This window comes from Lactuca sativa, chromosome 8, assembly GCF_002870075.4.
Source record: "Lactuca sativa cultivar Salinas chromosome 8, Lsat_Salinas_v11, whole genome shotgun sequence".
Lineage (NCBI taxonomy): Eukaryota > Viridiplantae > Streptophyta > Magnoliopsida > Asterales > Asteraceae > Lactuca > Lactuca sativa.
Genome location: NC_056630.2, coordinates 157,144,478 through 157,216,566, shown reverse-complemented (window position 1 = coordinate 157,216,566; position 72,089 = coordinate 157,144,478). Strand labels below are relative to the sequence as shown.

General features: G+C 35.7%; 3 protein-coding genes and 1 long non-coding RNA gene across 6 annotated transcripts; 1 reads left to right on the top strand and 3 right to left on the bottom strand.

Annotated features, from left to right (window-relative positions):
* Positions 1 to 13,753: 13,753 nt before the first annotated feature.
* Positions 13,754 to 18,631, bottom strand: LOC111884086 (uncharacterized). 3 transcript variants are annotated; one of them, XM_023880415.3, is made up of 17 exons: positions 18,515 to 18,631; positions 18,160 to 18,378; positions 17,866 to 17,974; positions 17,363 to 17,740; positions 17,207 to 17,262; positions 16,906 to 17,113; positions 16,778 to 16,833; positions 16,426 to 16,666; positions 16,179 to 16,342; positions 15,989 to 16,101; positions 15,793 to 15,894; positions 15,561 to 15,696; positions 15,361 to 15,447; positions 15,126 to 15,287; positions 14,567 to 15,033; positions 14,291 to 14,474; positions 13,754 to 14,205 (listed from the first exon to the last, which is right to left on the bottom strand). In XM_023880415.3, exons 1-17 carry the CDS (start codon positions 18,560 to 18,562, stop codon positions 13,804 to 13,806), a joined length of 3,132 nt encoding a protein of 1,043 aa, XP_023736183.1. In that variant the 5' UTR covers positions 18,563 to 18,631; the 3' UTR covers positions 13,754 to 13,803. The 3 variants fall into 3 exon arrangements, with proteins under 3 accessions (XP_023736183.1, XP_042753561.1, XP_042753560.1); XM_042897627.2 differs by lacking the exon at positions 18,515 to 18,631 and having other exon boundaries at positions 17,852 to 17,974; positions 18,160 to 18,199; XM_042897626.2 differs by lacking the exon at positions 18,515 to 18,631 and having other exon boundaries at positions 17,852 to 18,302.
* Positions 18,632 to 21,265: 2,634 nt separating this feature from the next.
* On the top strand, positions 21,266 to 22,586 carry LOC111884087 (uncharacterized). Its single transcript, XR_002847591.3, has 2 exons — positions 21,266 to 21,989; positions 22,087 to 22,586. It is a non-coding gene; the product is annotated as an uncharacterized LOC111884087 (long non-coding RNA).
* Positions 22,587 to 23,634: 1,048 nt separating this feature from the next.
* Positions 23,635 to 29,600, bottom strand: LOC111884047 (protein DEFECTIVE IN EXINE FORMATION 1). The gene is made up of 13 exons (XM_023880377.3): positions 29,204 to 29,600; positions 28,499 to 28,609; positions 28,250 to 28,332; positions 27,984 to 28,101; positions 27,552 to 27,709; positions 26,287 to 26,816; positions 26,138 to 26,208; positions 25,805 to 26,061; positions 25,381 to 25,562; positions 24,940 to 25,223; positions 24,557 to 24,674; positions 24,277 to 24,459; positions 23,635 to 24,203 (listed from the first exon to the last, which is right to left on the bottom strand). The coding sequence occupies exons 1-13, from the start codon at positions 29,332 to 29,334 to the stop codon at positions 23,886 to 23,888; spliced, it is 2,544 nt and encodes an 847-aa protein (XP_023736145.1). The 5' UTR covers positions 29,335 to 29,600; the 3' UTR covers positions 23,635 to 23,885.
* Positions 29,601 to 33,089: 3,489 nt separating this feature from the next.
* Positions 33,090 to 38,601, bottom strand: LOC111884062 (uncharacterized). Its single transcript, XM_023880391.3, has 18 exons — positions 38,372 to 38,601; positions 37,313 to 37,516; positions 36,994 to 37,156; positions 36,754 to 36,905; positions 36,549 to 36,632; positions 36,245 to 36,307; positions 36,028 to 36,159; positions 35,729 to 35,935; positions 35,521 to 35,643; positions 35,384 to 35,433; positions 35,139 to 35,301; positions 34,910 to 35,047; positions 34,708 to 34,830; positions 34,532 to 34,630; positions 34,350 to 34,439; positions 34,187 to 34,268; positions 33,958 to 34,088; positions 33,090 to 33,679 (listed from the first exon to the last, which is right to left on the bottom strand). Exons 2-18 carry the CDS (start codon positions 37,472 to 37,474, stop codon positions 33,536 to 33,538), a joined length of 2,106 nt encoding a protein of 701 aa, XP_023736159.1. The 5' UTR covers positions 37,475 to 37,516; positions 38,372 to 38,601; the 3' UTR covers positions 33,090 to 33,535.
* Between the last annotated feature and the right edge of the window lie 33,488 nt (positions 38,602 to 72,089).

Genomic DNA, 72,089 nt, shown 5'->3' with positions numbered 1-72,089 from the left:
TTTTATGATTCCAAGTTTCTGTCCAATTGAAACTTTGGGCAATGAGAAACTCTCCCTATTTGGTAAACTTTTGACACTCCCACAAATAACGTAATTAAGAATTAAATCCATTTTGCTAATAATAGAAGTACACAAACATCAATTTTTCATATATGTCATTGTAAGGATAATAAGATAAAACCAAAATTTATTTTATTCATAAAAGCAGCGGAAAACATGTCCCTACAATGCAAAATTCGAATGAAAAAAATATGTAATCATATACTCCTAACAAATCTATCATAACTTCCTAAGCTCAAAATCTGATCTTCGAATCCATGTGATCGTAATCCATTTCTTCGTGATCAGACTCATCTTGCTCTTCCATCAAACTTCCTCTCTTTTCTCTAGTCCTGCAAAACATGCAAATGTAATCTTATCACATTATGTATAAAGAATAGGAATTTAAATGGAGTTAGATAGTGGATTTTATACCTGAAGTAGAGCCATACTTCTCGACTCTCCCATCTCTTAGACTCTTCAGGTCCTTTGGGCAGCTTCGTATCCATTTCCCCTTCTCTTGGCAGCAGAAACAGGTGGGTTCTCCTAGAGTGTCCACGGAAGCATGGTCGGTTGAATTATCAGACAAATACGCTCCATTACTTCGCCAAATCATTTCTGATTCAGCAGCAATAAGCATGTAAGTCAAGTCAATGAGGGCTGCGTCAAGTTTCATCATATAATAATCTCTTATGAACTTATCATATGATTCAGGGAGTGACTGAAGAACCCGGTCCACAGCCAACTTATTGGAGATAGACGCACCCAACATAATCAACCTATCAATGTGTGATTTCATCCCTAGGATGTGAGCACACACGAGTTTACCATTTTCATGTTCCATTGCCAATAGGGATTCGGTGATCTTGAACCTTTCAAATCTTCGATCTTGTGGGTTAGGGAGAACAACGAGAGGAAGAGGAGGAAGTGAAATCAAGCTAGTCCAAATTGATCCCTCACTTTGAACCAAGCTTCCACTTTCAAAAGGAACACCTTTTCCTTGGGATTCGGGAATACCGCGGTTAGAGTCAGACATCTACGAAACGGTAGAAAGTTCAAGTTAAGTTGATTGAGTCCCCAATAAAACATCCAAATGAGTTATTAAGGATAGGATCCAACACAATATTCTACAACCTAGAAGAGGGGTGCCATAATCTAGTTGCAGAATATTTGAAGGTAGGTAAATGACGATTTACCAATTTCCACCATGAAAAACGAAAAGGAAGTTTAAGTTTTAAATGAATTGAAACTCCTAGATCTTTTGAGATTCATTGAACTTTTCAATGGCATGTTAATCTCGATTATGCCCTTCTATTTGTGACTGGGATGCCGAGGATCACAAATAAGGTGTGAATAACCATATGAATCACGTGGTGCACCCAATGCTACCATCACCTAATCAATGTGCCGGTTAGCCACACACGCTCCATTGATCTATGACAAACATCGAGTCACCCTTCACTACCAATGTCATCCCCAAATTAGTGTGTCGGTTAACCACACAAGCTCCACTAACGTTTGACAATGGTACAAAGTGTAATTCTATGGATTAGCATACAATTTCACATTTTTCCTAAAGTAACTATGATTTGGGAATTTGAAAAAGCATTTAGTTACTTTGTACTTCATTATACTTATAATGGAAGGTTTCTGTCCTATCCTACCCGTTCGGCTAACGACCCTCCACTAGTCAAGAGTGCGGTGGGTAAGAGTGGATACCCATTCAATCGCCATTTTATAGGCAATTTCCTTAAACACCCCTTATAGACCAGCTTCGTGAATGAGGCATACTAACGGTAAGACTGACTGTTTACTCATACATACATATATATATATATATATATATATATATATATATATATATATATATATAATATTAGACTTTTAATGTTATATATAGTATAGGGTGTATTTTACACTTTTAAAATACTAGATGGTTTAACTTAGTCAATTATACTTTTAATTTAATTACATGTAAACCAATACTTTATGGATTTATTAAATCACTTTTAATTATACACTTTAATTAATTAATAAAACTATAAGTGTGTGATTTGAACTTTTTCAAATTATTAGGGTTTTAGAATTTAACATTTCAAAATTAAACATTTAATCAACTTTTAAATTCCAAAACTTTAGGGCAAGTTTTGAAACATTTCAAAACATTAGGGTTTAACTTATTTAAATTTCATAAACAAAACTTTTAAGTTCAAATTTAAACTATAAAACCTAAAGGGTGCAATTGAAACTTTTTCACATCACAAAGGATCAAATAACAAATAATATAAGTTAAACAATTAATTTAGTCATTATCTATATTTGACCTAATCTTATTTTAGTCACTAGATAATTACCAAATAATTTAAAATAATCCATATTTATCATATAAACAACCAATATTCAAAAGATTTGAAATTATCTATTGTTTTGGCAATGATAGTCATTAATTTAAGATAAAAATCGGATTTTAACTTCAAAGAACAAATTAGGCATTAAATCCAAGTCAAAACAGCAGCTAAATTCCGAAATACCCTCTGTCTGACGCTTGAACTCGCCGAGTTAGCTCTGAACTCGCCGAGTAGGGGCCAACTCGCCGAGTCCAGATACTGACTCGCCGAGTTGAGTCGGGCAGAGGCCAAAAACTCGATTTTTAGCAAACAAAACAGTTAAGCATCACATACAACTGAAACCAATCAAGGCTCTGATATCACTGATGGGTTTTATGCATAAGAAACAATCCTATGTGCTCATACAAAACCTAATGCTTGGATCTAGGTTTCTCTATTGTACATGCTTTGAATCCAAAGCCATAAATCCTAGATCTAACATATAATAAATTGGATTAGCGTTTAAAGAATTACCTTTGATTATTATATTGCAATAACAATCAATTCCTTGCTTTGATTGGCTTTAGAAAGCTTAGTGCCTCAAGTGCTACACCTCTAATGGAGTCACAAACACCTTATGCAACTTGGATGAAGAGGAGAAGAAAGGAGACTGCTCAAAAACGACTAGAAACCCTAGAGAATCAGTTGTCCACGTTTTTGGGGCCTAAGGGGTCATTTATATACTTGTGTGGGCTGCTAGGGTTTCAGTCAAAACCCTAATGGACAGCTTAAACTCTAAGCAGCCCATGGAACCTTCTGGATAAGGCCATGGACGAAAATATGATGGGCTCCCATCATAATTTCGTTCACCCCTTGTTCCTTTAACATTCCTTAGCCCAATGACTCAATTATCCAATAATTGCAGTCCAGCCCCCTAAATTTAATTAATCTCTTTTAGCCACAAAATTAATTCTTAATTAATTCTTGACCAATATTAATTAAACAATATGATTTCTCCTTTAATATATTATTCTCATAATATATTAATAAATCATATTTAAACCTTTCTCTCCTTAATTCATCCTATATATTGCTATGGTGAAGGCAACCCAAAAGGACCATGCTCATAATCGGGTCAAGTACATACCAAAATAGTTATTGACTTAGACACTAATCCAACACCAACAACGGAAGCATATGGTAATCGACTCATCTTAGCTATCTCAGCCTCTACACTCGGACACTGAGCCTTGCTCAGTCTGGCATTGTGTTGGATCGGTAAGTCACCTTTCTTGGAATTATGCATGTTGAATCTCTTCATCATTTTATCTAAGTAGGTACTTTGACTAAGTCCAATTAGTCTCTTACTCATGTCTCTCAATATCCTTATCCCTAAGATATAGGCAGCTTCTCCAAGGTCCTTTATAGTGAAACATTTCCCAAGCGAGGACTTCACCTCCTGCAAGGTTGGGATGTCATTTCCTATGAGTAGTATATCATCCACATACAGTACCGAAAAGCTAACTATACTCCCACTATCTCTTACATATACACAGGACTCATCCTCACTTCTCAAAAAGCCAAACTCTTTGACTTTCTCATTGAAACAAAGATTCCATCTGCGAGATGCTTGTTTCAATCCATAAATGGATTTATCAAGCTTACACACTCTATTAGGGTACTTAGCATCGACAAAACCCTTTGGTTGATTTGTGTAAACATCCTCAGCCAACTTCCCATTAACGAAAGCGGTTTTGACATCAATTTGCCATATTTCATAGTCATGAAATGCAGAAATGGCTAGCATAACCCTAATAGACTTAATCTTCGCTACTGGTAAGAAGGTCTCAACATAGTCAACTCCCAGAGTTTGAGTAAAGCCCTTCGCAACCAGTCGTGCCTTATAAGTGAGTACTTTCCCATCCACACCAGTCTTCTTCTTGAAGATCCATTTGCACCCGACTGTTTTACGACCCGGTACATTGCTAACTAAGTTCCAAACTTGATTGTCATACATGGACTGAATCTCGCTGTTCATCGCCTCTTTCAATTTAGCAGACTCGGGGCCCGCCATGGCTTCCTTGTAGTTGTTAGGTTCATCCAAATTTACCAGTGTGATATCATTGATAAATGTATCACCTTCTGCAGTAACATGGAAACCATAAAACTCAGATGGAACTCTAACTCTACCGGAACGCCTCAGAGGTACGAACTCGTCAATTGTCTCAACAGGAGTTTCCTCCTCAGGTTGATAGCTATTGTTTGGGGTTCCTTCACCGCTTGACTCTTGAAGTTCTTCAAGGTCAATTTGCCTCCCATTGTCCCTTTGGAATACGAGCTCTCTCACACGAAAGACTGCTCTCCTCGCAACGAAGTTCGAGCTTGTCATGAGTCTCGCGCCTCACGAAAGCCTTGCAACCCCAAACTTTGATGTGTGCTAATGAGGGAGCCTTCCCTGTCCACATCTCGTGAGGTGTTTTGGCAACATTTTTAGTTGGGACTCGATTAAGGATATGGGTGGTAGTCTCCAAGGCATACCCCCATAATGAGATTGGTAACAAAGCTCGACTCATCATAGAACGAACCATGTCTAACAAGGTTTGGTTGCGCCTCTCAGCCACACCATTAAGCTGTGGTGTCCTGGGTGGTGTCAACTGTGAAATAATTCCACACTCCTTAAGATAGTCTAGGAACTCAATACTAAGATACTCACCCCCTTGATCGGATCGGAGCATCTTTATCTTCCTGCCCAGCTGATTCTCCACTTCCTATTTAAACTCTTTGAATTTCTCAAAAGGTTTCCGAATTATGCTTGATTAAGTAGATATAGTCATATCTGCTGTAATCATCAGTAAAAGTCACATAGAAGCGGTTAGCATCCATTGTGGCGGTTTTGAAGGGCCCACACACATCGTTGTGTATGAGATCCAACAAACCCTCACCCCTTTCACAAGAACCGGTGAAGGGTGACTTAGTTATTTTTCCAAGAAAACAAGACTCGCAAGTGTCATCCAACCTTAAGTCGAATGACTCCAAAACTCCAGCCTTCTGGAGTTGGCCTATATCATTATCAAACGAAGATGTGAAACCTTGTTCGTACAAACCATGAAAAGAAATAATATTTCTCGTCATATCAGACGAGTAGCAACAATTATTAAAATCTATTTCTAACCCACTACTAAGCAATAAAGAGTAAACTCCAATCTTGGTGACAGGTGAAACCTTTCTATTCCTCATGATCAAGTTTATCTTCCCGTGCTCCACATCCTTACTTCTTTTTAGGCCCTGCACATCAGAACAAATGTAAAATCCACAACCTGTTTCAAGCAACCAAGAGTTAGTATGTGATGATTTTTAGATAGAATAGTATAAATATATGCATGGGTGGGTTTAACCTTCCCATCCTTGACATCCTGCAAGTACTTGGGGGTAGCTTCACTTTCAGTGCCCTTTTTCATGGCAATAGAAACACTCTACTTCTCTTAGGATGGTCGAGGGAGTAGCAGGACCTCCTTTGGTTCCACTTGAAGAGGATCCATCAAGAGACTTTCCCTTGCAGCTCTTGGAAGGAGCCTTCCCCTTCTTCCTCTTACCTTGCCCAATTGCCATAACAGGGGCATTAGCAGTAGGAGTGGTTACAACAGATTTACCTTTGAGACCACTTTCGGCAGTCCTCAAAAGGTCCTGAAGCTTGCTCAGAGTGACTTCCTCCTTGTGCATATGATAAGTCATGCACCCATGTTTACTCTTGGATAAAGCTACCACTCGAAATTAGGGTTTAAGGCTCTGAGCGTGAAAGAGAGGCGCACCCCCTTGGACTTAGGTGCCTTAAATAATGAGCCAACCCAAAAAATTAGGGTTTTGGAGATCCTGAACGTACGTTGGGCGTACTCCCTGTACGATGGGCGTACATCCTCGCACCCATGTTTCACTTATCCAACACTACTTCAGGCGTTCCCATCTTATGCTGAGCGTACTCATTGGTTGTCACCTTTGCATGCATGTTGAAATGCATACTCATTGGTTCCCAGCTTACGCTGAGCATACTCATTGGAGATCCTGAACGTACGTTGGGCGTACTCCCTGTACACTGGGCGTACATCCTCGCACCTGCGTTTCACTTATCCAGCACTACGTCAGGCGTTCCCAATTTACGCTGAGCGTACTCGTTGGTTGTCACCTTTGCATGCATGCTGAAATGCAAGCTTTTCCCACCCAGGGACCAAAACTACCAAAGCCTTCAAACTATCATAACTCCCTTATTCTGGATCCGTTTCCGATGAAAGTTATATCAATGGAAAGGTAACGAGAAGCCCTACACTTCTATCAACTGATTCCTTTCTTAAGACCTTCCACACAAAAATCCATTTTCCACAAAAGCCCAATTGACACTTTACTAAAACACCCATAGGCTCCAAAACACAAACCGAACACCCAGATCACTTCTAATACATCACCCGCACCCAAATGGGCCTAGATCTTACCTTTTCAAAAGCCCTAATCCTTATGATGACCGATCTTTGGGCTACAAACTCAGACTAGGAATCGGTTCGAAACAGGGCGTTACAGTAAACACATTTGGTTGTATACTCTCTACTCATTACTAGTGAATGTTATATCATATAGTGTTGGTAACTTGTACAAGTGGTAGTGATGGAGAATGGTGTTCATTGTTACAACACAGTTCCAACAATTGGTAATATTAAAATTATGAGTAGGGTCAGTTTAGGTTACATGCAAGGACATAAATAAGCAATACATGACATGCAAAAATTATAGGGACTTGATTTGTTAATTAATTAATAGTCTTTAATTAATTAATTAAATGAAATCTAGAAGTTCTAGAATGTTCTCGAGGATAAAATAAGATAATTTAAGCAGTCAGATAAATACCATATATATGGATAATTATTAGTTGACTAGATAATTATATTTTAGGGTTTTATATTTTTTCCTATAAATGGAGAGGCATGTGGACGAATTATGTTGATGATTTTTAATCAAAACCCTAGATAAAATTCGGTCATATATCTTCAAAATCATGACGCCACGTCATGGTGGCTTCATTGTCACAATGTGGTGCCTGCAGTTCCAACAAATTTGGATTTTTGGAATTTCGTTCATGATGTTCGTTGCATGGGTTGTTGTCGGGTGTTACTGATCTGAGTGTCTTGGGTGCAACTATGAAAGAGGAGTTTTACGATGGATTCTTAGCTCCCATCAAACAATCAAGGATCTACGAGGGTTTCTACCACCCTAAAAGGTATGATTTCTCGTATACTAAAGTTGTGTTAGATAGGTTGTTCACATATCCGGTTTCAGACCTATTGAGGATCAAAAATTGTTGCTTCTTAAGTCTCTTCAATGTTGTTTAAGGATCCTCAAAATCCATCAATATATGCTTCAATTATTAATTTTTCATTGGGGAGCCTTAGAAGTCCCTTAAGAGTGATAGTCTGATAGATATGACTCTCAGTTATAAAAGACTTGGAGTTTGGAAACCTAATTAAGTTCACGCATTACATTTCATATACATTGTTTACTTTTTTTATACTCTTTGAAGTTTTAAAATTAATAACAATATACTTTACTAGTTGCATCGTTTTCCCCAGGTTGTGAAGTTTTTGAAGTTTTATTGATGTTTTGAAGAAAACAAGTTAGGACTTGTATATAAATTGAGTTCTTTTATATATCATCTTTGATTGTCTACTCTCACGATATAAGCATTAGGTTTCCCAAGCATAATATAATATTTTGAAATGTACTCATAATATAATATTTAATGGGTATCGAAGATGGAGGAGCATTTGAGGATTTTTGAAGACTTTATGATATGTTTTAAATAGTTAGAGTTGGTTATATTTACCTTGTCTCTTATATTGATCGTGATGCCCTCGTATACTCTGTTGACAATTTATTTTTATTGTTTTTAATGGCTAACTCGAATTCACTACTCTTCTAAATTAATATATTTTTGTCTTCAACAAAATTTGAACTTTCAATTTTAGACTGAGAGACATCAATCCAACACTGATATTGCTAGGTCAAAGGTTATTTGATGACAACTTACATTTATTGTTAAAAGATTTTGAAGTTTGACACCTTTTCTGTAAATTATTACACAAATGGTTATTATATAAAAACTTCCTACCCATAATCGTATTGCAGTGTGCCCCTAAAGTTATTATATAAAAACATGTATGCATTATTTACATTTATTGTTAAAAGATTTTGAAGTCTCATTAAACTTCTTCAAGTTGGAAATTCATTATACAGTCTACAAACTTCTACCCATAATCTTATTGCATATGAGTTCCAAATGATCTTTAGATTTGTTATTCACATTACATTAAATTGAAAAATTTTATGAATAAATAATATTTTCTTACAGTGTGTCCTAAAGTTATTATATAAAAACATGTATGCATTATTGCACTCTTTTTCTAAAAGAAACAACACTATCAAATCAGCTTCTCCATTCATGTATACTTAAAACAATAGGTAAAAATGTTCAAAATTTATGAATGTAATCATTTGTAAAGGATTGTATGCCGTGTCTTTGCTAGTGGAATAAATCGTATTCATTTTTATATCTAGAAGTAGGATAAAATACAATAAAATGTAATATATTTTTATCTTTTTATTTATTAATCCTTTTAGGAGTTTCATGATAAATTTTTTCACTTATTTGTCATCTTGGAAATCGATAATTTTATGGGATAATGTCATAAAAAGCCTTAAGTTTGACAGAAAATGTCGGTTTTACCCTTCGACGGATTTTTGGTTCGTTTATACCGCAAATTTGTCATTTTTTTGTTGGTTTTGCCCTTGTTACCTGCAATAGCAGGTTTCCAAGTTATTATGAATTATTTTTTTTGCGAAAAAACCCCTAAGTTTACAAATATTTTGCAAAAAAACTCTTAAGTCTATAAACATATAAAATATAAATATATATATTCAAAATTTGATAAAACTAAATAGTTTTCTACTGAAACATATTTTTAGCTTTACATACAGTAACTTTTATATTTGTTTGATATAAACTTTTTATATTTAAATTTTAAAAAAGTTACCTAGTTTTAACAAAATTTGCATATATTTCTTAATTAATACTTCAACTTTTCAAAACAAAATTAAAAAAATATTTTTTAGTTTATAATTAATTATGCTAAAATAGTTAATATTAGTAATATGGTATCAAGTATTCAAATAATTTTTTAAAAGGTAAATAAAAATATTTTATATGTTTAAAAGGTTTGTATTTCAGAAATACTAACATATCATAATTTTTATATGTTTAAATACATAATAATATTATCATTTTTTTATAAAAATATCATTAACATTTTAAACATCAAAAATAAATATAAACATTTTAAACATATAAAATATAAATATATTCGTCTAATTTATTATATAAATATATTTATTTTTATAAAATATATGATAGTTTATTATTTCTGAAATACAAACCTTTTAAACATATAAAACATTTTTATTTTTCTTTTAAAAAAGTTAATTGAATGTAACTAATGTCATATTATTACTAGCTACCAGACATTTTTTAATGTTGCTTTGAAAAGTTGAAATATTAATTAATAAATATTTTTAATTTTGATAAAACTAGATAACTTTTTTAAAATTTAAATATAAAAACTTTATATCAAACAAATATAAAATTTCCCGTACATAAAGCTAAAAATATGTTTCAGTAGAAAACTATTTAGTTTTATAAAATTTTGAATATATATTTATATTTTATATGTTTATAATCTTAAGGGTTTTTTTGCAAAATATTTGTAAACTTAAGGGTTTTTTCGCAAAAAATAATCCATAGTAACCTGGAAACCTGCTATTGCAGGTAACAAGGGCAAAACCGACAAAAAAATGACAAGTTTGCGGTATTAACGAACCAAAAATCTGCCGAAGGGTAAAACCGACATTTTCTGCCAAAGTTAAGGTTTTTTCCCTAATTTTATCGACAAAACCAATTGTATTTATAATATTTATATAAACAAATAAAATATAAGAGTTTAATTATAAAAATTAAAGCAAAAAACTTGATTACTAAACTATAAAACAGTTATATTCTTTTGTTATATTGCCTTAAAACAAACTCACTCATTCTTTAGAAGCTATTTTTGGGCTTTTTTATTTTTTTAAAAATTGTTTTATATTAGAGCTTCTAACTTTTAGCTAAAACAAAAGGGTCTAAATCCAAAAATACTTGGCAACTAACTTTTAATAAAAATTATATATTTCGATTACCAATTAACAGTATTCAACTGATTTACTAAACATTCATAATCACATTCACTATTGGCTTATCGGTGGCGTAGGCGTGATTTTTGGGTCATTTAGAGGACCCCAAATTCCTCTATATAATATATAAGTATGCTTTTCTTAAAATGCTCTAACCTATAACACGTGGGTTAAATCCCTAAGTTTATTTTAAAATTTTATTTTATTATCAAAGTAATAATAGTTATCAGCAAAAACTTGAACACCAATAAGATTTTGTTTAAGTTGATATAGGTAAAGCTATATGTATTGGCTCGTAATTAAACAATTTTTTAATGAAATAAAATAGATGTAGAAGACAACATCTAGATACATTATTGCTTTTTTAGATTAATAATCAATAATGAGTATTTGAATATTTGATCATTTTTAATTATTTAAGCAACTAATGAAAAGTCTTATACAATGTTAAGTTATCCAAATTTTTTTAAAAAAAAGTTAAAAATTGATTATATGTAATTAAACTTACAATTAGATTGAATAAAAATCATAACAACTAGTTTGATTTATGTTATAGATTTTAATTAAGGGTTGTTTGATTGTTATTGGGGGAGTCAAAATCTGAATGAATCAGATATAATTATAAATTTTACTGAGTAAGAGGCATATCAGAGGATCCAGAACCGAGTTAGAGGCTTCTAAATATGATATCAAATAGTCTGAATCTAGTTGAGTCAGATCTAGCCTCTTACCAGATCCGATAAGAGCTATATCAAATAGCTATTAAGACTTTTAATTATTATATAAACATATTAAAGTTTAATAGTATATAAGTTTTTATACATAATATATTTGTTTTTGATGAATTATTATTAGGAATAAAACAGGATTTCTAAAGATTCCTGTGGAGTTGAAGAAAAAGCAAAAGCAATTCACGCCAGTTTCTCTCATTTCGCTTTCCTTTCTCTCTTTTATGTTTTGTTTTTGTTTTTGTTTTTGTTTTTGAATATTAATGTGTGTGTCTTCCCATATGCCTACCCAGTCGTTTTCAGTTATATCCTATTCGTCGCTTTAGGAATCACAAACTCATGTAATTCCAATTTTTTTTATATTCTTTTTGTTTTTTTTATATTCGCATGCTTTATGTATACATGAATATATATAAAACATAGCTATAATATATGTATCATGTCCTTGTTAGACTCTTCACATTTCTTTTTCCAAAGCTTGAATGACTATTATGATGGTTAGTAGAACTGTAGAGGAAAGATTATCTTGTAAACCAGTGACATTGTAGTCTTCTCCAAATCAGTTGTATACTTTTCAAAGGCCTCAATAATTTTACTTTACACATTTTGTCTTGTGATGTTGTGGTGGATGCTTGAATGATGTGGATATGTTCTTGTAGTGTATCTAGTTGTTCTTCAACATTAGATGAAAACATGTTTAGAGGAGATGGACATATATTGCTGGATAAAGTTGAGTTTTGTAAGATATATAGGATTGATAGACTTGATGAAGGCCACAAATTCATCTACTAGATTCTGCATGTTGGATATCTAATCTCTTCGGACAGATACCAAAATTTTAATGCGATTTCAATTTTTAAACTCATATTAAATTATAAAATTAAATATTGATTTTGTTTAGAATCTTTGTGTTCCAATTTAATGGTTTGAATGACGCTAAATAATTTCGTGTATAAATATAGCATCTTCATGACCATTTTTAGACAACAGAAATGCAACTACACTCTCTAATTTTCTACATTTGGTTCTATATTTTCTTACTTTTATACGGACTTAGTTTTTTTTGGAGGTGTAGAAGCAAGGATCTAATTTTCTATATTTTCTAACATTTATAACCCGTGAGAACCACGGTTATAAATTAATTAAATTTTCATATTAAAATATAAAAATTATTAATCAATTATTTTAAATAAATTATTACTTAAGAGATATTTTTTAGTTACATAAAATTATAATCGTTGATTTAAATAAATATATGAAGTTATATCACCTTGTAATCTGTATTTATTTTATTTTATTTTTTAATCTAATGTTATTAATTTAATACAAATATGGTGAGAACGTTTAAAATTTAAAATTTAAAATAGAGAATCCGTTACTAATTTAAAACTTAAAATGGATAATTAATAAGTTGACAAATGACATGAGAAGTTCTAATAATATGACATTTGTCAATAAAAAAATAAATATATTCTTTTAATAGAATAGGAAGAGAAAGATTTTCTATATTTGTACAGCAAATTATTTTTCTACATATCTATCTCTGTATCAACACAATATAGATTCCATTTGTTATGCATGGTTATATTTTAGATATTTACATTTACTTCTTTTACTTTGTCATTATAAAAAAGCTTTTAGCATATACACATTTATGAATCAAATATATTTTGAAGACAATATCCCAGTCCATGTTATAGATCTTTATATTGCATTTATTTAGATGAAAGTGACAGTTCGTTTTAAATAATTAAAAATGGATTGGAAATTATAAATTTGTTTCAGAAAGGAATATTAATTAGATGATTGATGATGATGGAGATGAAATAATGGAAGACTATCAAACACGCACGCTTAGATACTAAGAATTTTGTCAATGCATTGCCATTATAACAAATTATGATGTTTTTTTTAATTATTATTCTTCATTATATATTACCCCACTTATATACACATTCATATATATACATCCATACATGCACATATTTCTACAAATAAAACCAAAGTAATACAAACATTTTTAATAATTAATTCATGATTGGAAAAAGAAATTACCATTAATTTGTAAGAAAAACGTTTAAATGAGAAGATAGAATTTAATATTGAAAAAATTGCATCAAAATCATCGCTCACTATTGATATTCTTTTTCTTTAAAAATTTGAAAGGTGAAAAGCTAAAGATAATCATATATCACCTTTTACTTTTCTTCATGTTAGAGACAAAAAATCAATGTCAAAATATTTCCAATAATTTTTTACTTTTCTAAAAAATACAAATGATTATTTGTAGATAGTGAATTTTCAATTTTCAAACCTCACATCTTATTACCTTAGTAAATTAATTATCATTACCGAATTCCAACAATTAATCAAAAGTAGTGATATGGGAAAAGTAACTACCAAAAAAAACTAAAAAGTGTTGATATATAATTTTTTTTTTTTTTGTATCATAAATTTGGGCAGTTTTCCTTAAGTAATTCAATTACCCTTTGAGACAAACTCTCAGCAAACTTTCCCAACAATGGTTCAAACCCAGGGATTTCCACTTTATCACCCCCACATGAACTCACAATTTTCGCAATTTCATTCACGTTTTTTGCAATCGATGGAAGCATTTCTGCTGCCTCACTGTAAAAATTACCTTCTTGTCCTTCAAGATTCTCATGTGTTAGTTTAGAAAATAGGTCGAGGGTAGTCTTGCTTGAGGCTTCTAATGTTTTTAATGCTTCTTTACAAGCATCGAATAATGTGTTTTGTTTTCCGTTTCTTTTCATGTCATTATCATCTTTTTGGTCTTTAATGTTTTCCATTTCATGTTCTGTTGTTGAGTTTGAGCTTCTTACCATTTCCTGCCATTCATCATTCCATCAAAGGATTAAAAAAAAAAAAAAACCGTCTGAATAAGGTTAAATGACCATTTTACCCTTTGTATACCTGTTGGTGTTGGGTATTACTACCCCTTCCGGAATCTTCATGATCAGTTATAGAAAACCTTCTGGAATAGCTTTTTTTCATAGGCGTCATTTGTTCCTTCATAAGGCTGTAAACTTCGGGAGAGTTTAATACATCTAAACATACAGTATGAATAGTCACCCATCGTTTATCCAATGCGAAGCTCCTGTATCACGTTGTTTAAATACCACAAGGGCAAAACCGTAAATTCACTTGCTGATTGTTATTTATTCTCTTCTCGATAATAAAAAAAAATACCTGCAATCTTTGCTATTACTCGCATCAGATGAACTTGTCGACAATCTCTTCGTTGAATCTGTATTACTGTCGTTGCGTGGTGTATGTAATTGTAACGCGAATGTAAAGTCCACGTCAGCATCTTCTACACAAGTGGTAGATTTTGAGGGAGAAGAATGTTCAGATGATATAGGGTCCATGGGAATAACCAAAGGACTCGTGACTTTTGATTTTGCCCACTGTGGAAGTCTGGATACGCTAAATCTGAACGCTGATGATGTCTGTTGTTGAGGGCATTTTAGGAAATTTGCACCTGTGGCTTGCGATCTGAGATACTTTTCTTTATTAAATTTAATTTGATTGACAGATGGAAGTTGAGTAATAGCACTTGGGGACAAAGGGCATGAACTTCCATTCATTTTTTGCAGCATTCTTAATGTCATAAGACTAGGAACTTTCCAAACAAATATACAGCTATCACTTCCTACCTGAAAAAAAAAATCAATAAAGTTAATAGTAAGAAAAATGCAACAATTTCCTAAAATGCCCTTCCACTTGAAGTTTTTTATATACTACTCACAGAGACTATATGCTTGCAGTCAGGTAAAAAAATGATGGCATTAATGGCATCACCATGCCCCATTGCACGTGCAACAATTTCTCCACTGGTTACATCATACATGCAGATAGATCTATCAGAATAAGAACACACCACATAGCTACAACTTGGGTCCAACACAACCTGAGGGGCAAATCCGTCATTAAATTAAATCAAATAAATCCATGCTGAAAATATAAAAAAAAAAAATACTTACTTTTATCGGCTCCCCATATTCTTCACTCTGTTTAAATGATCTAATTACTTCCCCAGAAGCAATATCAAACATGTTTATCTTCTTATCCTATAGTATTAAATTAACTTGATCAATAAAAATAAAAATAAAAATAATCAATGAAAGTACATTGCTATTTCTTGCATTGAACAAATCTGCATTTCAAGTTTTTTAAAGCTTACCTGTCCAAGGGTAACAGCAGTATGTGTGATTGGATCAATGGCTATGTCATGTACATTTCCATGAGATGTCTTTTGCTGATGTGAATGAGAAATATTATAATCATTGCTGATGTCAACATCACGGAAGATTAAAGACCTTCATAATAAAGAAAAAAAACATTAAATTCAGAAGTAAAACACTATAAGGTATAAAAAAAAAATACACAATAGAAATTAGAAAATAGAAACTCACCTATCAGAAGTACAAGTAATAAGTTTGTTCCCATGTCCAATGAGTTGTACTGAATTCACAGCAGATGAATGATCACCAACACTTGCAATCAGATCAAAACTCCTGAGATATGTCAAAGAATATAAAGATTCAAATTCATGAATGGAAATTTAAAGAACTATATCAAGGGTAAAACTGACACAAGTCAAACTCAAACCTGTTTACATCAAAAAGATGTATCCTTTTATCACTTCCCCCTGAAGCAAGAAAATAGTAGCTTTCAATTGGGAAGCTGAAATTCAAGGAAAGAATTTCTCCTTCATGAACATTCTGCAAGGCGATTTATGTGATTATGGAAATTGGGAAAAAGGGTATTTAAAAATTATAATAAGTTTATAATCTGAAACCTGTATGCATGTATAGTGAGATGTGTTTAGGTTAAAAACATGCAGGTTTCCATGAGAATCACCAGCAGCAAGATGCTTTCCATCTGAACTAACTGCCATAGATCGATACCCTTGAGTGACAACACCTGATACTATTGATTCACGTTCAAAAGTTCCACCACTAACTGCACACAATCAAAAGAAAGAAATTTGAATTTGGAGTAAAACCCTTAAAAGCATATGATGTTTGTTAGTTGTTAGTTGTTACCTAAACATGATGAAGTGGCAAGTGGTTCATTGATGGGAGGATGTTGATCTGTTGATAAAGATTGCAATGCAAGATCCCATAATCTGATACTTCCATCTGATGAACATGTTGCAAAGGAAACTCCACCTGTGCAACCTCTAGCAACACATGCAAGAGAAGGATCATGATTGTTTTCACATGAAAGGTTTTTGATATCCCATATGCATCCACCATGTGAAACTAGCACACAACATTTTGTAGCCTAAACAACATAACAATTGATTATCGAATCGAATTTCTGTATAAACTGAGAAAAGAATCAGATGTAATACACCTATGGTTTTTTTTAGTCAATGAAAGATTGCATAATTACCTCGTACTTTCCATGTATGTTCCAAATATAGAGGCTGTGATCTCTGTAAACCACCACTGAGAAATAGAAAAACATAAACATGATTCTTTCATCTTTTTCTTGAAAAGTTAATGAAAAAGAAACATTACCGAGTGTTCTTGAGGTAGAAAATTGGCAAGCTATTGCATCTGGAAAGGTAGGCAGTTGTTGAATTCCCTCTTGAGAGACTTTTACTTCACTATAATGCAAGTCTCCAGCATATTCAAGGGAACCATGAGTGTATAGTTTTACAACGCCATTATTGCATGCACATGCTATGAACTCTTGTGATGCTGATAATCCATAGCCTTTTTCAACCTAATAGTTTGATAATATAATAATTATTATATACAATAATACAATAACAATACTAAGGCATTGGTGTCAAGATTTACATGCAGCATCATTTACCTTTAGATCCACTGAATGTGTAATTGCCAACCCACCATGTAGAAGGCATAAAACACCTGCAAGTCAAAGAGGGAAAACAATTTAGATATGCAAACACAAAGTGGAACAAATTAGGGTTTAGGTTGAATTCATGAAAAAGCAATGCAAACTATCCACCTGAATCTGTTAATGCATAAACAACTACAGGTTCACTACCCTTGCAATCAGCTCCATTCCCATTAGTCTTTAAGGGAGATGTAGCAATAGCTATAAATGTGCAACCTTTTCGATGACCAAGATCAACAGTTTTTCCATGCATTGTTAGTGATACTGCTTTAGTTTTAGGTTGAGATTTTGTAGGATGTCCAACTGTCCATACTTTCAAATGCCTCTTTCCAGCAGTCAATATGAAATTTGCATCTGCTGAAAAGGTAACTGATGACACAGCAGAGAAAGATGAACATGCTTTCAGCTTTTTAACTAGTGCCCCACTTCGCCAATCCCAAAGGCATAGGTATCCATCTTGAGGGATTCCAACTGATACAAGATGTTTACCTGGAATTTTTAAAAGATGGTATAGAAGAAGCTGCAGTTAATGAAGGAACAGAATATCGAGAAACATCTTAGAAAGAGTATATTTAGAAAGATATTAGAGAGATAACTGACTTGTTTCAACTAACCATCAGGTGAGAAAGCCATGCAAGCTACACCATATCGATGGCCTTTAAGTTCTGGAACAGAAGCCATAGTTGCAGAGCTCCATACTATTATGGAAGGTTGCTGTCCTGACTGTGAATGATGTAAATATTATAAGACAAACAAAGTATAAGTGACATTGATATTCATTAAGCCATCACAAACAGAAGTTCCAATTAACCACAAAATTCAATCTACAATACTATTTCGTTGGAATGTATGAAGTAATATGCTACAAAATTCAAGCAGAGTGTTCAAGAACAGTGATGGAAAAAGACTTCTCCAGCTGCAATGTAGCTTCCATCGTGAGAGACTGCAACACAGCTCAAAGGCTTGGGCGAACGATTAGACACCATAAAGTGCGATTGAGTCCCTAAATCGATGTCGTAAAGCACTACAACACACCCAGCCATATATACAAACTTGGAATTGGAAATGCTGGAAGCCAACCCGTTGCCATTCCTCACCGTTAATCCGATTATCTCTTCCAAATCGAACTGCAGATCTCAAAATGCATACAAACATTTCCCAACAAATTACATTTTGAGTATTTCAGATGAAAACAAACCCTCGGACATAAATTATATCAAATGTGAAGCGTATTTGAAATGGATAGAAGAAGTGGGCAATTACCTTGGAATAAGAAGTTTGGGGTTTTTTGAGTTTGCGATTTGGCTTCATGTTTGTGCTGAAGAAACTGAACGTAAAAAAAACTGAGGGTTTTCAGTAGGTGTTTTATGAGTGAATGAAGCGGGAATTAAATGCAAATAAAAAAGATACTGCCCTACGTTATATGGTTTTTGAATTTGATATTTTACCGTTATAACTTTTTTATTTTAAATGGTAAAAATAAAAAAAATGAAGAGTAAAATACATGGATCGTGCCTAAGGTTTGGGGTAATTTGTATGTTTAGTCCCTAAGGTTTGAGGTAATTTGCATGAAGAGTAAATTACACAGATGGTCCCTAAGGTTTGGGGTAATTTGCACGTTTGGTCCCTAACTTATTTTTGAGTAAATTACTGAAATCGTCCCTATGGTTTGGTCAAAATTTCATGTTTTGTCCCTATGGTTTGGTCAAAATGGCACGTTTAGTCCCTAACTTTATGTATGTAAAGGACGAAAAAACACAACAAAATCAAAGCACAGGAACGATCCGAGTGCAAAAAAAAAAAAAAATAGGGACCAAACGTGCAATTTTGACCAAACCATATGGACGATTTCAGTAATTTACTCTTTATTTTTTTAATTCGAAATGTCCCTATTGTTTGTTTTTCTTACACGCATGGTCCTGTCTTACTTAAAAGACTATTATTTAAAGACAAAATTGCAAAAATGGTCCCTGTAGTATGCAAATTTTGGGGGTTTTAGTCCAAACCCCGAGTTTTTTGGATTCATAGTCCTTTTGGAGTGGTTTGTATGTGAAAATGGCCCCTCCGAAAATTGAAATGACTATAATACCCTTGGGGTATTTATTTTCATTTTTCTTTCATTTCTCTTAAAATTTAATATTCATTTATTTATTTTAACAATTAAAAAAATAAAAAAGGGCCTCTCTCTCTCTCTCTCTCTCTCTCTCTCTCTCTCTCTCTCTCTCTCTCTCTCTCTCTCTCTCTCTCTCCGTTGAATTTTTCTGCTGCCATCAAAGAGTAAAAAAAACCTTTCTCCTTCCTCCATTTTTCCTGTCGATCAGAACAACAATCCAAAGACCCCCAATTCGGTGTTGCTTCCGTTCAACATCCTTCACCGATCAACAGAGAACTGAAGCCCTTCAGGTAAAAAAAGAAAGAAGTTGCCAAAGCAGCCCTTCTCCTTTCACGATCAGACGAGGATCGAAAATCCTCCCCCGATTTCTACCTTCGTTCTTCTTCACGGTCGGTCAAAGATCGGAGACCCTTTCCCTTAGATTCCACATTCGTCCGCAACGACTTTTTGCCGGCTCTTCCTCTCCTCGTAATTTCTCAACCACCACCGGAGGTGCTTCCTGTCTGTGTTCTTTTTCTTTCCCTTCCCAATCTGTTGAAAACGGTGACCCCCCCCCCCTCATTTTTGTTTAAATAGTTAACCCAAACACCACCTTTCCTTGACAGATCGATTCTCCAAAAGCATAGAAAGAATCTGGAAGTAGTCAACTTCCAAATGGGTATGGTGTATGGGTTCCTTTCGAAATGGGTCTGATGTGGAGTCCGATAGCTGAGGAAAGTATGCGAGATGTAAACTGAAAATTTGGGTTGGGGGGTCGATTCTTGAAGATGAAAGGTCTCATTCAAGACGATATCAACTTAGTCGATCCCACTAGTTAACCACCAGATCCGATTTTCCTGGTTTGGGTGATTTTTACAAATTGAAAATTGTTGAGTTCTTGAAGTTCGTAATTGAGATCCTAAAATCGAGTTAGACTGTTAGAGTCTCGATTTGTTACGAATAGGCAGTGGGTTTAGGATTTGTTTATTCATCATTTTTTTTGTTTATCTTCATGTTCAGATAAGAACACCCAGAAACATAGCATTTTTTAATTACGTTCAACATGTTTTACATTGTATTTTAATCGGTGTTATAAAGCTCAAAATTATGTTCTTCATAAGCTTGAACATCGATGTGAGAGAGAGAGAGAGAGAGGGGGAGAGAGGGCCCTATATTTTTAATTTAATTAAATTAAATAGAAAAAAGATTAAAAAAATATCAGGAAGGCATATTAGTCATTTCAGTTTAGCAAGAGACCAATTTCACATACAAACCACTCCAAAAGGACCATGAATCCAAAAAACTCGGGGTTTGGACTAAAACCCTAAAAAATTGCATACCACATGGACCATTTTTGCAATTTTGTCTTATTTAAATAGGGATAAATTATGGGGTATGTAACGTAAGGTGAAGGGGGTGGGGTTGGGGTGTGTTTATTTAAATAAATTAAAAATCAAGAGAAAAATAGTATTTTTAGGTAACACAGGGACCTAGTGCGTAACAAAAACAAACAGTGGAGACCTTCCGAGTTAAAAATATAAGTTAAGAATTAAACGCACAAATTACCTTAAACCATAGAGACCATTGGTTTAATTTACTCAAAAAATGAATAAAGATTGCAAAGTTTGCTTCATAATAGGATTTGTTTGTCGTGAGACTATAATTATTTTCATAAGACAAAATTGTAAGAATGGTCATGTGGTTAGGTCGAAATTGCCACTGTGGGCCAAATAGGTTTGTACTAACATTTATCCAAAGGTTTTAATTTTCTTGCCACTTTGGTCCAATTTACTTTAAATTTTTTTGTAATGATGATTTTACCCTTTTGATTTTGTTTTTTTCAGTTTTTTTTTTAATTTATTTAAATACTTTTATAATTAAAAAAATACTTATCTCTCTCTCTCCCTCCCTCCCTCTCTCTCTCTCTCTTTCTCCTTCTCTCCGTCTCTCTCTCTATCTCTCTCTCCCTCCCTCCCTCCCTCCCTCTCTCTCTCTCCCTTATAAACACAAAATGATTTAGGGATTTTATGTAAAAAGGGATCGCATGAGATATTGATTGTGTTTAAGTGGTCGAACTTAACGAAATCAGGGCTCATATGCCTCCGTTTTTCTCTGATTGTCAAACGAAAGGAAGTCGAACACAAAGGAATCGACATAGATAAAATCAACGACGTTGGCAGAATTGAGCATAAGGCTTTGTCGGTCGAATTGCAGGCTGAGATTGTCTTCGGGGTCGACTAGACCGAAGCGACGAAGGCGTGAAGAGGCAACAAAGTTTCGCTCATTCCCATCTGAATGTAAGGTGCGAAGGAGGAAGGGAGGGAAGTTTGGCGTCGAGAGAGGGGGGAAAAGGTCTTTGGTCCTCAGTTGGTCCGAGACGAAGAAATAGGATCGAATGTAGGAAGTGGCTCGATGGTGGTAATCTATAACAAACAAGGAGCAGTCGATCTTTGGCGATGGTTACTAGGTCACGAGGAGGGGGAGGCATCTCCGGTGGGGACGGTTTGTCAACAAGGATCGACGGAAGGATGAGAAAAGGTTCAAGTATAGATTGTTAGGTGATTGGAGTTCAAACGCAGAAGGTATCTCCTTTTTTCGTTTTGAAAGAATCTGATTAAGGGAAAGGGTCTCCAGCTAGTCGTTGAGGTTGGAAACGAGGCAACAGCTCCGGCTGTTTGCCTTCATTTTTTTTTTTTTATAGAAATCAATGGGTGATTGGGTGTTTAAGTTTATTGTTTGACAGGGGAAGAGCTTGAAGCACCGATTTCATAAAAGAATCCTAGCAATTACTTCTCAAACCCTCCTTAATGAACTTAAATCCCCAAATCAAAACCAGAAATTGAAGTGGAAACAGGTAATGTGAACACCGCCCCGATCCTCTCGTTGTGCTGACCTGGAGCCATGGTCGTGGTCTCTCGTGCTTCCCATTACAGCCCACCGCGACTAGTCTTCTTCTCTCTTCTTCTCTGTTGCAGGTGAAATCCACCACCACCACAATCACTGTGTGATGAGTATACCGGCTTCGTTGTGGAAGGCGATGATATTGAGGTGGTTCGTTGTTCGTAGCAGGTATTGTGGATGGTCTGATAGAATTAGATGTCGAATCAGGCCTAAGAAATAAAATTAGATGTTGATTTCATTCTAATATTACCCGATGCTTTTTTGTTGGGTTGGTTGGAATGTTTTAATATTAATTAATTTATCATATTTTTATAAAGTAATTTATAAAGCTTTTTTATATAATTTGTTGATTTTAAACATATGTAAATTAAAAACGACTTTACAATAATATTAAATAAAAGTAATATGATGATCATTCCAGTCATAAAATAAATAAATAAATAATAATAATAATAATAAACTCTCCTTGAGGTTGATTATTAAGATTTAACCTTACAAACTTATGTAATATATTGATTTCGTTAGGTATAGTCTAGTAACTTTTAAAATCGTAGAGATGTTTTCTTTATATTATTTTAGTTGTGGATTTGGTTTATAAACGCAACTGAATATTCTAATTTTATATATTTCTAATTAGTTTATGATTAAAGTTACTATCTTACTCATATCTCTTTTCATTTTAACCGACCTACACCCACATCCACACATGTATCCCTCCATTCAATTTCTTTCGCCACCACATTCCTCCTCCGTAGTGCCTATCAGTCGTCCCCTATACTATTCTCTTTCCTCCTAAAAACTTACGTCTCTTCCATCGTTGTTATTAACTCTAGCCCATTGTCTTCGTACATACAACTCATCCACACCCCTTCTCCCAAATCACCGGTGAAAGAAATAGTGAATAATTTGGTGGTGATGGTGGTAGCAAAGAGAAGGCTATGTATTTTAGTGAATGGGGAAGGGTCCTATGGGGTAGGAATGGTGGACACACAAAGATGTCAATAGTAATAACATTGAGAAAAAAAAATGTATAATAGGGCAAAATGATCATTTTAGCAAACTTAACAGACAAATAAATGTTTGTCAAGTCTTTAGACCAAATCCACAACCAACCCAGTGCAAAATGTAATTTTGAAAGTCATTGTTGGACTACATCGGAAAAAATCAGCAAACCATAGGGAACAAATTTGCAAGTTTCACAAAAACTTTCTAAAACATCCTTAAATCTGCATTTGCTTACCGATTTAACCAATGAAATACAATTTTGAGTAAAACACATTGAGCATATCCATAACAAAATACAAACTAAAGATGACTTCAAGTTTTCAAAAATGGATCAAAGTTGTAATTTTGAGTAGAACACAGGAACCAAATTGTACTGGATGAGATATTTGGTTTAGAAGATTAGGGTATTAAAAACAAAAATTATCTGAATAAATACCAATTTCCTTTAAAAAAGAAAATCCTGCCTCATGAACTGAAATGACATCTATATTAAAAAAAATAAAAACTAAAATGGGAACTGTTTTTCTTTTTCCCAACTCTGCAACTCCTCCATCTAACAACACCAAAAAACAAAACGACATCGTTTCTGTTTCTTTTGTTTTCCACTATATATCTTGTTATCTCTCATTTCATAAGTCATAACTCTGTGTTGCGTGAGAAGGAAGGCAAAGGCATGGCTTCCTGTGGTCGAAAGATAACCAGCACCGCAAACATCCCAATCATCGGAAGCACCAGCAGCCATTTCAGCAATTTGTAGTAATGAAGATGAAACGTCAACGAGAACTCATCGGAAAAGTACAATCCATTCTTATCGGTCATCTCCACCACCACCGTTCCCGTCGTCCGTACACCCACCGTCGGCAGCTTCATCCTGTATTTTCCGGCCTTTTCAAACACCTCGTTCTTCTTAATCGTTCTTTCCCCTTGGTAATTTCCCGGAACCAACAACGATGTCTGCAAAATAAAAGAGTTCGAGTCAAAGTGAATCGTAAACATTCGTTTCGTTTGTAGAAGATGTAGATCTTACAGTGACATTGTAAGGGCCTTGAGAACCCGAGGGCACCCTGTGTTTATCTACAATTTCAATTTCCACCCAAAAATTCTTTCCTTCTTCATCACGAAATGTTCTGGATGAAGGCGTAACGTACACCCCTTCACGCTCAATTCGAGCTGCAACGTTGTTTCGTCCTTGATTATGTGATCTCCATGCCTATATGATGATATAATTATAATATAAGCAAATTAAAAGAGTATATAAATTAACAAAACCAAAGGGGTAATATGGACATTTGGCATCCATGACTTGCCTTGAGAGGATGATGTGGAGAAGGTGTTGAAAAACAAAACACATTCCCATTCATGGTTGTCACTATAAGATCAAGATCATCTCCACCATCAACATTGTCCGCCAACACCATGCTATATCTGTACATTAAAGAAATTCCATAAATATACATATCGAGGGTATTTTGGTCTTTTAATGAAAGAAAAGGAATTGAATTAGTTCCACCTAGGCCTAAAAATGGAACTTAAAGAATTGTGATGGAACTGAATTCCATCCATTCGGCAACCAAACATGTCAAGGAATGGAATCGTGGATTCTGATTCCATCGGAATAAAGGATTCCGATTCTGTCGGAATCAGAGATTCCGATTCCAGTGGAATCCACTTAAGGGTAAGAAAGACTTACGATGTTTCGCCAATATCAACAACATCAGCACATGAGGAAGGTCCATCGATGAGATACAAATAGCCATCAAATGAAGTTGTGACGAGTGTAAGTCCTTTCTTCTTTTCCTTACGTTTACCCAAATCAACAAGGAGGACTTGATTCATGATTCTCCCATGGGTTCTGTATGGATATGGGCGTACAAATGACCCGTCTTTACCACTTAAGACATAAATATTTCCAGATACAGTTGGAACCACCACATCAGTGTGCCCGTCTCCATCCACATCACCAACACTCACGCCCTATGGAGAAAATGTGAAATCCGGTTTCTCATTACGACATTGTACTTTGAAATTTTCAAAATTGCTTTGTATTAATAATAATAATAATATTGATATAGGAGGAAATGAAAGTATGATGCTATTAAAAGTACATTGACCCTAAATCATAGAATCATACCTGAGGAATTAAGCTTTTAAGATGAACTTCCCAGATTTCTACACCTTGAGGGGTCCATGCAGCAACATTTCCATGTACATCAGTAGTCACTAATTCAATCTTTCCATCATCATTGATATCAGCAGCTACTACTGCACCCTGGATTTCAGCCATCTCAAGAGGGAACTTCTCCCTTACTTTGCCTGAAAAAATAATAAAATTACTTTTTTACCCTTCAATTGTTCATGAAATTTTCATAAAAGTATTTTTTAAATAAAATAAAATAAAGGGATACTTCATTATTTCTTTTAACAAGGGGGAAATGCTTGGAACTGAATTCCATGGATTTTGGGATGGAATTCAATTCCTTACTCATTTGCAACCAACTCCAGGAATGGAATGTGATTGGAAAATACAAATACTATTTAGAATTTAATTATATTACCTTTATGATCAAGGACATAAAATAAGCCATAAGAAGTTCCTACAAGAATGTCAAGGTATCCATCACCATCCAAATCAACCACAGTTGGAGAGGAATATATGTAGGCACGAAACTTCCCAGTGTCAATACTTAAATCCAATTCTGCTGTCCACTTAACTTGTTTTGTCTCAAGGTTAAAAACGACAATTCCACCACCAACATATTTCCCAATATCAATACCACCAAGTTCCTTCACATGCTCCGGATTATCATAGTACCTGAAAACATCCATGAAAAAAATAAAAACAAACTAATAGCAATAATTTAGGGTTTAGGGTTTATACAGATACTTACTCATGATCAAAGAAGTATGACACTGCAATAATCATCTCAGAAACCCCATCACCATCAATATCAGCAATCACCTAAAAAACAGGAAAAAGGGCATTCATGTCTTTTGCACAGAGTTACAGCGAGAGTTCACAAAATGTGTAAAGACTTACAGGTGTGCATAGAATGTGTGAATCAACATGGACATAATTCTGAGATGCTTCATGCTGTGCTTCAGTCCACTCTTCATCCCCCCACATTGTTTCATCAACATAATCATCATAATCATAACTATACTCATCTGCCAGCTCATCATTGTCACGAAACAGCTCAAAAGATTGATCAGCATCTGCCTCAAGGGCTTCATTGTTTTCAGCAGTTGCAACAGGAACATCCTTGTGATCATCGGTATTAATGTTTTCTTCTAGAAGCCTTCTTCCGGTTTTTGTTTCATTATTAGAACCTTCTAGATTCAGATTCTCTGGTGCAGATATTGATGAGATATTATTATGTGTGTCATTTGGCAACTCGATATGTGGAATAATAGTATTATTTTGTGCATCACTCTCATTCAGTGGACTTCCGGAATGTTCCTCTGAAGAAGTATTCAGTGTATTCTGTGGTGGTTCAGGTTTTGGCTGTGTTTCTTTCTCTTTTCCCTTATTGTCCTCCACACCAGATGTATGGTTTGCTTCTTTGGGGGCTGGAGAAATATTAATTGGCTTAATTTATAGTTACGATGTTAATAACCACTTTATTTAAGCAAAAACTTTAGAAAATATGAAAAAGTTCTACATATCCATTGAATGAAAACTAAAATTCAAACAAAAAAAGCTATCTTTTTTTCACCAACAAAAAACTTTCTTAGCATACTTTTCGATTAAAAATAGGTTGTTTAAACAGTTAAGCTAAAATTTATTGCAAATCAATCAAGTCATATGCTTCTTGACAAGAAGTATGGCTAGTTTGCAGAAGAGGTCAAAACATGAGTAAGGAAGCCAAAATTTAAATAAATATTTTTGTGAAAAAGGTGACTGGAGAATATTTTACTTGATCACAAAAGCTAAATAAAGAGGTTATATATAGAAAAAGCAATGTACTTTTTGTTTATTCATATGCATTAAAGCATCCTACTTTTATCTTTTTCTGTTTGAGCATTGTACTCTTAATTCTTTTTTCATATTAAGGCATAGTACTTTGATAAATATACTCAATTATAGCATTGTACTAAAATCTTTTTTCTTGTTAGGACATTATACTTTTAAAATCTACCCAATTATAGTAGTGAAATTTGCAAAATGGGTAACTTTTTCGAAGTTAAAGTAAGATGATATCATGATATAAGAAACAAATCAATGAAAATACATTGCTATTTCTTGAATTTAACCCATATGAATATTTTCCCATCATTATTTTATAAAAAAAAGTAAAGACATACGAGGTATGGAGTGAACAGCAGACTCCTCTTTGAGTAGGTCATCATGAACATCTGGATGTGATCGATCAACTACCTCTGGATGCAATCCCACATACCAATCTCTTTTAGCTTTTAGCCTAGGAACCTCTAGTTTATCTGACATCATATAACCTGAAGCCCTGCAAAAATGTAAGCAAAACCATCACTGAGTATGGATGTTCCATGGGTAAGGGTTAGACACAAGAAATAGCAATGCCATCCAAATACAAAGCAATTTTAAAAGTATGTGCTTTAAAAAGAAAAGAATCAAAAGCAGAATGTTGTAATATGAAGAAATGAAAGTGGGAAATTGTAGTACAAAGATAAACGAAAGTATGTTGCTATTTCTTGCATTTAGCCCTAAGAAGAAAAGGAAAAAATGCTGAAAAAAAAAACTAATAAAAACGGTTGTACCGGAAGAAGAGCACCTCGCCATTGTATGTAGCCAAAGCTATTTCTCTCACACCATCTTTGTCAATGTCATATAAGAGTGGACTTGCATGAACAGTGGATTGATGAAAAGCAGGCCATCCTGATAAAATCATACAAAACAGAAGTATTATACACAGAATAAGGGTATTTTGGTCTTTTGATGATCACAAGAAAGAAGTCCTATAACAGAAAAACATAGTGTAGAGATGCAAATAAGAAGCAATTGATTGCGATAGAGTAAAAAATACCTGGCATTTTGTCTCCATCAGAACCTTCTAGAACTTCCAGGTAGTGAACAAAAGATGGAACAACAACATCAAGCTTGCCATCACTGAGATGCAAAAAAAAATCTTATTAATAGCCTAATAGGGGATATTTATATAATTATATACTTGGATTAAAATACTATATGAAACGAAGTTTATATCAATAAAAAATGGTTTGCTGTAAAAAAATGGTAACACTAACTTGAGGAGACAGTTGTCAACTCTCTTTACCTGTTAATGTCAGCAATCAATGGTGTTGCATATATGCTAGAACTAACTTCAGTCTGCCATCTTAGCTCCAAATTCTGAGGGCATTGTTTATTCAACAATTCATCCTCATCACTACCACATCAAAACCAAAAAAGTCAGTAACAGAAACAACTGTAAAAGATGTACATTGTTAGAAAGAAATACTAAGAGCAGTAATATTGAAGCACTTCAAGATTCGCTTACACTAAGTCCCTATCACTCTGTAATTCTTCCCCTATTGTATTTCTAACTAATAGAGACAAAACAAAATATCCATGATGAGAAGTTATGTAATCACCTATTACTAGTTTACTACTAGAAGCCCTTGTAAGGAGATTACTAGTAAGCCCTCATAAAGAACTCACAATCAATACCATGTTTCTACAATCCCCCTACTAACATGCCCACACAGAAGCCAGGGCACAAACAACAAATCATCATCCAGATTCAATTCACTTCACCTCAAGGGTCGATAGATAATCCAAATGAACTAACTTAAGCAAGCTGATCAAATAACTCCCAGATCAGCAGAAATCACGGTAAGAATTACTTCTAGGTCTTTATTAGGAGCTCATAATTCAGAAACGGATTCATGCTCCAAATGATACAGAAGTAGCTAAATTATCAAACATTAAATTATCATGCAAAAAATGGGCGAAATTCAAAGTAACAAATAAGAAGGCTTACAAATTGGGATAGCCCAGGTTATCATCGGTAGCCTCACGTTCACGAAACTTGTTCGTTTTTGCTTCCTCTCCATGGATTAGACTCAATGATATAGAAAAGAGAAGTAAAAGAAATAAAACCCTAATTTTCATGAAGATGACCTTGATCTTACTAAGTTCACTACAAGATGAAGTATGTGAAATGAGAGAAAGCGCACAAATGATGGATCAGATGCAGATATGAATAAACCCTAGGGAATCTTCTCTGTAACAGAGATTTTCGCAAGCAGAGACGACGATCCGAGAGGGACGACGACAGGCAGCAGTGTCTATTAGACCTGAATTGGAGTTACAGAAGACCCTCCCACCATTAGCGGATTTAATCGCACTCTTTGTGTTTGGTAAGAGACCGAGAAGGTAATGAGGAAAAAAATGCATTCTATATTTCGATTATCAATTATTTTATTGGTTAAAAGAAAAATAATCTAAAAATTGTACATGTTAATTATTAGGTGTAACTAAACATATAATAAAACTAAGTTAGATGGATTATTCACAATATTGTGAGTTATTTACTAAAATACAATATAATAAATTGATAATTATGTTTATAAAACTAGAATTGTATTCATGTTTGAGCATTTTTCAATATAAAGGAACATTGTTAACGGTTAGGTTTTTATCTCACAAAAAAGACTATTTTTATTTTCTTCATCTAAATGCAATTGTTATAAATTGTATAGTAAATAAACATGGCTTTCAATTAACAATTAGTTGTTTTAAAATCTATATGAGGGGATTGTGTATTTAACACATGGACTACACAATCGTATAATTGACGAGTTATAATTGTTTAAAAATATCGTTTAAAAATGTTGCGTAAATATTGATTGGCTAAGAAAACTATTAATGGATTTAAAAATGTTGCGTAAAGAAGCTATAACTTCTTTTCTACCTATGTCTTCTTCCATGGATTTCACTGCTTCAACTTGACTCGATCAATTTTATGCTTACATCGTTGAATCGTCAATTTTATGCTTACATTGTTGAATCGTCGAGTATGCTTGTATATCTTTGTTTCCTCCATATACACCTTTTATCTCGAGAAAGTTATGAGAATGTGTTGGAAAAAATTTATCAATTATATCAAACACAACTTGTAGGTAGCATTTGGTTCGCTAGAATCCTTGGGAATTAGAGGGAATTAGAATCCGATTCCACTAGATCTTCATGTTTGGTTCAAGATTCGCTAAGGAATTATATATATTATATCTTTACATATAAAAAATAAAACAAAGTAAAATTATGTAAAAACAACAAGAACGGAAATTTGTCTATTTTACATTATTCAAATTCCATTTCTCTCCAACAAAATGGAATATGTAATTAGATTCCAATTTCATTTCCTAGAAACCAAGGAAAATATGGAATTAGATTATAATTCTGAACAAATTCCAATTCCTTGATAGATTTCAATTCATTTATAAACATTTTTCAAACCAGACATTACCTTGGATCTAGGTACTTTAATGAATGTGTACAGAAGCATGTTGTACATTATAAGTGTCTTTGGGCTAAAAATATATAAAAGGATTAAACACTTCAACAACTTGATAAATGACTTCACAAACAAAAAAATAGTACTGTAAAAAAACGAAAAATTAAAGATAATCAATTTACGTAGTTCACACGATCAGGATGATTGGTTACGTCCACAACAAACTTAAAATAGAGTTTTATTATTACTATGGCTTCAGTATTACATGTTACACAAATTAATGGAAAATAAATGTTAGTTGTTTGACTTAAAACTCTCAATAAGGTCAGACCCATAAAATATGATGAAAAAATGACACATGACAAATTTGAAGAGTAATATGATATAGGAACTAGCCTACGAAAAATCTCTTCATAGGGCATCGCCCCCGGTCCCCTCAAGGGGTAGCTCCCCCTTGACCCGCTACTAACAAAGTATAAAGTTAAAAGGTGAATCAGTCTCTACACCTTAATAAGTTTCACATTCCCTCCACCAAGATAAACCGAGTGCCTAAGAGTGTTGGTTGTGAAGTCAGTGATTGGGTGTTTAAGAATTATCTCGTAAATAGGACACAATGCTTAAGATTAATAAAAGGTTAATTAGTTTTGCAATCTTATGATTAAAAAATGTTTAATAATTTCGCCTTTGCTTCAAAACCTTTTTAATCAAAATCCCGTTTGTTACTTGTTAAAAAACTCTACTTTTGGTGTCTTGTTCTAATTTTGTATCCAATAGGTGGCATACGATCAATTATTACAAATAAATTAAAATCATGTAAAATAACTACACAAAACTATTGTGGGCATGTATACTAAGTTATCAACTCCACTAAGTCATAGCAAAAGTTAATATGGTTAATTTCCTAGAGTAATACCTAAATTATTGCAATAATAACTTTTTTATATGTAGATCTCAAAATTTGTTCCATCTTCATGCCAACAGCTTTTTGAACACTCGAAACCTTCGCTTAATCACATAAAATCAAATACGAAATTTATCGTATTACTCTTACGTGAAACCATTTAATAAAAAATTTATAAAAAAATCCGGCTCGTGCCTCTTTGAAAATTTACAATTACAACAAAAAACACGAGAATTGTGTACATAAATAAAAATAGCCAAACTACGGATAATCAACCACAATGGTGTTAAGGTGAAGGCTAATTATATAGAAAAAATCATATTATATATCAAATACATGTGATTTTAGTGTTATCAACATATTTTAGTATAGTTATTACTATTAATATTGGAATAGATTGATCTTCATTTACTAACCGAGACAGAAGATATAGAGCACACACTCAGAGTGATAAATGTAAAATTGGGAATAAGGGGTCCAGGGCCTCTGCCCCTGGATACAGGGTTCCAAGGGGCTACGTCACTGGCAGGGTCTAGGGGCAGAGAAACCTAAACAGACTTTTATTTCTAGAAATGGTGCAACCATGCAAATTTCAACCAAAATTAATAGTGATATCGTAAAGATGTCGTAAGTTGGTTATATAATAATAACCAACTCATTTTCATGAAACTTTCGTCAACCAACTTTCAACTGATTTTCTATAATCTATTTACGGATGATTGAAGTTCCAAAATTCGATTGGAACATAGATACTCTCGAAAATCATTCTTCTGATTATATCATTTTTTTTAAAATACAAAACAACAAGGTGTTTTTTGTGATTCAGATTTAAAAGTGACATGACTTCTAAATTGTCATTCGTTGGATTATCCCAAATATGATTTTGTGATACCCAAGTTATACGGTTGAAATTATAGAGTTTGGAAGTGATTGCAATCACAATCCTACAAGGACCGAACCCATGTATGTGGCAAAATACAAGAATGACTTGTGGTAATATGTTGAATCGTTATTAGTTTACATTTGAATAACTTGATCCATTATAATTTATGATGACAAATATTTAGAAAGCTCTGCAAAATATAAAACTATTAGTAGTAGCTTTTCTTCCCTTCAAACCGGAGAGCTCAAAAAGTAACAATTTTTCCTTTTTTTTTCTCCATCTCCAAAAACACAAATAATATACTTGTTTTTCATGTATTAGTTTAATCTCAATCTAACAAAGTTTTAACAACAAAATCAGTTTTCTTCCTAATCGGTTTCTCACTCTTTCTACACGATCACAACATCCAAGCCAACAAAAGCTATTGCAAAAACATGTTTTAGCAATACAAACATGCACCTTTCATTCTCATAAACTCGACACCCCCAACACATATGTATGCAAGAACAAAACACCGGTGTGTGTGATCTTGTGTGTTATGCAAGGAAAAAACAACTACATGTGACATGCATTAGGCTAGAACCAAAGACTTATATCTTTTGTCTGGGCAAAAGACATAAATGCCCTTATCCCTAAAAGTTTGTTGAGTGTAGTCCAATATATAAGAGAAAAGGACAAGCGATCCATAAAAGTTGTGCAAGTCATGAAAGACTTAAGACATAAACTAAAATATACATTTACTAATAATCCTTGTGCTAATCATTACCCGAATCTTGAATAACTTGTTAATATGAAAAAGGCCGTCATATGATGATGATGATGATGATGATGATGATTATGTCTGTCCATGTCCATGTCCATGTCAATGTCCATATCCATAAGCTAAGATGAAGCGCACCAACTGGATCATGCAAACAAACTCACCAGACAGCACAATTTACAACAATATTAAAATCCATCCATCCCTCCCTCCCTCCCTCCCCTAATTACACAAACATTATCATTTTCATCTATCCTAACTCCATCCATACCAATACCAATACCAATACCATTACCATAAATAATAATACCCTCATTTTGGTCTCCCTGATCCCGAGTGGTGGTGCCCTTTGCTGTCCTGTTGTATCCTATCCTTATACATCGGCAACTGTATTATCTCCCTTATCTCATCCAGCAATACCTCCTCCGTAATGTTGTCCTTTATGCTCCTCATCACCTGTCCACCATCCACACACCCATATAACCACCAAAATACATATATATACGCATCAGGCGCATTATTACAATGAATGCGCCTGATGCATGCACCTGTTGCAACTATCTTGCAACAGGTGCAGTTGCATTGTGCCCGGTGCATATACAATGTTTTTATGCACCACACCAGGCACAATGCCTCTGTGTGCATCGGGCGCAGTACCGCCCGATGCATAAGGCACAATGTGTATTCTGCATTGTGCCTGATGCATATATGGGATGTAAGAGAGAAAGTGGGACCTTTCGATATGTGTTGAAATCATTTGGTGTAGCTTTATCTGTCCTAATGCGCATACACACCCATACTTCTTCCTCTTTATTCCAAGCACACTCCACAATCTTCCCCGAGTACGATGCAAGATCAATATCATCTGCAGATTCACAAGAAACAAGATCAGGGATCAAAAAATTTCAAAAAATACTAAATCATGTCTGAGTAAAATATAACAAAAACAACATTATTACTGACCACCAAATGCAATTCTGTTGCCCTCCATGAGCTTCTTCTTCCCTCGTTCAAAAAGAAAGAGAAGCTGGCGATCTTCAGCCATCTGTTGAAGTTAGCAATGAAAAAGGAAGTGGTAATTATTATTGGTGTATAAGAACATAAAAGAAAATTTGAAAAAACAAACCTCGAAAAGGAAATCAACTGAGTTCATTGATGCATATTTCCATTTTAAAAGTCCTTCATGTGTACGAGGGACATAAGGGTCATCCCAACCCTGACATATATAGAGTCCAAAATTAAGCCAAAAAAAAAAAAACATAAAATATAAATATATGTAAGTGAATGAGTGGATTTAGATTTTAGCACCTGAAAAACTAAACCATCTGCATCATGTGAAAGCCGAGGAATGAACTCCTTCAAAAGTTTAGTGACAGTAGAAAGCAACCAAAAGTCCTTCCTTCTCACCTACCAAAATCAAAACTTGACAAACATAACTAACAAATTCAACCGATTTTTTAAATTAATTAAATGATAATAAATACCCTAAATGGCTCCAAGTCATATCTATATAATGAATGCCCATGTTTAAATATTTTATGTCGTTCATGGTTTCGAGGTTCAACCACTTCCTTCTCCAGCATTTTCCATCTTTCATAAAAAGGTCTCTGCATCAAATCCAAAAAAATATAAAACACCACAAGATTAAAACTTAAAACTTAAAACCACAAAATCATAAAACTTTACCTCAATTACAGAAACTTGATTAATAGCCATCAGATCATAAATCAAATAACGTCTTTCTTGTTTGCGAGTGTCTGGCACTGTATCGATTATCATCTCCCCATCAAGCAGTGTGAAGTGGTGAACCTTCTCAGCTAAACCCTTGCAAAAAAATCACATTTTTATGTCACATCACAACCTCATTACATTACAATAAATAATAATAATAATAATAAACTCGGTGTAAACATACTTCATTATTCAGTTTCCATGGAAATCTCATTTGTACCCTTCGGAACACAAAATTTCTGTCAATTAAATAACACCCATCCATCGTAATCAACATCATGTATCTTGTCCCATCAGCTTTCCATGTAGCATAATAGTAACGCTGCCTAAGAAGTTGCAAATTCTCCCTATTGTAGACAGGGGTAGAATTGTCAATTCACCAAGGAGATAACAAAATGAGAATATAGTAATATACAAATACAATCAAACCTGTCTAGAGAAACTGGATGTGAGCCTGGAAACTGATGGTTCCCTCTAGCCTGAGAAGCAAGTAAACATATTCTTATGCATATAATTTAATTTCCATATATGAAACTGTAGAAAATAATATTTAATTACGTTATTACCCCTGCAGATAATTTTAGGGCTTGATAACAGAATTGTCTGAATCCATCTTGTTGATCTTGAGGAATACTGTCACCTAAAACATCATCATTTGTCATCACCCCTTCTGTATCATGATTCTCTTCCTACAAATAAAAAAAGTCTTTTAACATCAATAATGTGAATAAAATCATAAAATTCCAAAAAGGTAAAGCAAGGGTAAAAACGTACATTGAGCGGATCCACAGGAACTCCATCATCATCTTCATCTGGTAATGCCTCTCCATTTAGATCAAATTCAGAAGATCTTTTCCACTCAGGGGTAGAGGGACAAGTGATCATATCAGGCTTTCTTTCATGGTAAAAAGCAAACAAGGCATCAATATAATCTGGTTTATATATCCCTGGAGGGCGTGCTTCGGAAAATATTTTTATTGCCTGTGTAATTTATACATAGCTGGTGTAAGTTTATAAGTTTATAACTTATAACTAACATGATATGAATTTAAAAAGCAATAAAAAAAACTGACCTGAGTTACAGACATTGGTATTGTTCTCATGAGATAATGAATGATCATATATCCTGTACGATTATGCCCATGGGTGCAATGAACAAGAATATATTTCTTTGCGTTCTTTTGTCGAGCCAGAAATTGAGAAACCTGGTGAGGCGTGAAGGGTAAAATTGTCATTTTAAAGATAGAAGGAAGAAGGAAGTTGTGTGCAATGATATTAAGAATAACTTGCCTCGTATACAAACTGATTAACAGCTTCGTTCTCTGGTACAGAACCACGCCCCTTGCAGTTGATCTAAATCAAACAAAAATAATTTAAAAAAAAAAAAAAACAAGAATAATAATCATTATATGTTAAAATAGATGCAAAACAAAGTCATGGGTGTTGTTTCTTTTTTACTTAATGCAGAAAGAAGGATTTAATCAAGAAAGTATTGGAAATGTAGCATTGTGATGACTTTCCCCTTTATTCTTTAAGTCCTAACTTTTTACAAATTTGCCCTCGATTGTTGAGTAGAAAGTATTTAGAAACTGACCTTAACATACTTGATGCCTTCTTTCTTCCAATCATTCACGGAATAGTAACGAGATGTATTTGTAAGATCAATTACTAACCCCAGCTGAAAAAATAGCAATAAAAAATAGCTTCCCACAATTAGTCCAATCATATACAATACATAACAAGGCATTGCAGAAATAAACAGAAAAACATTTAAAGGTCAAGTGATAGCATATACTCACCTTCCTCCCCAAAACCCTTTGTTGGTGAATGACTTGTCTAAAGGAGTATCTTTTACCAGGGACAATACAGTCATTAAAAGACTCACCAAGAGGAACTTTAGAAGGAACAATACAACCTATTTCATGACCATATGCAGGACAATCCAACCATCCTACAATATCAAAAAATATAAAGTAGGTGTAAATTTAACATTTAACAATACGATAATATATCAACCATGAATGATATAGCATACTTACCTGGTGGAAGCCTGCTCTTATCATATGTTCTCTGGTTCTTTGTATGAAAAAGATGATCTTCCATTGACTTATAAGCCGGTTGTGTTGGTGTTGGTGTTGGTCTGTGTGTTGGTCTATCATCAGGGCGTTCACGTTTCAACCTTAGCTTTCTTTCTTCACGTTCCTGATTCAAGAATGTAGATTTTTAAGGGTCTAATCATGAATCATGATACTTGTACATATATATACATACACACAAATTGTTAAGGCACATAGGAAAGTAACAGGGTAGAGTAGATATCAACTGTAAATGCAGTAAAACAACAAGAGAGTGAAGTACCCTGCGCATAATATCCACTGCTGTTTCTACATGTTCTACATGATGATGATGGTGATGATGATGATGATGACTTGGTTTTTCTTCTGGTGCACTGTCCTCACTGAGAGTTTGTTCATAAATCTCTTCATCTTCTTCAGGTTCAGGTGATGCATTTAAATCCATGCTTATGTTCACTCAAAGATCAAGACAAGATAACTTTATAACCTGGTCACAAAGGAGAAAATGCATCAGTATTAAAACTGGCAAGATTGAAGATAAAAGAACTGGTGGGAAAGAAAAGTAGTACTGACACATTTCTATCTTTACCAATGCCACTCTAGAAATGTGAGATAAAGAAAATCTTTACTTATGCCAGGTGACCAAAACATAGGCATCTCTAATTAGAGTAAACATAGTCAAATGCGAATCATTTACATTTTGATATGGCCAACAAAATCAGAAAGCACATTTATGAAAGGGATGTAAAGGGAAAGAAAAATCTACAAGGCCCTTTGATGAAAATTGCAAACAGAAATGGATAAAAAAGTGCATACAGGAGTTACCATTTGAATTTATGAAAACAAGGAGTAACGATAATATGCAATTCAGGGAAAACATTAGAATAATGAGAAGAAAAGAGCTAAACTTGGACTTTGAATTCAAACGGACTCCTTTTCAACTTCAGTATTGGGAATTTTAAGCTTTTCTAGGTGAATTCACAAACTAAACCACAAACATAATAATGTTGGAGGCAGTTCAGCAAAATCTTAGATACCAATTTGTGCTTGTAATTGTAAAGCGCTTTCACATCAAAAAGTATAGTGCTGCTCTTTTTCTAGGGGAAATGAACGACCTCTATAAATCACTGCGCGTAACCCTAATAGCTCTCGAAACTAATTTTCTCGAATTGTTAATAATCAGTACGATCAAAACGACATTGCGTCCTATTACCGTACACCTGAGCAAAAACCTAACTTAACAATCGAACAAAAGCATAAATCATGGCTGCAAATTGAATCCGAGAACGAAGAATAAGCAAAGGAGTGGTTAATGAACAAGTTACAGGGAAACAGCTCAAACCTCGAGTAACAACAATTCTTCAAACTTCACCCTAACTGCTCCATGAACCATGCAATATATAGAATCGTGAAGCCGAAAGCCCTTTTAATGGGTGGGAAGTCTTGAAAAAGGAAAGATTTGTTGACTCATAAACCCTAGAGATGAAAAATAATGGGAAGAAAAGAAAGAAACAGAGATCGCAACTTTAGATACCAAAGAACATGACGAAGGACGACGACCGAGTATTAAAGAGGGAGCTGGAAAAAGAGCGAGCTATCACAAGATTCCAATTTTCATTTTAAGTTTTAATTTTAATCAAATGAATCTCCCAAATATTATCATCTATTCATATTGTCTCTATAATTATTTTTAATCAAACTAATCTTCCAAATATTATCATCTATTCATATCATCTCTAAAATTATTTAGAATGAATTTATTTTTTAGTTATTCACTAAAATATTTTATATGTTTATTAATACCTTGTATTTTTGAATATATAAGAAAAATAATAGATGTTAATATGAATTTCGTTAAATTTAGTGACATATTTTACTTATAAAATATTTTTTACTTTTACTAGTATAATACCTCACGTCCGTAAATGTTGCATTTTTTGTTAATTGATGTTAGATCAATTGGTTAAGGTCTTTGCTTGTTATAGAGAATGGTTTGAGTTTTAATGTTGCTAAGATTGTTTTTATTATCAAAAGGGAAAAAAAATGCAAAAAACATATATGTAGGATTCGAATTCACATCATCCAACTTAGAAACATAAGACACTAATCAACTAAGTTAACATCTATATGTTACTAAATTCCAGTGAATATCATTTTGTAGTTGAAACAAAAAATCAAAAAATGTAGATTTTTGTGAGTAAAAATGAAGCATCATTTGTGAACATTATATATTTTCCACCATACACTTAAAAAAAAGACGTGAGTAAAATCAAAAACTAAGAATTCTAAGCTATAGTTAAGATAAATTTGCTAAAAAAAATTGTTGGTTGTAATTGTTAACTTGTATGTTTTTTATATATGAATAATATGTTCAAATTTCAACAAAGACACTTAAAAGTTATTTTTATTTTTCAGCTTCCAAATTTAAAAGAAAAAAACATGTATATTTATTTTTTCATACTTATTTCTTAACCATAATTTAAAATTTCGAGTTTGTAAGTTTTACTCCTAAATTTAAAAAATAAATAAATAAATAACTCTTGTTTCATTTTTAATTACAGAAAATATATAGTGTTTGCAAATGGTTAGTGAATTGTGGATGTATTCGTAATTTTTTGTAACAAAGTATTTTTTGTGTTAAGAAAATAACATTGTACTTTTGTTAGTGATTTTGGTGATCATTAAGTGACAAAAATATATAAAATAAGTGGACAGATCTATAATAAATAACTCTATAGTAATTTTAGTGAATCTTTTTTTATTAATGTCAAAATTAGTTACTAAACTATTAAAATTATACTTGTTTTTTCATTTAACCTTTTTAATTTTATAAGGTCACTAGACATATTAATTTTTGTTATAGTTGTCATTATGATCGATAACAGTAGTTCTATGTTTTTGTAACGTCCCAAAAATATTAAGTAACAATTTTTGTTTTAAATCAACCAAAATCATCAATCATTCGTTCCAAAACCCAACAAAGTGTGACGATGTATAAAATAGTTATCAGAGTACAATCATATCATCAAATACGGAACACTAGTGGATGCAATGCAATCATGTCGAGCTCTTTCCTTTATAGCCGAAAGTACTTGAAAAACATTTTAAACACAAATCGTAAGCACAAAGCTTAGAGAGTTCTCCAAAATACCACATATCATACATATATCGGGTCCCGCCCGATATAGATCTGATAGTAACATGTAGTGGGCCCCGCTCAACACATATAGTGGGCCCCGCCCAAACATACAAACAAATAAATGCAAGAGTCATCAAGACAACTAGCATTCTATAAACATAATCCAATGGGTCGCATTAGTGCCTTCGACCCACAAATATTATGAGGAGACTCACATCAATCTAAAGATAATTGAATCCCACACACGTTGCTGCTACAAAAGTTCCTTACATTGAACATATCAAAACCAACCCTAACTAATAATTAGGGTAATAACCATAATCAAAGGTCCATTTCATATTCTCTCTCACTAGGGGTAAAAGACTATTTTACCATTCCAAGGCTAGACCTCATCCAACTTGGCCCAAAGCCTAAAAATGACCCATTTATACTTCTGGGAGTACGCCAAGCATACTCCTTCACTACGTCATGCGTACCGAATTTCCACATAAAAACGGGGCCAAGCCTCGCTACGCATTGCGTACTTAGAGATTATAACATGCGTAACTGAGCAATTTGCCAACCTCCTTATTAAGCTTTTAATATCTTGAGACTAAACATACAACACTCAAATCTAACTCTATCGGATATTTAAAGTCATAAAGTTCTTGACTTTATGACTTTTCATGGCTTAATGGAGTCCAAAACCAAACCCTAGATCCTTAACATCCTCTAATGACTCCAAACCCTTGCATAGGTAAAAAGCAACCATCAAGATCCCATTTTTATGACTTAAAATCCTCATAAATGACAGGATATGACAATCACAAGCTCTAGAGTATCTTTTACTCACAAGAACCAAAACCATGGGACTAAAAGCACGTAAAACTCTAAGCTAACCTAGATCTAAACCAAAGCATCATAAAGGTTCACGCTTTGTACCTTTTGAGGCTTGCAAATGGTTTGGGAGTTATGGATCTTCAAGCTCCAAGCTCACCAATGCTTCTTTAATGGATTCCTTCTTCACAAAACACACAAAAACTCACTCAAAATGCTCAAGATCTTCACAAAGTAACTAAGGTTTCAAAATGTCAGCTTTGGGGAGAGTAGAGGCTAAGCATGAAGAAACCTTAAGGGACTTAAGGTGTTTAAATAGGGTCTCAACCCTAAAATTTAGGGTTTGGGGATCAACATGAGTACGCCCTACGTACACATCATGTACACCCAGTGTACTGCATGAAGTCTGCATTCCCCTTTAATGATTTACGTCCAACATACACCTTATGTACACCCATTTGAAGGGCCATATTTGCAAAGATTGAATATTTTGAGCCATAAATGGAAAATACTTGAAAACGGATGTTACATTTTTCGGGTATCGAAGGTCATTAATTTTTTTTATCTAAGGTCACTGAATTTTTTAAAAATCTAATGTTCGTTACATGTTTTTTCATCATTCATTTTTACAACTTCATTTTTATTTCAATTTAAATGTTTTTTCACCATTCATTTTACAATTACATTTTTATTTCGTTTTAAATACTTTTTTCACAATTCACTTTACAACGTAATTTTTTCACTTTGTTTTTACATGTCTTCGTAATATTACTTTTTTTTTTACATGTCTTCGTAATATATTTTTAAAAATTCATTTTTTACTTCGTTTATATATATATATATATATATATATATATATATATATATATATATATATATATATATATATATATATATATATATATATACTAGCCGTCTACCCGCGCAAAGCGGCGGACGGCGAATAACTTGATATCTTTAGAGTTAAAACCATTTTGCGTTCACTTCGAGAAATGAATATTAAATGACACCTATTTTTCAAGATCATTATCATATTATATTAAGGGGGTGTTTGACTAAGCTTTTTTAAAACAACTTATTAGGTTCCACATCACTATAAGTTAAAAAAGTGTTTGGATTAAAATAACTTATTCCGGTGGGGAACCTCTAATACGTCATTTTTTCACAAGTTACCCTACACTTACTTATTAACTTACTAGCCGTTACCCGCGCAAAGCGGCGGGCGACAAATAGTTTGTTTCGACAATTAATTTCTTTTCGATGGAGAATGATTATTTTCAATTCAATCATTAGTTTGTTTTAAAAACATGTCATACTAAAAATAAAGAAAATTAATGAAACGACCAAATTATAGGGTGTTGAGTATTTATTTGGATGAAAAAAGATCTGATCAAAACCTTGAAAGAGAAGATTTATAGGAGTTTGTTTAAATTTTAATATTATTTTATTAGTGATTAGTTGTACAATTAGCTTAATGATTTGGACGTCTTAAAAAATATTATTATTTTATTCAATCTATTTTTAGAAATAGTGAGATTTGTTTTATAAGATAGTAAAAAAAAAAAAAAAAATATATATATATATATATATATATATATATATATATATATATATATATATATATATATATATATATTCACAATTCACTTTTAGAACTTTATTTTTACATGTTTTCGTAACTTGTTTTAAAACATTATTTTTTACTTTGTCATACATGTTCCTTTATAATTCATTTTACATATTTTTTTTACATTTCGTTTTCACAACTTCATTTTTATTTCCTCTTACATGTTTTTTCAAAATCTGTTTTTACAACTTCATTTTTTAATCTTTTGTTACAACTTCAATTTGTTACCTCATTATGAAAAAACAATAAAAAATATATAGTTATAAAAAATAATTATTAAAAACATATAATAACTAAGTAAGAAAAATAAAGTTGTAAAAATAAAGTATGAAAAAACATTTAAAAAATAAAGTTGTAAAAATAATGCGAAAAAAACATTTAAAAATGAAGTTGTAAAAACCAAATTTTAAGAAAAACATGTAAGAAGAAAGTAAAATTTGAAGTTGTAAGAATGATTTGTGAAAAACATGCACAACAACAAAATAAAAAATGAGGTTATAAAAAAGAAATGTGAAAAAATATATAAAAACCAAGTAAAAAACTAAAGTTGTAAAAATGAGCTATGAAAAATTATGTAACGGACCTTTTATAGCCGAAAAAATCAATAAAGGTAGATAGCAGAAATCATTCTTTTATTTATCAAAACATTACCCAATACTCATAATATCATTATTTTGTTATATTTAAGAGAAATTCACAAATCATAAATGATTTTTTTAATTGTTTGATCGATAAATATCATGTATTGAATTTCACATATTGATTTGTCCAAACATCCGTATAATATCATTATTTTGTAATATTTAAGAGAAATTCACAAATCATAAATGATTTTTTTTTTTTATTTTAATTGTTTGATCGATAAATATCATATATTGAATTTCACATTTTGATTTGTCCAAACATCCGTTAAGATTACATGTTGTAATTGTTTGCATGGTTCTTTTAATAAGAAAACGATGTAGAAAAGTAAAATATGAAAGTGTTCCATAGACGTGTATAGAAAGGCAAATGACGATCCAATAAAGAAAAAAGGTTTCCAATATCGTTGCAATTCTTAAATAAAACATAGTTAATGGAAGAATAAATAAAACCTTAGATGAGGATAAGATGTCAACACTTGTGAATCTATACTAACTTTATCTTTATGTGTTGAGGTTGTTAGGACATCTTGTCACAAACTATGTCTATTATTTTGAATATGCATAGACATAACTACATATGATGTTTTATTTTAAAGGATAAAAAACCTAACACTATCTTTTTCTTTTTTAGATGCTCGTGATATAATTTGAATCAAAGTAGAACAATTTGGAAACTTATTCTCAAAATAACTAAATGCATGTTTGTGGGGATATTTGTATCATCTACAATTTAGGGCTAAAAGTTGTAATCGTTTGTAACATTCCGATTTCTCAACCTAAATTTTTCATTTTTATTTATTCAGACATATAAGAGTATAGTTACATTAGGTGTAAACATGTTGTGAATGCGTGTGTGTACAGTCAATTTTTGTCCTTCTTACAAACCAATGAAGCTCCTGAAAAAAAAAAACATTTATAAACAATTGGATAAACACAAAGCATACTGAGTTTTCCAAAATACCATACACCACAATACATATGTCGAGCCCCACCCACTAAGCATATAAATGGGCACCGCCCAAACAACACAATAGGCCCCACCCAAGCTACCTAATGGGTCCCGCCCGATATACTGTAACAATCCGAAAATTTTTCTGTTAACAACAACTTTCTGTTACTCAAATATTAAGTGTTGTAAAGTTTTTTTGATTCTAAAAGTATAGTACGAAATAATTAAATAAAAGGGGGGAAATTTATAATTCAAAAGAGTTAGTTAACAATAAAAGAAAAAGTTTATAAAAATAATTAATTAAATGGTGGAAATAATTAGGATAAATAAAAGTATTTTAAGGTAAAAATAAAGTCAAGGTGTGAAATTGATATTCTAGAAAGTGTTAAAATTAATGCTTTTGAGTATTGGGATTTAAAGTGTTATTATAGGCAAAATTTAAAGACCAGATGTGTAAATATGACTTCAATTCCAAGGGTGTGTTTCAGATAGTTTTTTAAACAAAAAAGTCCTTTGTAGAAAAGAACTTTTTGATTCATGTTTTTTTTCAAAAGATAGTGTTAAAATGTGTTTATTTAAACTTTTGAGAGGGCAAAGGGAAAAAAGGCAAAAATTGCTAAAAGTCACATATTCTTGACTTCTTAACCCCTCTTTTTTCTTCTGCTCAAAAAGCTAATTTAAAAGATTTTTTCAATGCCAAACAACTTTTTAAACTTTTGATTTTTTGAAAAAGCCAAAAGTGTCAAAAGTCATTTAAAAAGCAAAGTCAAACACCCTCTAAATAGAAATTGAACGTAAGTAATTTATATCTGCACTACGTCCATTTTCTTCAGCCCATACATGTGATTCATGAACCCTTCCAAATTGTTCTTTTTGGGTTATTGTTATGTCATCGATAGCAGGAAAAAAATCGAATATAATCCATGTGGTAATAAATCGATGGGTTAATGGAGTTTTGATGGATATGCGCTCGTTTTTAGTCTGCCTTCGTGCATTTTCCTTTGCCCAGTGTGTGCATCAAGATTGAACAAAAATCAAATCGTGGTTTGTTTCTTGGGGAGGCGTCGATCAACGATAGGAAGAAAAAAAAAGACGAGCGTTAAGGAAGCACTGAGGTCGACGTGTTCTTTTGGGTTCGGCTATCGACTTCACAACGAAAAAAATATAGAAGTTGTACTTGATCATTCCAATCGGTAAGTTTTCTTGATCTCCTTATCAATAGCTAGTAAGTTAGTTCTTGCTGTCAAAATCTTGTCGTGAACACCCTCAAGAGTTCTATTGTTTGTGTCCATGAATTGCTCTGAGTTTTGGAGTTCATGTCTTCTTTGTTGTTGCTAAAACTCTTGTTGATTTCTATCTCAATTCTAGTGAGTAATTTTATGTAAAAAGACCATGTTTTGAACCATCAAAAAGGTCTTCAAAATAGTCCCTAAATGTCTTTATATGTGGCTTAATAGTGGAGGAAACTGTAACGCCTGGATCTTGGTATGTATTTTAAAAACAAATTATTCATCTTTGCAAAGGGACTCGACGAGTTGGAGGCCCCAAACTCACTGAGTAAGAATGGATTTTTGGATGCGGGATTTGAAGTCTACTCAACGAGTTAAGAGCCTCGACTCGACGAGTAGGGTTGCCAGAGTGAAACCATAATTTTCAAGGTTTGCACCCTATTTAAGTACCTTAACCTTCAAAGGGTGGTCTCATTTGCAGCCTCCATCGTCCCAAACCCTAGCCACGAAACCCTAATACGTTTTTGAGAGTTTTGAGCCATTATTGGTACTTTCTTGAGGTTTTGAAGAAGAAGGGACCTGAGGAAGGAGCAAGGAAGTGAAGGAGAGAAGTAGATCCATAAGTAGAGCTTCATTTCTGGTTCACCTTAGGTATAAAGCTCTTACCTTGCTTATTGAGTGTTTAGATCTAGTTTTAGGGCTTATTCTCCATGTTTTGGTTCGATAATGGTGGCCTTTGGTATTTGGATGTCCCCTATGGAAAGAACCTTCAGATCTAGAGCCTTTGAGGGACTCCATGGCATAAAGGTGCCAACTTTATGGCCATGGGAGTCCCATGCAACTTGTAAACCACATTTTAGGGTCTTTTGAGCTAAATAACTCATGCATGGACGTAAAGTTGGCAACTTTACATGGTGACTTAGTCCTAGGGGACCAGATCTACGGATTGGAAGCATTGAACCCGATTAGAAACGACTGAATGGGTTTAGACTATGGGGGACTCGACGAGTTGTTCATGCAACTCGTATAGTTGGGTCATGGTTCCCCAATCTTTTTTGTTACTGGCAAACTCATCGAGTCTAAGAGACGAGTCAACGATTTGGACATGGTTTTTGGGGTTTGAAGATTGAAGAACATGATGAGTTTAAGGAAGAACTCAACGAGTTGTGAGCGCAATGTCCCGACTCTATATGAGGAGGAACTCGACGAGTATGATCGAGATTCCAGGGTTTTATGGATCATGGAACTCGACGAGTTAAAGGACCAACTCGACGAGTTGAGTCAACCAGGATGTTGACTTTGACCATGATGTTGACTTTGACTTTGACCATTGACCAGAGTTGACCCTTTAAGGGGGGTATGAGTATGAAAGGGTAATTAAAGGAGATTTTTATGTGTAGGAGTTTGAGAGGAGTTGATCCCAGAGCCGAGGACAGTTCAACTACTACTCGACATTAAGGTGAGTTACCTTCCAGTAGAAGTCGGTCGAATGCACCAATGTCGCCCCACTAGTAGTTGAGCATAGTTGAGATGATTATCTTTATGATAATTGTTTGGCATGCCACTATGTGTTATGTTTTACATGCTAGTATGCTATGATATGATGTGATAGTGATAGGAGGGGTAGGTTAGACCCCGTAGCCGGTTGAGATAAACCGGAGGGTAAGTTAGACACCCATATATGTCTGACAGTATGCTATGTTATGTTATTAAGTGGTAGTGGTAGGGGTGAAATAACCCCCGTGACCGGTTGAAATAGACCGGAGGGTAGGTCGAACACCTAGATATGCTTGGCAGGTGTAGGTCGGGCACCCCGGTATGCTTGACAATGGTAGGTTGAGCACCCAGATATGCTAAGCAGGGTAGGTCGGGCACCCAGATATGCATGGTAGTATGTATATTATATGGTATGTAGTATGATGGGGGAACTCATTAAGCTTTGTGCTTACAGTTTCCAGTTTTTGTTTCATGTCCTTATTCTTCGAAGGGAAATGAGCCGGCACGATATCAGTGCATCGCACACATGACTTTCCGCACATGAGATTCTTGTGATTTGTACTCTGACATTATTTTCCTATGATATGTTTTTGAGATGGTTGACTTATGATTTTCATGATATGAGATAACATTGATGGCATTTTCAGTAATCTGTTTTATGAATCTTTAAATTAAAAAAGAAATTTTTGGTCTTAAAATTTGGGATCTTACAGAAACTCAAGCCTTGTTGGTGTGTTCTCTTTTAGCAATGTATTTTGCTTTTACCTTAAAATAAATGTGCTTTGAGTCATGGTTTGTGACTGAAATCGTCCTTTTAACTTCTTGACATGTTTCTACTATTAAGAACTCAATTTCCATCTTTGTAGTCAATTTTGGTTCTAGCTTAATGGGTTAAGTTGTCAATCATCCCTTAAAACTCAAAGCTGAGAACTGTAGGAAAATTCCTCTTCTGCCCCTGTTTTGTAAAAAATCTATAAAAATCATCAAGACTCGGATTTAGGATTTGTAAACTCTCAAAGTTTACGTTTTGAGTCTAGTTTGTCCCTAGTTTTTCCTAGGACTTGATGTTGTTTCTAACCTAGGTGAAAATCATTTTTTCACTGACTGGTTAGAAATTAGTTGCACTGATATGCAGTTTTGTAAATTTCATAAAAAATTCTAGAAAAATCTTATGGACCTGTATGAGCACTTACTGGAAAGATAAAAGTCTAAACTACTAGAATATAAATAAAATTGTAATTTCTATAGGTTTTGGTAGTGCTGAAGTGGCTTTGAACAAACGATTGTTCCAAGTCAAAATCTGAGAATTTGGCCTAGTAATTAGTTGACATGTTTGGGGTATAGGAATTGCTATTTTTGATCTTGTAGACTTCTAGTAATATACTTATTGTTTTGTATTAGGCAAAAGCTTGATACCTCAAGTACTATAAGATTTGAAGTGTGGAAAGGGTGTTTTTTTTTTTACAAATGTAAGTTAATCTTTATGGTTATTTAAAGTACTTGTTAGGAATTCCACATCTTAGAGGGATTGGAATGAACATAGGTTGTATATGTCGCATGTACCCCAATTGTGAATGAAATGTTGATGTGAATGATGTCTCCTTCATGCTACACTTTTTACTTGTTATTTTAATGTGAGGGGTGTGATAGGTCCATGATAAAAAGAAGGATTTGTGTTGATTGTGTGTGATATTTGCATGTTATGATTTTTGGTAATATTTGCCTATGTTGGTTAGGATAATGCATGCTAGTGATATAGTATGCCTTAATGATAAAGTGATGATATGTACATAATTATATAAAATTGTTAAATGCCTTAACTTGTTTTAACTTGTTGCATGTTTACTTGTTGTGAAGTATAGAAGTAATATGTCATTTAATATTAATTGAAATTGAGAATGATTACTTAGGGAGGTTTGTAATGTAATCCTTATGTGATGAATTAATAATATACTAAGTAAAAAAGGGAATACCCTTAGTGGGGCATAAAGGGTAGCAACATAGACTTAGGTGTGTGTAACCTGTCTGAATACTTGTGATGGCCTTATAGGTTAAAAGATACCTAAAGGGAAAGAGCTTAAGCCAATAGTGACGTTGAGTGGTTTTTCTAGACCACCATTCAGGACATGGTTCATGGACACTAAGGTGTTTAAGGACTGGAGTGATATTAGCGTAGTGATGGCACGGATCAAATATCACACTTGGGTGGGAAGTTTCTAGTGATAGTAAAATAAGTACCACTCTTGAACGACAACGAACATACTTGTATTTGTATTGTCAGAGTAGCGAACGCAACGCATCGAGGCAATGTTACGGGTAAGAGTCGCGCCTCACTTAGAACATTGGGTCGAGTCGATCATGTTAGTAGTGAATGAGGTTTTTACCTCTTGGGTTAGTGATGAACCCGTTGGGGTAGGGTTAGGCCAGTCACTTAGTATTAAATGGGTTTTGCCTTCATGTTAGTGATGGACCTGCATATGGGGTGTCTACCTTATGGGTTAGTGATGGACCTATGTGTGGGGTGTCTACCTTTTGGGTTAGTGATGGGCCCATTACTAGGTTAGGAATAATTAATAGTTATCTGATATTAAAAGATAGATAATAACGGTAGACCTTAATGATACTCTAGTGATGTATGTGATGTAAGTGATGCATGTGTAGTATGTGATGCGTGTGATGTATGTGATGATATGATGTGTGTTTTCCTAACATTCTACTAATGGTTAACTCACTTAGCATTTGCTAACACTTGTTTCTTTGCTTGTGGTTGTTTTGCTTTGTATTACGGCTTGGTGAGGGTTTAGGGGCTTTTGGGTACTTTTATTCCAAGTATATGTCTTAGTATTGATACCATTTAGACATGTCGTTGAGTTTTCATAACACTTGTTTTTGAAAACATGTTTCGGAATGGATTATGAACTTTATTTTTGATAGATGTTGTTTATGATAATAAAAGTAACACTGGTGATGTTTTCATCAAATTCAAAATAAGACTTCCAATAATGTATTCTGGTTAAAAAGTGCTTTAAAAAAATTAGGTGAAAATCACGATGTTACACATATATACATAATGGGTCCCACCCGATATACATAACCATATTACACACATATGGACTACACTTTTAGGCTCTACTACTACATGCACATAGAGGTTATTCTTTTTACCCTACTAACTTTGAGTGCACTAACATTGAGCATCTAGAGACTATACTATCAGCTCTATTCTACTAGCTCTTTATAGCTCGAAGAGGAGTCTTTCGCGCGCGCGAGAGAGAGAAAGAGAGAGAGAGAGAGAGAGAGAGAGAGAGAGCTGATATCCAAAGATGATAGTGGGAGTATGATTGATATTGATGAAATTTAAGACTCATCCAATGAGGAAATCTTAAATGACACTAACACTCAACCTGAGGATGAAATGCTTGTTGAGCCCATTGACATTTCGTTACCTCTTAGTCGATCCGATAGAGTTAGTATGCCACCCTCGTTTTATGATTTCCATATAACTACGGATGGGGACACATTTACTAATGATAACACACTGGTAAATTTGGATAAGCCAACTAATATTGCCATATTTATACATACTTTTGGGCAATATTTGAATATATTTTATACATAATTTTGGTTATGTGCATGGAATAATGATACTTATAGGATTAAATTGTATTTTGTAGCCAAAATAAGTCATTTTGAAGAATAAGGACTAAAATTGGAAAAATAAGAAACTTTGGAGGCTTGGAAGGCTAAAGAAGATAAAACCCACTAAGAAAGTTGTATCTGTAACACCGTAAAAATTAAAACAATTTTTTTCGCATTTTCAAACACATTTTTCCAAACATATTCATTAATAAAATGTCATAGTATCATATCTTTGCTTCATAAAACATCCCCCAAGATCGAAATACATAAAATCCCATGTGTGTGTACGAATCAAGCCGGCGCCTTCCCGCAGTCATCACTGGTACCTGAAACACATACACGTAACACTGTAAGCATAAGCTTAGTGAGTTCCCCAAAATACCACATGCAACACATTTTAGCCACTCGAGGCTATAACTCTATACGACCCTCTGGTCATAGTGTCTCAGTGGGACCCTCCAGTCCCATAACTCTATGGACCCTCTGGCCCTAACTCTGTGGACCTTCCGGTCCTAACTCTGTAAACTATTAATCACATATAGCACAGAATCACATAGATAACACATAGCATAAAACATACTCTGTCACATAACTCTAATTACCACTCTAGGTAAAGTATGGTGAGAAGACTCACCTCAGGCGTCTCGGTAAATCTCTGACTCGGTAGAAATATTGCCTAGCCTCCGCCTATTCACATAAAGTAAATGCCCTCATAAATATAACTCTCGATACTAGACTCAACCTTCCATTGGCACCCTCAGAAGGGTAAAAGACTATTTTACCCCCCCTTTTGACACAAGAACTCCATTGTTGACCAAACCCTAAAAGTCAACAAAATTCAACGGTCACACTTTGACCCTACTCGCCGAGTGCACTCTGGTGACTCGGTGAGTTCACACATGTCCACTACTCTTTGTCCCGCTTGGCACGCCGAGTCCCTCCCTATGCTCAACGAGTCATACCAGGCATGAATCGCGGGGCCACCCCGACTCAACTCGCCGATTCTCAAGAACAACTCGGCGAGTACCGCCTTGAACTCCAATCCTCTAACCCCCTTCTGACTCACTGAGTCATCCCCCAACTCGGCAAGTCTACTCACTGAGTAATTTACGTGAAACCCTAACTCTACTCGTCGAGTCTTAAGAACAACTCGGCGAGTTCATGCCATGCACAAACTCTACTGACCTCCTGAGGTCAGATCTTTGTCCCTAAACCATAGATCTGGCCTCCCCAAGCATGAATGTCACGTAAAGTCCGAATCTTGATGCTTATATATCAACAACAAGGCATCAAAAGGAGATTTAGTCCCAAAAATGGCAACATAAGTCCAATAACCCCAAACTGATCCATAAAGCTCCAAGGGTTAAGGTCTCTAGACCTCTTTGAGTCCAGATCCAAGGCACAAACTCGAAGAGGGACCATTTGCTCCACATAATCACTCTCCAAAGGGGTTAGAAAACCCTATCTCTAATGATCAACACCAAAACTGAAGGAGGTTCGAACTATTACCTCAAAATGAAGTCTCTGAACTCTGGAACTGCTAGAACTGCACCTCCTCCTTGCTCTTGGTCACCTTCTTCTTGCTAAACCAAAGGTACAAGGATCAAAAGTGACTTCTTCTTCCTCACAACGATTTGGCTCACTTAGGGTTCTATCAAGGGACTGGTAGCCGCAATGGGAGGCTATAAGTGCCCTTAAATAGGCTCCAAACCCGGGGGATTAGGGTTTCATTAAACAGCGTGGACTCGCCGAGTCCGGACGTGAACCCGGATGAACATCCGCGACCATACTCGGCGAGTCTTGGCTCCAACTCGCCAAGTTCCTCCATAAACTCCAAAATAATAAAATAAAATAATATACATGGGAATCAGGATGTTACAATTCTCCCCCACTAGAATCAGACTTCGCCGTCGAAGTCTCACTCTGGAATCAACTCTGGATGCTGCTCACGCATCTCACGCTCCGGCTCCCAAGTAAGCTCTGACCCTTTCCGGTGCTGCCACTGGACCTGCACCAGAGGCACTTCCTTGTTCCTCAGAACCTTGATCTTTCGATCCCGAATTGCCACCGGTCTCTCAACGTAGTTCAGGCCCACATCCACCTGAATATCCTTTAATGGCACTACTTCCGACTCATCGGCTATACACTTTCGCAACTGCGACACGTGGAAAGTGTCATGAATCTGACCCAGCTCTGCAGGTAGATCCAACCGGTAGGCTACCCTGCCTACCCTCGCGATCACCCTAAAAGGACCGATATATCGGGGCCCCAACTTGCCCTTCTTCCTGAATCGGATCACTCCTTTCCAAGGAGAGACCTTCAGGAGTACAAAGTCGCCGACCTGGAACTCGAGCTCGGACCGACACCTGTCTGCATAAATCTTCTAACGACTCTGAGCTGTCAATAACCTCTGCCTGACCTGCTGAATCTGCTCAGTCGTCTGAAGCACGATCTCTGTACTACCCATCACACGGTGCCCGACTTCTCCCCAGCAAATGGGGGTCCGACACCTTCTCCCATTCAACAGCTCAAAGGGTGGCATACCAATGTTCGAATGATGATTGTTGTTGTAGGAAAACTCTGCCAAGGGCAAATACATGTCCCAACTCCTGCCGAAATCCAACACACATGCCCGGAGCATATCCCCGAGCGTCTGAATCGTCCGCTCGCTCTGTCCGTCAGTCTGGGGGTGGTATGCGGTACTAAAATGCAACCTAGTACCCAATTCCTCTTGAAATTTCTTCTAGAATCTGGAAGTGAAACGCACATCTCGGTCTGAGACAATCGAGATCGGCACTCCATGCCGCGATACCACTTCCCTCACGTACATCTCTACCAACTTCTCTGCGGAAGAGCCCCCACTAATATCAAGGAAGTGGGCGCTCTTTGTCAACCTGTCCACAATCACCCAAATTGCATCGACTCCCCTAGTAGTTCTTGGCAATTTGGTGATAAAATCCATGGTAATCTGTTCCCACTTCCACTCGGGAACCTCCAACGGCTGCAACTTACCATGCAGTCTCTGGTGCTCGGCCTTAACCCTACGATAGTTTAAGCACCTCTCAACAAACCACGCGACATCCCGCTTCATATAGGGCCACCAATACTCCCTCTTCAGGTCTAAATACATCTTAGTGGCCCCAAGATAGATCGAGAACTTCAACCGATGAGCCTCTTCCATCAAAATGGTATGCGTCCCGCCCACAAACAGTACCCAGATTCGCCCCTGGAATGTCATAAGCCCTCGGCTATCGGTAATGAACTCCGATACCAACCCGACAACTCGCTCTCTCTTCTGGTTTTCTGATCTCATGGACTCAGCCTGGGCCCCACGAATGGTGTCCAACACCGGAGCCATCACGGTCAATCTCAAACATGTTGGATTAGTGTCTAAGTCCATAACTATTTTGGTATGTACTTGACCCGATGGTGCATGGTCCTTTTGGGTTGCCTTCACCAAAGCAACTTGATAGGATGAATCATGGAGATAAAGGATTAATTATGATTTATCAATATATTATGAGAATAATATATTAAAGGAGAAATCATATTGTTTAATTAATATTAGTCAAGAATTAATAAGAATTAAGTTTGTGGCTAAAAGACATTAATTAAACTTAAGGGACTAGAACTGTTAATTGTGTGATAGTTGAATATTGGGCTAATAGACTCCATATTAGAGGGGTGGACGAATTCTATGGGGAAACCCATTAGAAATCGTCCAAGGCCTCTAAGGAGGGAGTCTGTGGGTTGCTTAGGGCCTAAGCATCCAAATTAGGGTTTCCTTGTTAGATAACCCTAATAGCCTCACTATTTAAGGACCCCTTGGGCACCAAAAACGTGGGCAACTTGTTCCTTATGGTTTCCACACGTTTTGGGCAGCCTCTCCTCTCCTTATTCTTCATCCTCTTGCTCTTGGTGTTTGTGAACCATTAGAGGAGTGACATTTGTGACTCTATGCTTTCTAAAGTCATTACAAGGAGGATTTGAGATTGTTATTACTACATAACAATCAAGGTAATATCTTAAACCCATTATTATGTTAATATTGATTATCATATGCTAGATCTAGGGTTTAAAGTCTTGGATGAGTTGCATGTACAATAGAGAAACCTAGATCCAAGCATTAGGGTTTGTATGAGCACATAGGATGTTCTTATGGCTAAAACCCATTAGTGGTATCAGAGCCTTGATTGGTTTCTATTGTATTGATGCCTTGCATGTTCATTATTGTTGCAAAATCGAAATTTTGGCTTTCTGTCTGATGAACTCGGCGAGTTCCAATGTGGACTTGGCGAGTTGCTCCTACTCGGCGAGTCCATAGAGGAACTCGGCAAGTTCGAGCGTCAGAAGGAGGCAGTTTCAAGATTTCTTGCTCTTTTACTCTAAGATACTTGCCTTAACTATTGTGGGTTATTAAAATTCGAATTTTAATCATATTTTGAGTGTATCCTTGATTAAACAAAAGATAATTACCAATTGATTAGATAATAACTTCCTTATTTGATTAAAGTTTGATTATTTGTATTAATTGGGTAACTTATCTTGCAAGAAATTAATTTTAGGTCAAATTAGATAATAATTAGATTATTTGGTTAATTTAAGTTATTTGCTATTTGATCCTTGTGTTTTGAATAGTTTCAAAACTTGCCCTCAAGTTTTGGAATTTAAATTTTGATGAAAAGGTTTGATTTTGAAATATTTAAATTCTAAACCCTAATGTTTTGAAATGTTTCAAAACTTGCCCTCAAGTTTTGGAATTTAAAAGTTGATTAAAATTTTAATTTAGAAATGTTAAATTCTAAAACCCTAGTATTGTTTTGAAAAGTTCAAATCACACCCTTATGGTTTTATTAATTAATTAAAGTGTATAATTAAAAGAGGTTTAATAAATCCATAAGGTTTTGGTTCACAATTTAATTGAACTAAAAGTATAATTGTTAAATTTGACCACCTAGTATTTTAAAGGTGTAAAATACCCCCTATACTATATATAACATTAAAAGTCTAACATTATATATATGTATGAGTAAAAGTCAGTCTTACCGTTAGTAGGCCTCGTTCACGAAGTTGGTCTATAAGGGGTGTTTAAGGAAATTGCCTATAAAATGGCGATTGAATGGGTGTCCACTCTTACCCACCGCACTCTTGACTAGTGGAGGGTCATTAGCCGAACGGGTAGGATAGGACATAAACCTTCCATTATAAGTATAATAAAGCACAAAAGTAACTAAATGTTTATACAAAATTCTCAATCTTAGTTACTATAGGAAAAAGTGAATTGATGCAATTCCATGAAATTACACTTTGTGCCCTTGCATAGACGTTAGTGGAGCGTGTGTGGTTAACCGGCACACTAAATGGTTCTAAGCAAAGGTAGCAAAGGGTGACTCAATGTTTGTCATAGTTCGGTGGAGTGTGTGTGGTTAACCGACACATCGAATAGATGACTGTAACATGTGGGGGCACCATGTAAGTTTGCATGGTTATTCACACCCACTTTGTGATCCTCGGCATCCCAATCACAAACTCGAGGGGCATATCGAGATTTAAACATGCCATTGAAAAGTTCAATGAATCTCAAAGGATCTAGGAGTTTTCAAAGCATTTAAAACTTAATCGATTTTTCGTTTTTCATGGTGGAAAATTAGTGAGTCGTCATTCACTTACCTTCAAATATTCTGCAACTAGATTACGACATCCCTTTTCTAGGTTGTAGCGTATTGTGTTGGGTCCTGGTCTTAGTATGTCATTTGGGTGATTTACTAAGGACTCAATCAATCAACTAACTTGAATTTGTTTTCTCCCGTTTTGTAGATGTCAAAGTTTGACAACTATGGTATTCCCAAATCCCGTGAAACAAGCTTTCCACATGAAGATGATATTCCACGATTCAATCGAGGAACAAGAGATCATGCTTCACTTCCTCCACCTCCTCCGATTATTCTCCCTAACCCACAAGATCAAAGAATTGAAAGATTCAATGTCGCTAAAGCCCTATTGGAAATGAAACATGAAGATGGTAAACCCGTGTGTGCCCACATTCTAGGAATGAAATCACACATCGATAGGTTGATAATGTTGGGTGCATCATTCCCTGATAAGTTGGCTGTGGATTGGGTTCTGCAGTCACTCCCTGAATCATATAATGAGTTCAAAAGAAAGTATCATATGATGGATCATGACGCAAGCCTCATTGACTTAACTTATATGCTCATTGCTGCTGAATCAGAATTGATGTGGAAAAGCAATGGAGCATATTTGTTAGGAAATTCAACCAACCATGCTTCCGAGGACGTTCTAGGAGAACTAACCTGCGTTTGCTGCCAAGTGAAAAGGTGTAACGCCTGTGTTTCCGGGCTTGCCATTTGTAGCAATGTAATAGTCTAGGTTGACCTTTGTAACCCATTTTGAAGTAATAAGATTGTATTATTTGAGTATTATGTGTTTTGTGCTTAATTGCTTAATTATATGGTTTGATTAATTAAGAATAAAAATAAGCGTCGAAATTTAAGTGTAAAATAAACTTAATATATTTGATTAATGTTGTAGTAATTGAAACGAGTTTTCCGAATATATATAGAACGCCCAAATCTGACTTCGTATGAGGAAGTTATGATTTATCGAAGTTCCGGCTTAGCGATATACAGCCTGTTTTACTCGATTTGAGATCGAGCGGTTGTTAGCCGAAGCAATCTAAATGAGAATCGAAGATCTCATTGTTGGTATTGAAACGATAAAAAGTTAGGCGAGAACGGACGTCAAACGAAGAAGTTATGAATTTATAACGAAAATTTCTGTCCCGGCCTATTAAAAATAAATAATAAAAATAAAGTCAAAATTTGCCGACGAAGTCTAAACGAAAGTCGTAGAGTGTGGTCTCACCTTCGCGTGGATATAAAGAACGTCGAAAACGGAGTTCGTATGAAGAAGTTATGAATTTCCGAAGTTTATTAATCATTTTGTATTTATATTTAAATCAAAATTCGGAAGCATTATCCGAAGGAGTCACCGATCTGATCCGAGGTACGCCCCGCGTACTCGAGTACGCCCCGCGTACTCCGAGGGATGTCGACACTAGCACTCGAGCACTTCGGATACGTAAGCAATGACGTTTTGGGCAGTACGCCCCGCGTAACGCAGTACGCCCCGCGTACTCCGAGGCTCCAGCCTCCTATAAATAGGAACCGAAGGCAGCCGACCCAATTGCCAATTTCTTCTCTTCTCTCTAGTCTTTTGCATCGCTTTTCGTGCCGAAGCTATCCCGAAGCCCCGGTATCATACTCTAGCCCCGAGGCAAGTCCCGAGATCCCGAAGATCCCGAGAAGTGCGGTTCCCGAGTCGAAGCTCTGCCCGCGAGAAGTTCGATTTTTGAGAAGATCTTCCAGATCTGCTGTGGATTACTACTTCTATAAGCCGTAGTGCTGTCCGATCATCTTCTGATCAAGTGAGTGTGTAGTTATTTCTTCTAATACAATAATACGAAGTATTTTATATAAAAATACGTGCTATGTGTATATATTTGGTTGTGTTATGTGTGAATGTGTATTCACTCTCTTCTATCTTATAGATCTGCTTATTTCTTTATGAGATATGTGTTATGTGTGTGTGTGCCTCATCTGTTATATGATATATGTGTTGATTAAAGCATGCTATACAGGTTTTCTTTAAACTATGTATACAAATGTATATTTTTATCTACTAATATGTTGGGTAGAACATGGGTAGACAGTTGGTGTGTAATAAACAGATGAGAGGCCTCGTTGTTGTTTGATTGAGTCATCTAGCGGAGTTTAGATGACGACCACTGGCTATTCTAGACAGTCTTGTGGAAACATTAGCAGGTTCGCCACCTGTAGGTGTTAATGAACTTGGGTGTTCATTCGCTGTACTCCATCCCCCTCATGGTTGCCTTATTTGACTTATATTGCTGAGGTACCCCCGAAGCATGTGTTGTCGCCCCGATGAAATATTCTTAGACTAGGTCCCTTATGTTAGTTGTTTTAGGGACATTAAAGTGAGAATAACGGGAATGGGTAATTGGGTTATTGTTGGTTGGTGAAAATTAAATATGATATTTATTGTGGGTTGAAAACCCTATATGCTCACCAGGCTCCCAAGCCTGACCCACTCAGTTTTAAATTGTATTACAGGTAGTGGCGGAAGGGCATGAGATGGATGAACCATCAAGTTGTTTTGTTTACAAGTCTGCATATGTTTATATTTGTTATATGACTTGTAATGTATTCGTTTATGCTTATTGGTCTGTATCGGAACATGACACCCCGAGTTTTGATTATAATGAAAATACATTTCTTTTACGAAATGCTTCGGTAAACAATGTTTTATCATGTTTTGTTTTTGGGAACAAATTCCGCAACTCTTTCAAATCAAAAGGATTTACTCTGAAAATATTTAAAAGCATAAATGAAAAATCGGTCTTTTCTGGCCGAGATTTTGGGGATGTCACAAAAGGCGTTAGATACAAGTCCGCCCTAAGAGCCTGAAGAGTCCAGAAGATGGGAGAGTCAAAAAGTATGGTTGTGCTTCAAGTAAAATCCACTATCTAACTCCATTAAGTTCCTATTCGTTGATACATGATGTGATAAGATTGCATTTGAATGTTTTGCAGGATCAATGAAAAGAGAGGAAGCTTGATGAAAGAGCAAGATGAGTCTAATCACGAAGAAATGGATCTTGATCGCATGGATTCGAAGATTAGATTTTGAGCTTAGAAAGTTATGATAGAATTGTTAGGAATATTTGATTACATAGTCTTTCAGTTGATTTTGCATTGTAAGGACAAATGTTTTCCGCTGCTTTTATGAATAAAATAAATTTTGTTTGACGTATTTATTTATTTATTTATTTCCTTGCAATGAAATCGTTATGAAAAATTGATGTTTGCATAAAGGTCAAGAATTTACCAAATAGGGAAATTTTCTCATCGCCCAAGTTTCAATTGGACAGAAACTTGGAATCATACAGCTTGGTTGCATGATGAATGAAAAATTTTATATTTGGAAATTAGACTAATTCGTTGACAAAGTGTCAAGTGAAGGACTAAGAGATCGAGTACACAAGGTTGTGTGTTAATCAAGTCCACCACAAGAGTGACAAAGATATTCGTCATGATTTACTAAAAATTTAGTAGATATGATTATGCTTATAAGATTAAGTGTAATTCCGAGTTGATTTGAAAGAGTTTAGATCAATAGCAGAACGAATAAGAAGAATCAAGTAGGCAGAAAGATAAAAGTTTCTCTATTCTAAGAAGAAGGAAGAGTACCTTTTATTATGTTTTATGATAAGGTCTTAATGATTAAGGACCATATCTCAATTGATCCTCTAAGTGAGTCTTAGTACAATTGTATGTCTGAGAAGAGGAATCAAGAATTGTAGAAATGGTTAAATCAAGAAGTCAATCATACTTCGTTCCAAAACAAGTCTTAGAGTTAAGATTGTGACATTGAGTGACAAGTCTTAACAAGGTTTATAACATTCATCAAATGTGGAAAGTTCTGATGTCTTGGATAAGACAAAGATCAACTAGGACCAATTTTGTGAAATGTTTAGACTTGATAAAAGCTGCACTAACTCTTGAATATTTGTTTGTCGAGAAATGTTTATTGACAAGAGAATCTTATATGTCAAGGAGTCAGTAGGAGTCTTAATGGTCTTTAAAGGTTTCAAGAACTAATCAAGAATAAACCTTATCAATCATCACTAGCACACGACTTGAGGTTTACAACCTATCGTGTTGACACTATCTTGTTTATGTGCCGTTCCAATTGAGTTAATTATGAGTTATCATTTGAACGCATAAAAGGCAAGCACTTTGATCAATGAAAAGTACATTGATAGGAAAGGGTGAGATGCTTAACTACTTGGAAGACATGGTGGGCAACTGTGTTACCATAAGGCAAGAGATCAAGATTGAGAAGGTTCAGTCCATATGAGTTTGGATTTGTCGCAAACTTTGGTTTTGACAAATTCGCATGGATAGGAACACATACACCATTAAAATCTAAATGTCATAAGATTTCCTCATTCATGAAGATGACTGTGAGGAAATGCTTTCACTGAGAGAGATTTTAAGAAGATAGTGATTGTGAAATTGTATTCTCGAATTCGATTATGGTTACGGTATCCCTTTCCATAATTCGAATTGTGAGATTTGGCAATTAGTCTAAATTGTTTAAGACACACATATGAGCTATCTAAGGCAAATGTGTATAAGTTTAAGAAGCTTAGATAAAGGATTATCAAAGCATTAGGTATTAGAAATATGAACTTCAGAAATTCAATAAGTATTGTTTTCTGGAAGTTCAGTTGTTTTCTAAAACATGTCAAAGCTAGTGGAAGCATAAGTGTTATGCTTATATGATAATAATCATCGTGATAGTGGGAGCATAAAAGTTGTGCTGGTATGATTATTAAGGCAAGTATTGCAAGTTAGCAATATTAATTATAGAAAACAAGAGTTATACTTTGGAAAGTCGTAAAGGTTGAATAGTTGTTTTGCTATAATTAAGGAAGAGAATATTGTACTTCGTTTCAAAATCTAAAGCTTAGATTGAGAAATTTTAATAAATTTAGTCAAAGGATACATAGTGTGTTCTTAAATTCCGATTATGATTATGGTATCCCTCTTCATAGTTCGAATTGTAAGAACGAGACACATAAAATATTATGACAGAAGATTGATAAAGCATCATATCTTTATGTAAGACATTATGCATCGAGTCCCATACGCTTCGGGTATAGGATTGATTGTCAGTGCTACTATATTTGACCATTCTAAAATTTTCCAAATGTCTAGCGCATTTAGAGGGAAAAGGACAAGAATCGTTTTTGACTAAGATAATTAAACAACTATCAAAGGACGATCCAAAGCTTGCTAAGGATTGGTCGCTTGTGAGTAGTTGGAAGTATGATATTGGATGGAGCATATCGACATTATTATGAATAGATAAGATTCTATTAAGAATGAGTTGTCATTTGGTAAGTATGGAAAGGTTTCCCATATTATGAGTTGGATATTAAGAATCTATGTTTAGATTAGAAACTTTTATGCAAAAGGAATGTACTTTGAGTGAGAGACATCACATCTATGGAATTGTCTTGTAACAATTCCCGGTAGAGAGCTTTATAATTCATTGGCAATAGTCATTGTGACCTTAGTGCAGTGACATTACAAAAGGATCATTGCATAAAATGTTAGAATCTAGCATATTCTATAAGATGCAAGAATTTGACATTCTTTCACTTGTGAAAAGGATTAGGAGTTGTGAAATGAATATGATTAGAAATGTGTTCATTTGATATATTTCACAAAGTAAGAACCATAGGTAAGCATTGTGTGCATGCTAAGAGCATGGGACAAGTGTAGTAATAATTCAAGTAAGAAGTTGATTACCCGAAACAACAAATAATGAGTAATCAATATGGTGATAGATAAAAGGTGTTTTATTTATACTTAAAAGTTTGGGGCCATATGGGATTAATATTATTCTTGTGTTTCACTTTGCATGTTTTGACTTCCTGAATAATTAAATTGGTTCAGAACAATTAAATTATTCGAACGGACCACAGTCGTTCATATGTTGGAAGTAGGTATGAATGAAGACTGTCATGAATTGGTGTGTGGATTGTCTAAAGTGTATTAGACATAAGCAAATGTTTGCTGCAACGTTCATGAGTGCTTATGAATATGATTTGAGCATCGGATCAAACCCACGCTCACTTGGATCACTTCATGGATTTTATCACGAGTGATTGGTGAGACAATAATATCTTATATTCTTGAAACCAAGATGTGTGAGTTGTATCTTGCGAGTTGGTTGCACATTGATAATATGTAAACGCACCAGGAACTTGGTGTTATAAAACATATTGTTGTGTGTAATTCCGTAAGTGAGTGCAAGCGAGCATTGAGTCAAAGTTTATCCGTTCCTTTTATCCAAAGTAGGATAAAAGCGATATCTTTGGGCCCTTTGATGATTTAGTGATGGCACCTAAGCGCTTGGCCGAGCCGGGACTAATTTGATGTGTTCAATTGTAGTCTGTTGTCAGTCGTCATAAATCGAAAGTCGGGAAAAAGTATAGAGAGAATGATTAGAATTCATGTATTATATCTATACGATTTCTAGAATGGAGGAATATATGATCCCTTATCTAAAGGACACGCGTATCTGATAAGATCAGAGTTGACAGCGGCTTTGGAAAGCTACGATTGCAGATCAGGATCTGAAGTCATACGCAGAATAGTTATTAGACTTATCCAAGTGGGAGACTGTTGGATTAGTGTCTAAGTCCATAACTATTTTGGTATGTACTTGACCCGATGGTGCATGGTCCTTTTGGGTTGCCTTCACCAAAGCAACTTGATAGGATGAATTATGGAGAGAAAGGATTAATTATGATTTATTAATATATTATGAGAATAATATATTAAAGGAGAAATCATATTGTTTAATTAATATTAGTCAAGAATTAATAAGAATTAAGTTTGTGGCTAAAAGACATTAATTAAACTTAAGGGACTAGAACTGTCAATTGTGTGATAGTTGAATATTGGGCTAATAGACTCCATATTAGAGAGGTGGACGAATTCTATGGGGAAACCCATTAGAAATCATCCAAGGCCTCTAAGGAGGGAGTTCATGGGTTTCTTAGGGCCTAAGCATCCAAATTAGGGTTTCCTTGTTAGATAACCCTAATAGCCTCACTATTTAAGGACCCCTTGGGCACCAAAAACGTGGGCAACTTATTCCTTAGGGTTTCCACACGTTTTGGGCAGACTCTCCTCTCCTTATTCTTCATCCTCTTGCTCTTGGTGTTTGTGAACCATTAGAGGAGTGACATTTGTGACTCTATGCTTTCTAAAGTCATTACAAGGAGGATTTGAGATTGTTATTACTACATAACAATCAAGGTAATATCTTAAACCCATTATTATGTTAATATTGATTATCATATGCTAGATCTAGGGTTTAAAGTCTTGGATGAATTGCATGTACAATAGAGAAACCTAGATCCAAGCATTAGGGTTTGTATGAGCACATAAGATGTTCTTATGGCTAAAACCCATCAAAACAAACATCTCGCATCGGGGCGCTCTCCACCCTTCGGCTCAGTGCGTTGGCTACAACATTAGCCTTACCTGGGTGGTACAGGATCTCGCAGTTGTAATCTTTTACCACATCCAACCATCTCCTCTGGCGCATATTCAGGTTGGGCTGATCCATCAAGTTCTTCAAGCTCTTGTGGTCCGTGTATATGGTACACCGAACCCCATACAGATAGTGACGCCAGATCTTGAGGGCGAACACCACTGCCCCCAACTCTAGACAGTGGGTGGGATACCTCGTCTCATGAGGCTTCAGCTGCCTCGATGCGTATGCTATCACATGCCCTCTCTGCATCAGCATCGCTCCCAACCCCGAGATCGATGCGTCACAATACACCACAAAGTTCTCCATTCCCTTCGGAAAGGCTAACACCGGGGCTTCGCATAGTCTCTGGCGAAGTGTCTCAAAGGAGGCCTGCTGCTCTGGGCCCCATGAAAAAGCAACACCCTTCCGGGTCAACTTGGTGAGTGGCACGACGATCTTGGAAAAATCCATGATAAATCTTCGGTAATAGCCTGTCAGCCCTAAGAAATTCCTGATCTCGGTGGGTGACCTCGGCACCTCCCAACTCATCACTACCTCAACCTTGGTCGGGTCGACCAATACCCCTTTCTGGTTAACGAGGTGCCCTAGGAACTAGACCTCTCGCAACCAAAAATCACACTTGGAGAATTTGGAATAAAGCCTCTCCGATCTCAGAACTCCGAGGATCTCCCTCAAATGCTTCTCATGCTGCTCTCTGGATCTCGAATACACCAAAATGTCATCGATGAATACGATCACCGAGCGATCCAACATCGGCCTGCACACTCTGTTTTATGAGATCCATGAACACCGTCGGTGCATTGGTGAGTCCGAAAGGCATCACCACAAACTCGTAATGTCCATAACGAGTTCTGAACGTTGTCTTCTGGACGTCCTCATCTCGCACCCTTACCTGATGATACCCAAACCTCAAATCGATCTTGGAGAACCAAGATGCTCCCTGCAACTAATCGAACAAATCATCGATCCTCGGCAACGGGTAACGGTTCTTGACCGTCAGCTTGTTCAACTCCCGGTAATCAATGCACATCCAGTGTGAAACATCCTTTTTCTTGACAAAAAGGATAGGTGCTCCCCACGGCGAGTTGCTCAGCCGAATAAACCCCTTCCCCAGCAACTCCTGAAGCTGCAAGGATAACTCCTGCATCTCAGGAGGTGCAAGGCGATAGGGCACCTTGGCGATAGGCGCGGCCCCCGGAACCAAATCGATACTGAACTCCACCTGCCTCACGGGAGGCACGCCCGACAATTCCTCCGGAAATACGTCTGGAAACTCACGCACTATTGGAACCTCATCAACTGACCTTGGTCTCTCTGAATCCACCCTCGTATCCATCACATACCCTACAAAGCCCCTATAGCCCTGCTGTAGACACTGTCTCGCCCTGGCGGCCGAACAAAATGCTGACCCAGAACGTGTACCCTCGCCGTATACCGTTAGAACTCCCCCACTAGAGTCTCGTATGGTCACCAGCTGTCGCTCGCAGTCGATAACCGCTCCGAATCTGCTCAACCAGTCCATGCCCACGATGACACAGACATCTTCCATCGCAATAGGAACTAAATCAACTGGGAACTCAACACCGGAAATCACGAGTACACACCCTCGGATCACCTCTGTGGCATATATCGCCCTCTCGCCAGCTATGGAAACTCTCAGATGTCGACTCAACGCCTCACGACTAACACTGATGTGCTTACTAAAAGCCAAAGATACAAAAGACCGACTCGCACCCGAGTCTAATAACACCAAGGCAGGTACATAATTCACAAGAAAAGTACCTACGCATAACATAATATAAGCACAATATCTCAACATCAAAATAAATACACGAAAGAATACATATCAGCCACGACATCGGGCGCTGCGCGGACCTCCTCCGCGGTCAACTGAAAGGCTCTCCCTCGTGCCTTCAGTGTCTCGGCCTTCACTGGCCGGCTCTCAGTAGCTCTGATAGCAGCAGGGGCAGATCCTTGTGATGCTCCCTGTGCTTATCCCCGCAGCTGCGAACACTCTGCCTTCCGGTGTCCGGTCTGGTTGCAGTGAAAACATACTGCAAACCCCCTTGGGGCAATCCTTGGCCATATGCCCCTCTTTGCCATATTTGTAGCAAGACCCTGCTCTGCACACCCCATCGTGGCTCTTGCCGCACTTGCCACAAGTACAGCCCCTCTGGCTCCCTGATCTCGAATCGGCGGGCTTGGCCCGCTTGGCTACTGGCTGAGACTGTACCGTTCGCCGATCCTTCCCCTGAGACTCAGCTTCTTCCCTAGCTTGGGTCTCCAGCTCTATTTCCCTCTTCCGGGCATTTGCCTGAAGCTTGGAAAATGTCCGGTACGTCGAGTTTGCCACGAACTCTTGTATATCCCTCCCGAAAATGCTCAGATATCGGCTCATACGTGCCTTCTCGGAGGACACGTGCTCTAGGTAGAACATTGCCCGCTCATGAAACATCCTCGTAATCACTGTAACAGTCTCAGTACCCTGCTTGAGGGTTAGAAACTCCTGGGCCAAACGCTTCCTCTCCACCTGGGGAACGTACTCATCTCGGAACATAGTAGTGAACCTCTCCTAGGTCACTGCAGCAAGCTCAGCAGACGTATAGTGTCCCATCACAAACTTCCACCAATCCTTCGCTCCCAAGCGAAGTTGGTTCAGTGCGAACCGAACTCTCAAATGCTCTGGAGATGAGCAAGTAAAGAAACACCCCTCTATGTCTGAAATCCACCTCATCGCCGCAATCAGGTCCTGGGTCCCGTCAAACTCCGGTGGTTTTGTGTTGCTGAACTCTCGGAACAACAACACATCACCACCCTGCGGCCTAATCGCAGCTATAGCTGCAGTGGCCGCAGCAACAGCAGCCTCAGAAAGAGCAGCGTATCTCTCATCAAATGTCTCTATCAGGGTGGTATTGATAGACCCGAACATCTCTGGTATCTCTGCCCTGATGGCCGCAACCACCTCCTCATGGATGATCCTACGGATCTCCTCGTCACTCGTACCGCTGCTCCCTGGTGTGTGGCGCGTCCCAACCATGATCTGCCTCTCTCTGAAATACAACACAATAATAAATATCAGGGACTCGCTTGAGTACACTCACACTCGAATACTCCACCCTACTTGTCCCTTGGTACTCCAAGGATTCTTACTTGGATTGTGCACTGACCCGGTGTCTTCAATAGTACGGGCCCAATACTACCGTCCACACCGCATCAGCATTCACCCCAAGTCCTCCTCCCAGATTCCCAAATCCCTGGTACTCTACTCTCTCTAATCATATGATACTCGCTAGCAGATCTCTCATAACCTCCTAGATGCTACCTAAACACTCTGAAGTATCCCTAGTAGCAAGACTCCTAGACTCAGGCATCACATATCAGGCCACTCTAGTCCTAATAAGAATACCTAGTCTACTCTAGCATGCATAATATAGCTCATCATATAACATATCATATCATATCTCATAACACTTATTGTAATGGTATTTTGGGAAATCACCATTTGGGCGCTGGCTGTTCGTACACACGACTCTGCTATGTTTTGTCTCGAAGTTTTTCCTTTGAAAACTATTTTATTATCGAAATTTCCTCAAATCCTCAGTTTGAGTTCAGATACGCCCGAAGGTGCACCCGAATCCCTCAAACCAAGGCTCTGATACCAACTTGTAATACCGTAAAATTTAAAACAATTTTTTTCGCATTTTCAAACACATTTTTCCAAACACATTCATTAATAAAATGTCATAGTATCATATCTTTGTTTCACAAAACTGTTGGAATAGTGTCTAAGGCTGCAACTATATTAGGCAAGTATTTGACCCGGTTGTGCATAGTCCTTTTGGGTTGCCTTCACCATAGCAACTTGATAGGATGATTTATTATGAGAGAGTAAATATTATTAATATATTATGAGAATAATATAATGAATAATATATTTGTTATTTGATTAATATAAGTCATAGAATTAATTTGGTGACTTAAAGAGATTAATTAAATAAAGGGGTATAAACTGTCAATTGTTTGATAGTTAAGCTTTAGACTGTAAATCCATTTGGATATGCTATGGACGAATTCTATGAGATATAGGATAGCTAAAATCGTCCAAGGCTTATCTATGGAAATGATTTGGATAGCCTTAAGAGAAGATTATCCAATTAGGGTTTAGGTTGTAACCCTTAAGGAGTCTACAAGTATAAATAGACCCCATGGCATAAGGAAATTGGCACCTCTCCTAAAGCAAGAGAACCCTGGCCGATTTCCTCCCCTCTCCTCTCTCCTACATCATCTTCCTTGCTATTGGTGTTTGTAAGCCATTAGAGGAGTGACATTTGTGACTCTAGAAGCTCCAAGACCTCAAGATCAACAAGGAACTCAAAGGTATGATTCTAGATCTGTTTCAATGTTGTTATTTAACCTAATTAGTCATTAGAAGACTTGGATTTAAAGCATGTTTATTAGAAAGCCTAGATCCAAGCATTAGGGTTTTGCATGCGCACATAGGAAAGTTCTTATGGCTAAAACCCATCAGTGGTATCAGAGCCTAGCTTGGTTTTCTTTAAATGTTTGCTTGATTAACTGAAACAAACCTGCAAAATTCGATTTTTAGGTTTCTGAGTCATGGACTCGGCGAGTTCCAAGGTGGACTCGGCGAGTAGGCCTGACTCGACGAGTCCCCTTGTGCACTCGGCGAGTCCAGGCGTCAGGAATGGCCAGATTCGGGATTTTTTTCATAATTATCTTATGGAAACTTACCTTAATCATAATAGATCAATCTAAATCCGATTTTTTGATATATATGACTATTATCTTGATCTAGTTAAAGGTATTTATCAACTAATAAAATATTTAATTTCCTTATATGATAATTAATTAATTATTTTAATTATTTTGGTAATTATCCTTCAAAGAAATCTTGAATAAAATCAAATATAGATAATTAGGATATTAATTGTTAATTGGAATTATTTGTTATTTGATCCTCCATGTTTTAAATGTTTAAAACTTACCCTCAAGTTTTGAAATTTATATTTGTGATTAAAAGTTTTAATTTAGACAATTTAAATTTCAAACCCTAGATTTTAAATGTTTTAAAATACAACCCTATACTAATATGATATTAGTAGAATAATATATATATATATATATATATATATATATATATATATATATATGTATAACTAAATGCTAATCTTACCGTTAGTAGGCTTCATTCACGAAGCCGATCTATAAGGTGGGTATAAGGTTGCGGCCTATAAAATGGCGCTTAATGGGTGTACACTCACACCCACCGCTTGCTTGATTGGTGGAGGGTTGTTAGCCGAACGGGTAGGATAGGGCAACCTCATCCTCTCATTAAAAGTATAATAAGAAATATAAAGTAACTACACATATTTTTTAAAATTTCCCAATCCTAGTCACTTTAGGAAAAGTGAATTGATGCAATCCCATGAAATTACACTTTGCACCTTGCTAAGAAGTTAGTGGAGCGTGTGTGGTTTACCGGCACACTAATTGGTTCTAAGCGAAGGTGGCAAAGGGTGATTCATTGTTTATCATAGTTCGATGGAGCGTGTGTGGTTTACCGGCACATCGAATAGGTGATCGTTACAATGAAGGCACCATGTGAATTTGCATGGTAATTCACACCCGCTTTGTGATCCTCGGTATCCCAGTCACAAACAAGAGGGGCACATCGAGATTTAAAACATGCCATTGAATAGTTTCAATGAATATCATCCGAACCTAGGAATTCTCAAAAACACTTAGGACTAATAGTTTAAGTTTTGTGATGGAGAATTAGTGAATCGTCATTCACTTACCTTCAATTTATTTGCATGTTAGATTACGGCATCCCTTTTCTAGTATGTAAATGTTATTGTTGGATCCTAGCCCTAATTTTTCTTATTGGGTGATAATTAGGGATTCTTATTCTAATCTATCTTTGTCCTTTCTAATTGTAGATGTCGAACGCAAACAACGCTGCTGCTAGTTCTTTCATGTTGATGAGCCTTTGCCAAAAGGTCACCTTCGATGGAACAAACTTTAGCGAATGGATAAGATACATTCGCACCATTGCTCGCTATGAGGATAAAGAGCATGTCCTCAATGAGAAGCTCGAGAAAATCAACCCCGAAGTTCCTACTCCCGCCGAAATCACCGCTTTTGAGACTCATGAGCGAGATGCAACGAAGGTACATTGCATCATGATCGCTACCATGAACTCCGAATTCCAAAAGTCCTACGAGGACATGTACCCGTACGAGATGCACCAAGACTTATTGGAGAAATACCACCAAAACGCGAGACAAGAGCGTTATGAGATTTTCACCAACATGATTTCTGCTAAGATGGGTCATGGAGAATCTCTTACCGTGCACCTGCAAAAGATGCAAAGGTATGTTGACTGCCTTCGCAAGTTAAATGTTGACTTCGGTGAAGACTTGGCGATCGATATGGTGCTTCACTCTTTGCCTCCGATGTACAACCAATTTAGGATGACCTACCACATGAACAAAGAAGAGGTCACTCTAAGTAAACTCCAAGGTCTCTTGAGGGTCGCTGAGAGCAACTTCAAGGAAAAGTCTGTTGCACCTACTCCCAATCCGCCCGCTGCTCCTGTCTTGGCTATTGGTCAAGGAAAGGGAAAGAAGAGGAAATCTTCATCGAAGAACTGTCGCAAGGTGAAAGCCCGAGATGGTGCCTCTTCTAGTGGGACCAAAGTTGATCCCGCTAAGCCCTGCCCTAACCCGAAGGAGGCAGAGTGCCACCACTGCCACAAGATAGGACATTGGAAGAGAAGCTGCCCAGATTACCTGCAAGCAATCAAAGAGGGAAAGATTAAGCCATCTTTCGCAGGTATATACACAATCAAATCTAACGATTCTAATCATGCTATTTCTTGGGTTCTTAATACCGGTTGTGGTTATCACATTTGTTCTAATGTGCAGGGACTAAGAAGAAGTAGGGATGTGGAGCAAGGAAGGATCAATCTAATCATGGGGAACAGAAGATCGTCGCTTGTGACCAAGATTGGAGTGTATTCTTTAGTGCTTAGGAATAGTTTGGTTTTAGATTTGAACAATTGTTGCTATTCGCCAGAAATGGCTAGAAACATCATTTCATTTCATGGTTTATATAGACAAGGATTTAGATTTTCTTTTAATAATGAGAATGGTTCTATTTTGGCTTATCTAAATGGTGTCTTTTACTTTGAAGCTATACCATGTAATGGAATATATGAAACCGTTATGATTGTTGATAACTTAGGAAATGATGTTTTAAATATTGATTCTTCCACTAGTATGGATAAAGCATCCTTGTGGCATTGTCGTCTTGGACATGTCAACAAGAAACGCATAGCCCAACTCCAAAAGGATGGAGTGTTGGAGTCATTCGACCTTAGGGAAGATGACACATGCGAGTCTTGTTTGCTTGGAAAGATGACTAAGTCACCCTTCACGAGTACATGTGAAAGGGGCGAGGGTCTATTGGACCTAATACATACCGATGTATGTGGACCGTTTAGATCAACCTCGAAGGATGGGAACCGCTTTTATGTGACTTTTACCGATGACTATAGTAGATATGGGTATATCTACTTAATCAAGCAAAAGTCATACACCTTTGAAAAGTTCAAAGAGTTCAAGAATGAAGTGGAGAATCAATTGGGCAGGAAAATCAAGATGCTTCGATCCGATCGAGGAGGAGAGTACCTAAGTCTTGAATTCCACGATTATCTCAAGGAGTGTGGAATAGTTTCACAATTGACGCCTCCTTGGACACCGCAGTTGAATGGTGTGGCAGAAAGGCGTAATCGAACCTTATTGGATATGGTTCGCTCTATGATGAGTCGTGCTTCACTACCTATCTCTTTTTGGGGGTATGCCTTAGAGACTGCCGCCCATATCCTTAACCGAGTCCCTACTAAGAAGGTTGCCAAAACACCTCACGAGATGTGGACAGGGAAAGCTCCCTCGTTGGCACATATCAAGGTTTGGGGTTGCGAGGCTTTCGTAAGACGAGATACTCACGACAAATTTGAACCTCGAAGTGAGCGATGTATTTTCATCGGCTACCTGCAGACATCCTTTGGATATCTCTTCTATAGACCGAAGGACAATGTTGTCTTCGTTGCGAGGAGATGAGTTTTCCGAGAGCGAGAACTCATGAGCCAAGGAGACAGTGGGAGGCAAATCGAACTTGAAGAGATTCAAGAGTCGATAGATGAAGGAACATCTACCGCTGGCATTCAAACCGAGGAGGAAACTCCGGTTGAACCGATTGACGAATCCTTACTTCTTAGACGTTCCGATAGAGTTAGAGTTCATCCCCAGTTTTATGGC

Coding starts and splice junctions, on each gene's coding strand:
- LOC111884086 (XM_023880415.3), bottom strand. CDS start 18,562: ATGAAGCCAAATCGCAAACTCAAAAAACCCCAAACTTCTTATTCCAAG. Junction 15,288..15,360: donor AATATGGGGAGCCGATAAAA/GTAAGTATTTTT, acceptor TTTGCCCCTCAG/GTTGTGTTGGACCCAAGTTG. Junction 15,034..15,125: donor ACTGCAAGCATATAGTCTCT/GTGAGTAGTATA, acceptor TTTTTTTTTCAG/GTAGGAAGTGATAGCTGTAT.
- LOC111884047 (XM_023880377.3), bottom strand. CDS start 29,334: ATGAAAATTAGGGTTTTATTTCTTTTACTTCTCTTTTCTATATCATTG. Junction 28,102..28,249: donor TGATGGAGACAAAATGCCAG/GTATTTTTTACT, acceptor TGATTTTATCAG/GATGGCCTGCTTTTCATCAA. Junction 26,817..27,551: donor TGCTGTTCACTCCATACCTC/GTATGTCTTTAC, acceptor ATATTTCTCCAG/CCCCCAAAGAAGCAAACCAT.
- LOC111884062 (XM_023880391.3), bottom strand. CDS start 37,474: ATGGATTTAAATGCATCACCTGAACCTGAAGAAGATGAAGAGATTTAT. Junction 35,434..35,520: donor CCCTAAAATTATCTGCAGGG/GTAATAACGTAA, acceptor CTTGCTTCTCAG/GCTAGAGGGAACCATCAGTT. Junction 34,269..34,349: donor CAGTTGATTTCCTTTTCGAG/GTTTGTTTTTTC, acceptor TAACTTCAACAG/ATGGCTGAAGATCGCCAGCT.